Below are 72,089 nucleotides of genomic sequence, written 5' to 3'. Positions count from 1 at the left end.
GTCACTTGTCTTGGCCATAAACACTTCTTTACCTGTTACTGAAGACATCATTGCTAAAGAGGAACTTGGGCTATATTGAAGTATGTCATATAGAAAGGTTTCTGAGAGGTAATACAGGAACTAATCAGCTGTGCCATCCTCCTATGGCAGCATATGAGACACTGACTCTTATGTCACTCAGTGTCTCCCAGTTGTTTATCACTTTACAAGGCCACACTGAAATTTTTCATACCAATTATCAGCCCTGGGTTGATTTTTTGCTATCCAGAAAGACATTATTCAACCATTTCCCACCACCACCACTACCTTTTCAAGAAGGCAGTTAAGGGAAAGATGACTCCAATTTTGAAATACATATTTTCTGTAGTGACCACCACATCATTTGATGTCATCTTTTTTTAGCTATCTTTTTTCTTAGCCAAAATTAGTCAGTTTTTTGGTCAGAGATGCTCCCTTAGCCATTTTTTTAAAAAACATGACAAGTTTGTCCAAATTAGAACTCTTTGAAAGACTGAAATCAACCTGTGTTTAGAAGGAACTTCTTAGAACTTGGAGAAATTACCTATTGAATAGCACTTTCCTGCTATTTTCCACAATAAAGATAACAAATCAAACCTGTTTTTCTGTATATGTCTGTAAAAAAAGAACAGAATAAGTCTTAGCCTAGCTGTTTATATTTTCTGACTCTTATTTCCTATCCTCTAGAGGTCCTGAGCTCCTAGTATTCATTTAATTAATTCCACAGATAACTCTTTACTATCTTAATGTATGTCATATAAATATAATAAAATAAATTTAAATTCATAACTGCACTATGTATATTGCACTTCAGTTATTTAATAAATATAAAAATGGTTAAAATAATCTAAATTAGATTAACCATATAAGTGATTGAATGAGGCACATCTTGCACAAAGCACTGTAGTCAATGGATCCATTAATACATTAAACCCTCCATCATGATTTCCATATCAATGCTTATGCATGAGCACATAAAAATAATGGAATTTAATGAAGAGGTTAGAATCAACAAAACTGTTTTGCATTAATAAGTTCTTTGATGGAGCTATAAACTAGTAGGAAAATTTATATATGTAAGCACCCTTGTTCAAACGTGGAACAATAATTTGATGTAGCTGTTGAGTGCAAAAAAGGCAACATACTGCTTGTGTCAGAAGCAAAGTGTAACTAAACACAAAACCCTCAAAGCCACATTTGCACTTAAAAATTTTAAACTATTTGCCACCATCAGAGAATTAAGCAAAGAAATATGAGAGAGTTGAAAAAGCAGATAAATTACTGCAGGGAGGCTGTGGAGGCACAAGAAAAGCTACTCAGTAGTAGATGGAAAACAAAAGCAAAGACATGGTCAATAGTAGCTAGAAAAATACCTCATAATTTTTAACCTACCAAATAGAACAATAAACCACTGCACCATTACCTTTACCTTCACATGCATGATATATATTACACATGATGCTTTATGATGCATGGTATCCTCTGAGCAAGGCAAGTACAAAGAATAATTGTCTGAAAATTACAAAGTATGATTCTTTACCTGTTACTGAAGACATCATTGCTAGCAGTTATGCTTGAATGAGAGCTGTATGAATGATCTCAAGATGGGGGGAGCTGGAAGCTTGTGACTTCTGTCAGCAGGAGAAAGTCTCCCTCTCTACCTGAGGATCTGAATTTACATAATTATTACAGTGCTCTGCTAGCTAGGAAAGAGGAACAAGATCCATAAAGGAAGGTTTCTGTCAGGAGTCAGTAAGAGTGGCTACTATGCAAGAAAATGGGAGCTGAGGACTGTGAGGCAAGCAGGGGCAGTGTTCTTACCAACAGGGTGCAGTCCCACAGTACCCAAACAAGAAGAGCAGAGCAGGTCTAGTGATGGTGACCAGGGTCAGCCACAGTCTAGTGATCACCAGGCAAGACTTAGTGATGAGGCAGGTTTGCAGTAAAGCCAGGAAGTCAAATCAGCAGGTCAGGGCCAGGATCAGTAAGGTATATAGGCAGGTTCAACAATGCTTAGACAAGGCCCAATGATGAGAGCCTGAGTTTAAATGTAGCCCCCTGGTGAAGGGGGATCCATTCTGATTTCAGATTGCATGGCTGTGCCATATCAGAACTGGCTTTGAGCATAGGTAGGCAAACCCCTGGTGGGGGGTGGGTAGGGAGGGGGGTTTGGAAGAAGTTGCAGAGGAGGATTACAGAGAAAGATGGTTACAGGCTAGTCATGGCAATTAAAGTCTGCTAGTACACTCAGGACCCCGGTAGCATCAGAGCCAGCTGAGACTGAACCAATCATCAGCACCAAGAGAAAGCACTGGGTGACTGTAGTTAGAGATTCCCTTCTACAGGGAACAGAGGCAGGCACTGATCTGCCAAGATTTACCATCTCAGGAGGTTTGTTGATTGCTGGGGACCCAGATCTGGGATGCTGCTGAGAGAGTGCTAAGGCTCATCTGACCCTTAGACTACTACCCCTTATTGCCCACCTGCATACGTACCAGTGGCATTGCTAAGAGGGTCCCGGAGTAAATCAAGAGGGGCTACAGAGCTTGGGGAGGAATAGGTGAAGGACATGGGAGCCCAGGTGGTGGTGTTCTTCCAACAGGTGAAGGAAAAAGGTTTGCATAGAAGTGTACATATACTATGAGCTAACATGTGGCTGGTGATGCAGGTGATGCTTTGGTTTTTATGGCCATGGGACCATGTCTGGGGAATGAGGACTGTTTGGTAGAAGTTTATTAAATAATGATTGATTACTACTTATGAAAGAGCCTTTGATGATGTATTTAAATAGGAATTGTTTAACTTGGACAGTGAGTTCAAGGAGCTCAAGGGCAACTATAAATCGCATTTAATGAATCTGACAGGTGGTACTTGTTCTGAGCCCCCTGAACAGACAGGATGTGAGCAGGACCATCCAGACAATAAATATCGTGTGAAGCTGTTGTGACAGTAACGACCACACTTGGACATCTGGTCCCTGGCGTGTGTGGACCTTATGGATCATGAGGCAGTGCATGCCTGCACTTGGCAAAAACTTAAAAGCTTGCATACATGAGTTATGCAAGCTGTTTTTGTTTTCACTGAGTATAAAGACGGGCAAGCTCTGGGACTGGGCCAGAAGCCTCACCTACGGGTGGATGCACAGTGTAGGAGTTTTCCCAGTTACCAAGAGACTCCTGGCACCAGCTGCAATGGCGCTTCCTAGCCAAAGTGTGGGCCTGGATGATGTTATTAAGGTGGTAATTGGTGATGTATCCTTTCCTTAATCACTGTAACACTTTGCAGTAATGATTTGATGCATCGCTCCTATTGCTCTTTTATCATATTGTGCACAATAACTAGTACTGTTTCTTTTTATCATATTGCATGCTATTTTCCTTTATTATATTGTAATATAATAAACTAAATTTATTTTTATATTTGATTTGGAGTCCATTTTTGCTTGGTATCCAGTCAATCAGCAAAACAGACTGTTGAGGAGAGATGGGATCCAGCTAACAAAGTTGGGCTAGAATATCTTTGCCAACAGGTTGACCAGCCTGGAGGCTGCCAGGGAAAGTTTCTTAATACAGATGCAGATAGGCCAACTAGGGATAATGCTCTCCTGGATATGGTACTCAGGAACAAGGAAGAACTGGTTGAGGATGTGATAACGGTAGTCTTGGCTGCAGTGACCATGAAATAATAGAGTTGAAGATCCCAAGGGAAGCAAGAAAGACGAGCAACTGCAGGCCTTTAAGAACGACTTCCTCCAAGCACAAGAACAGTGCATCCCAGTACTCTGAATACAAGTAGTCTTATCAGGAGACCAGCTTGGCTAAACAGGGAATTCCTGACTGAGCTGCAGTGCAAAAATAATGTATACAGGATGGACGTGAGGACAGGATACAAAGCAAGAATAGAAACATTGCCTGGGAAAGTAGAGATGGTGTTAGGAAAGCCAAAGCTCAATTGATATTGAGACTTGCAAGGGGTGTCAAGGGCAACAGGAAGAGCTACTGTTGCAATGTTAACAGTAAAAGGATAAACAGGATAAACATGGGCCTGAATGGCTGAGGTATTCAGTGCCTCCTTTGTTTCAGTCTTCAACCAACAAGGTCTCCCAGGCTTGTACAAGTCCATGCAAACATCTTAACTTGTATTCAAGGGTGCTGTGGGAGACTGTCAAAACCCTTGCTGAAGTCAAGGTAGATGACATCTACCACTCTCCCCTCATTCACGTATCTAGACATTTCGTCACAGAATTTAATCAGGTTAGTCAAGCATGATTTTGCCTTCATAAATCCATGCTGGCTCTTCACAGTCACCTTCCCCTCCCACATACTAACATTCCTTTGGTTTATTGACTAAACTGAGATATCTATTATTCACACAACTCTAGTTATGAACATCTGACCTAGGCAATTCAATACTGCTTTCTGGTGTGTGGTGTGAGTTGTAGGAAAAATGTTAAGCTCAACATATTTGTGTTATATCTTTCAGTACCCAAGACAAGGTGCTTCAGTGTGCATCAGCTTCAGCTGACACCAACTGACCAAACGGATATTCATCGAATCATAGATTCATTGAGGCTGGAAAAGACCTTCAAGATCATTGAGTCCAAGCATAAACCTAACAGTGCCAAGTCCACCACTAAACCATGTCCCTAAGAACCACATCTAAACACTTTTTAAATAATTGTCAAGCCACTCTCCATCATATTTGAAAAGCCATGGCAATCAAGTGAAGTCCCCAGTGACTGGAAACCAGAAAACATTGCACCCATTTTTAAAAAAGGGTAAAAAATGAGGACCCTGAAGACTACCGACCAGTCAGCTGCACCTCTATACCCAGTAAGAGCATGGAACAGATCCTCCTGGAAGATATTTCAAAGCATATGGAAGACAGGGAAGTGATTAGAGACAGCCAACATGGCTTCACCAAGGGTAAATCGTGCCAGACTAATCTAGTGGCCTGCTACAATGGAGTGGCTGCATCAGTGGACAAGGGAAGAGCTACGGATGTCATCAACCTAGACTTCTGTAAGGCGTTTGATATGGTCCCCCACAACATTCTTACCTCTAAATTGGAGGGATATGGGTTTGATGGAGGGACTGTTGGATGGATAAGAAATTGGCTGGATGACTACATCCAAAAAGTTACAGCCAATGGCTCAATGTCCAAGTGGAAACTAGTAATGAGTGGTGTCCCTCAAGGGTCTCTACTGGGACTAATACTATTTAATATCTTCATCAACGACATAGAAAGAGAGATTGAGTGTACCCTTAGCAAGTTTGTGGATGACACCAAGCTGAGCGATGCAGCTGATTTGCTAGAGGGAAGGGATACCATCCAGAGGGACCTTGACAGGCTTGAGGAGTGGGCCCATGCCAGCTGTCGTGGTTTAACCCCAGCTGGCAACCAAGCACCACGTAGCCGCTTGTTCACTCCCCCCCACACCCGGAGGGGTGGGGAGGAGAATCGGAAAGGAATGTAAAACTCGAGGGTTGAGATAAGAACAATTTAATAACTTAAACAGAATTTAAAAGGTAAGAACAATAACAATAATAATAATAATGTTATAATGGAAAGGTGGGGAAAAGGATAAAATCCAAAGGAAATTGGAGAAAGGAAAACAAAGTGATGTACAATACAACTGCTCACCACCCACTGACCGATGCCCAGCCAGTCCCCGAGCAATGATCCCCCGGGCCCAGCCAACCCCCTCCCCCAAGTTTATATACCAAGCATGACGTCCCATGGTATGGAATACCTGTTTTGGCTGGTTCAGGTCAGCTGACCTGGCTGTCTCCCCTCCCAGTCTCTTGTGCCCCTCCAGCCCTCTGGCTGGCAAGGCCTGAGAAACAGAAAAGTCCTTGACTTAGTATAAACATTATCTAGCAACAACTAAAATCATCAGTGTGTTATCAACTTTGTTCTCACGTCATAGCCAAAATGCAGCACTGTACTAGCTACTAAGAAGAAAGTTAACTCCATCCCAGACGAAACCAGGACAGTATCCACCCCTTATTCCATACTATTTACGTCATGCTACGTTTTCCAATACATCATCACCTCTCCTGTCCTTTACATAAATACACAGATATCATTCCCTTAGTCTATGGACCATCCCTCTGAAGTCCAACGAGTTAATTTATTCCATGATGTTGGGCTCCATCTGTTATAACAGTCTTTCTGGGCAGGGAAGATGGTACGAGGTGTTGGATTGTTCCATGTTGAAGCCAGTTCTAATCCTATTAGAGCTGCACTGATCTGGTTTCACCAAAGTCGTTCTTAGTGTGGCAGTTGAAGAGGAATAAGGTTCAAATCTTCAAATCTAAAATAGTAGAGATGGGTGCCACAAGATATCCAGTCTCTCTGGGGGTATGAGTTCAAATTCTACTCTTGTCACCAATGACAATATACAGCATTATGTAATAATTAACATCACTCAATTTATTGGCTGTTTTCACCCAAAATTAAATCCCCTTGAGGCACACATCGAACTTCCCCATCCTCCCGCATTACCCACCATGTGCTCCCTGGCCCTTGAGCAAAAGCAATCCCACAAATGGCTTTGCCTTTGCCTGAGGCAGGAATGACCCAGACTGTTTTCCCAAGCATATTTTTAAGGTGCACTACAGGGACTTTATCCCCCTCTACAGTACAGAAAAGCCTTGATTGGGCAGGACCAACTTGGCCAGCAGATCCTCTGGTATTAACCAACCAGGCAGCCTTTGCTAAATGTTTATCCCAATGTTTGAAGGTCCCACCACCCATTGCTTTCAGTGTAGTCTTTAACAGTCCGTTACATCATTCGATTTTCCCAGAGGCTGGTGCATGATAGGGAATGTGATATACCCACTCAATGCCATGTTCTTTGGCCCAAGTGTCTATGAGATTGTTTTGGAAATGAGTTCCATTGTCTGATTCAATTCTTTCTGGGGTGCCATGTCGCCACAGGACCTGTCTTTCAAGGCCCAGAACAGTGCTTTGGGCAGTGGCATGGGGCACAGGGTATGTTTCCAGCCATCCGGTGGTTGCTTCCACCATTGTAAGCACACGGTGCTTGCCTTGGTGGGTCTGTGGGAGTGTGCTATAGTCAATCTGCTAAGCCTCCCCATATTTATATTTCTGTCATCGTCCTCCATGCCACAGAGGCTCGAACCGCTTGGCTTGCTTAATTGCAGTGCATATTTCACATTCATGGATTACCTGTGCGACAGTGTCCATGGTTAAGTCCACCCCTCAATCTCAGGCCAATCTATATATTGCATCTCGTCCTTGATGCCCTGAAGTGTCATGGGCCCACCGAGCTATGAATAATTCACCTTTATGTTGCCAATCCAGATCCACCTGAGCCACTTCAATCTTGGTTGCTTGATCCACCTGCTGGTTGTTTCAATGTTTCTCAGTGGCCTGACTTTTGGGTACGTGAGCATCTACATGATGTACCTTTACAACCAGGTTCTCCAGCCGGGCAGCAATATCTTGCCACAATGCAGCAGCCCAGATGGGTTTATGTTGGGGTCTGCAGACGAGTTATTTGACTTTAAAGACTTAGTCGTGTTCCTTTAAGGCAGCCACAAAAATGTCAAGTATGTAAACAGGATGTGAAGAACCAGAACTTGGAAACGCAGCATATGGGCACATACAGAAACAGCAGGTTTACCTCTGCGTTGCCAATTGCTCTGCTTCCGCTGCCGCAACCACCCCCACAGGGCATTTGCCACCATCCATGAGTCAGTATAGAGGTATAGTATCAGCCACCTTTCTCGTTCAGCAATGTCTAAAGCCAGCTGGATAGCTTTCACCTCTGCAAACTGACGCTATTCATCTCCTTCAGTAGTTTCTGCGACTTGTCATAGGGGACTCTATTCCTCCTCCGATGCTTTCCTACAATACAGCAGGACCCATCAGTAAACAAGGCATATTGCTTCTCATGTTCTGGCAGTTCATTATACAATGGGGTTTCTTCAGCACATGTCACCTCTTCCTCTGGTGACATCCCAAAATCTTTACCTTCTGGCCAGTCCATAATAATTTCCAAAGTTCCTGGATGATTGGGATTTCCTATCTGAGCTCGTTGTGTGATCAGCACAACCCACTTACTCCATGTAGCATCAGTTGCATGATGTGTAGATGGTACCCTCCCTTTGAACTTCCAGCCCAGCGCTGGCAACCAGGGCACCAAGAGGAGCTGTGCTTCACTACCAATCACTTCTGAAGCAGCTCAAGCCCCTTCATAAGCTGCCAGTATTTCTTTTTCAGTTGGAGTATAGTCGGCCTCAAGTCCTTTATATCCCTGACTCCAAAATCCCAAGGGTCAACCTCAAGTCTCCCCTGGTGCTTTCTGCCAGAAGCTCCAAGTAGGGCCATTCTCCCCAGCTGTAATGTAGAGCACGCATTTTACCTCTTGCCCTGTCTGGACTGGCCCAAGAGTTACTGCATGAACTATCGCCTCTTTAATTTGTTCAAAGGCTGAAACATCCTTGACTTAGAGTAAGCACTACTTAGCAACAACTAAAACATCAGTGCATTATCAACGTTATTATAATACTAAGTTCAAAAACATTAGCACTGTACCAGCTACTTGGAAGAAAATTAATACTATCCCAGCCGAAACCAGGACACATATATATATATATTTTATATATATATATATATATTTATGTAGATATTCACACAATGGACATGGAAGCTTTGTAAGGTAAACAGAGAATCTGGGTCTGAGCATTTACATGAGTTGCCTTGCAAGAAAAAAAATATCTTTTTTTTTTTCCTTGTAGCCATCTTTGTGATTTCATCTTGAAGCAGAGCAAGGTCTTAAAGGATTAGTCAGGAAGGATTTGGTACCATGCTCTGGGTGATGCTCTGTGTATGCTGAGATACAACAGAGACGGCACGGCCTGTTCTGTTCCGCTGATGGTACTGAAGTAAGAGATAGGAGGAATGACTCTGAGCAATCTAGTAGTCATAAATAAAGATAAGGTGGGCATTTGAAGGAGATGAGAAGGCCATGAGTCAGGAGGTTTTGCAAGCTCCAGCCGAAGAACGGAACAACTACCCAAAAGTCTCCACAAAAGACGATTCTAGAAGACTCCGCCTCAAGCTCCGCCTAAGCCCCACCTATTATGAATATGATAATTAGATGACAAAATTAAATGAATATGTATGTAAAGATGTTGTAACCTCTCATGGAAACTGTATAAATTACCTGACTTTTCACTGAAAACTTTGGAGCTAGTTTGTCCGGTGCGAACCGGCTAGCTCCCCAACGTTGCATGAAATAAATACCTTTGCTGCTTAAAGACAAAATTCGTCTCTGAGCGAGTAACTCTGTGCCGTTTTGGCATCAATCTCTTTTAAGCATAAGACTGCTCATACACCATACCGTGTTGCTGCTGTATAATGAGTTTCAATTGGATGTCTGTCTTCAGGCCTGTTCTCATGAATGTTTCCCTGAATTGGAACTTTTTCTCTCAGGGCTAACTTATTTAGCAGGAATCCTCTAAGCAGTCAAATTTGAGAGCAATGGGACACAGGTTTGCTGAGGGACAAGAGGATGAGGGCTTTGTAGCTGCTTCCGCTCACATTACTGCTGCTGCATTTGCTGCACACTCTGTGCTTTGGAATAGGGAGGAAGCTGGGCTGCCCCCTGTCTCCATGGGTTAGTCCCACCCTCTCTATTGTGACTGAGCCTAGCTCTCAGGTATGTATTTTCCTAATTGGGAAACTGGGTATACTTCAGACTATATATTTATAATCAGAAATTGAGGCCTATTGGGTTTTGTGTAGGCATTGCGCCTACAAGGCCTCAAAAAGAAAATTTTGCACTTATGGAGGACACAAACATGAGGTTTTTTTGTAATAAAAGTGCATGCAGAAACGTGTATACTTCATGTTGTGTGTATACTTCAGTAGTGAACAACATGAGGGGAAGTAGTGTTTTAATAAAAAGCCAAAATGCAACACTTCAAGGGACTAAAAATAATTGTGGATTAAATGGGTAACTGTGGCAAAAACTGTGATTTTTTAAAAAATGTTGGGTTTCTTTTCCATGCTGGAGTTGAAATACCTCCTTCCCATTCCTTTTTAAATAAGTGCTTTCCTTTTTTGTAGTTGACCTTTTTTCATTGGGCTAAAAAATATTTTCATTTTACTTTGAATTATTCTGAAATTTCCCCTCCCACATACTAACATTCCTTTGGTTTATTGACTAAACTGAGATATCTATTATTCACACAACTCTAGTTATGAACATCTGACCTAGGCAATTCAATACTGCTTTCTGGTGTGTGGTGTGAGTTGTAGGAAAAATGTTAAGCTCAACATATTTGTGTTATATCTTTCAGTACCCAAGACAACATGCCTCAGTGTGCATCTTCTTCTTCCTCTCCCCACCATAAATCAATTTCACTATTAAAGGAAATATCTCTGGGTGTTGTTAAGAGTCTTCATGGATTTTTTGTTCATGGGGTGGATATTAAAACCCAAAAAGTCTGATAGCTTATCCAGCCTCGCATAAGATAATTGAAATTTTTATATACACAATTTTTAAATTTTTGATTACATAACAGGAATGTAGAAAATTATTTTTGTGCCCTTTTGACCACTTTATTTTGTTGTTGGACTTGGTGAATAACAGAAATTACAAGGGAAAAATAAAGAACAATTTCACACCTGAGACTGAAGGAGCTGATTACGATCATTTTGATGTGCCTTTTATATATTTGCAGTGGTTAAGAAATACTTTATGGTTTGGAGCATGAGCACTTTAGAAGGAATCAAAATTACTGAAGAGCTACAAATTTTGTGAAGTGCTTCAAATTGTTAATGACTCAAGAAGCACTGTAGTGAGTTTTGTCGGGATTTTAGTAAAATCATATGCATAGCCTATACATTTTCTTGTAATCTTCCTTAGGGTTTTTTTTTCCCCTTCTCTATGTCTTTGGTGCTGTTGCTAATAAGACTCCCTCTGTTAATATCAGCATTTCTATTCAGTAGGTGCACACTGCATACAGCCTTAGTCTGGACCAGGTGAAATGGAGGGAGATCATTGCAATGCTACCATAATAAAAATAATCAGAAATTGGTGTTGGCATAAGTCGCATTAAAGGCAATCACCCCCTTGCTGTGAAAAAAAGAGGGTACATTTTCACTCTTGTGTTTAAAGACTAAAAAGTTTGAGAAACTGAGATCAGGAAAAGCTTTTACTTTTAAAAAATATCCTAGGAAAATTATTGAAAATAAGTGTCTACTAAGTTGTCTCTGTTTTACTAAGACTTATGGGCATGAAATTACTTTTTTCGACAATGGACAAAATCTTATTCAAAGTGGTTTTAGGTATTCTAAAGGAACTGTCTCCTTATAGGACAATATGATTTGGTTATTTTGAGCATAAATTGTAGTTTGTGTGCATTCTTTCCCTTATTTTTTCTCCTCATTTTGCAAAGCAACTTGAGAATTGTGGATAACTGGCTAGCTGAAAAAGTTCACATAGACATAGTCCAGCTGGCTGGACAAAAATGCACATCGTTCTCAGCTTATCTGAAGTAAAGCAAAAATACACTGTCTTTGGCTGTTCTTGTTACACAGTAACAGGAAGATTTCAGTGGGAAAAGAATGTTGCAGGTGGGAACAGAAAACTACAGAAGAGAAACTAGGGGCGGGCTTGGTATTTAGGCAACTAACCAATAATGAGCTTAACTTTTGTAATATGTATGAGCTAATTATAACAAGGCATAAAAGGTGACTGTAAGGTACAATAAACGAAGTCTGCTGATTGGCTAAGCTCTAAAGGGTTACATTTTCATACGTCCTCCTACTTGCGGTTTCTGCGGATAGCTAGCTACATATTTTTTTTTCCTCTCTTGTCTACGCGAATTCCTCAAAGTTATTTACAACATTAGGCACAAGGTCAGTGTGTTTTCTCAGCTTCCTTATCAGCATGCCTCAGCATAGCTGCAAGGCCTGCTTCAGCTAACTTACGCTAACTTTGTTTCACAAAGTTCTTTAAGGGAGTCATGGCCATGATCACACAGCCATTCTGCAACAGAGAATAATTCAGTTTCCTTAGCAATCTCAAATTTTCATTCTAGTAAGGAAGTAAGGCTTGAAAGTTGTGGGTTTATAATGGAAAAGTTTTGCCTTAAAATAACAAGGGAACATTCATGTATCGTATCCCACTTATCATATTTGTCTTTTAGTTTAAAACCATTACCTCCTGTCCTATTGCAGCAGATCCTAGTACAAAGTCTGTCCCCATATTTCTTAGAATCCCCTTTAAGTACTGAAAGGCCACAAAAAGGTCTCCCCGGAGCCTTCTCTTCTCCAGACTGAACAACTCCAACTCTCTCAAACCTTTCCTCATAGGAGAGGTATTCCGGTTCTCTGACCGTTTTTGTAGCCCTCCTCTGGACCCACTCCAAAAGGTCCATGTCTTTCTTGTGCTGTGGACCCCAGAGCTGGATGCAGTACTCCAGGTGGGGTCTCACAAGAGCAGAGTGGAGGGAGGACAATCACCTCCCTTGACCTGATGGCCACATTTCTTTTGATGCAGCCCAGGATTTGGTTGGCTTTCTGGGCTGCAAGTGCACATTGTTAGGCAATGTTGAGCTTCTCATCCACCAGCACCCCCAAGTCCTTCTCTGCAGGGCTGCTCTCAATCCATTCTCCACCCAACATATACTGATACTGGAGGTTGCCCTGATCCAAGTGAAGGACCTTGCACTTGGCCTTGTTGAATTTCATGAAGTTCACACAGGCCCACCTCTCAAGCCTGTCAAGGTCCCTCTGGACGACATCCCTTCCCTCCAGCGTGTCGACCGCACCACTCAGCTTTATGTCATCAGAAACTTGCTGAGGGTGCACTCAATCCCAGTATCCATGTCATCAACAAAGATGTTAAACAGTGCCAGTCCCAGTACCGACCCCTGGGGAATGGCACTCATCACTGGCCTCCACTTGGACACTGAGCCATTGACCACAACTCTTTGAGTGCAACCATCCAGCCAATTCTTTAGCCACCTAGTGGTCCACCCATCAAATCCATCTCTCTTCAGTTTAGAGACAAGGATGTCATGCAGGACAGCGTCAAATGCTTTGCACAAGTCCAGGTCGATGACATTAGTTGCTCATCCCTGATCTCTCAACGCTGTAACCCTGTCAAAGAAGGCCACCAAATTTGTCAGGCATGATTTTCCCTTAGTGAAGCCATGTTTGCTGTCACCAATCACCTCCTTATTTTTCATGTACCTTAGCACAGTTCTCAAGACAATCTGCTCCATGATGTTGCCAGGCACAGAGGTGAGACTGACTGGCTGGTAGTTTCCCAGGTCTTCCTTATTTCCCTTTTTTTAAAATGAGGGTTACATTTCCTCTTTTCCAGTCTGTGAGAACTTCATGGGACTGCCACAACTTCTCAAATATGATGGACAGTGGCTTAGCCACTTCACCTGCCAGTTCCCTCAGTACCTCATGCCTCTCATCAGGTCCCATGGACTTGTGGACCTTCAGGTTCCTTAGACGGTCTTGAACCTGATCTTCTTCTACAGTGGGTGGTTCTTCATTCTCCCAGTCCCTGCCTTTGCCTTCTGCGACTTGGACAGTGTGGCTGAAGCACTTCCTGGCGAAGACCGAGGCAAAAAAGTCCTTGAGTACCTTAGCGTTCTGCATGTCCCAGGTAACCAGGCCTTCCGTTTCCTTCCAGAGAAGGCCCACGTTTTCCCTAGTCTTCCTTTTATCACCAACATGCCTATAGAAGCTTTTTCTTGCTGCCCTTGATGCCCCTGGCCAAATTTAATTCTATCAGGGCTTTAGCTTTCCTAACCTCATCCCTGGATGCTCGGACAGTTTCTCTGTATTCCTCCTAGGCTACCTGTCCTTGCTTCCACCCCCTGTAGGCTTCCTTTTTGTGTTTAATTTTGTCCAGGAGCTCCTTGTTCATCCATGCAGGCCTCCTGGCTCTTTTGCCCAACTTAATCTTTGTTGGGAGGCACTGCTCCTGAGCTTGGAGGAGGTGATCCTTGAATATTAACCAGCTTTCTTGGGCGCTTCTTCCCTCCAGGGCTCTATTTCACGGTACTCTACCAAGCAGATTCCTGAAGAGGCAAAAATCTGGTCTCCTGAAGTCCAGGGTAGTGATCTTGCTGTGCACCATCCTTGCTGCCCTAAGGATCTTGAACTCCATCATTTCATGGTCACTGCAGCCAAGGCTGCCCTTGAGCTTCACATTCCCCACCAGCCCCTCCTTGCTGGTGAGAACAAGGTCCGATATAGCAGGTCTCCTCATTGATTCCTCTAGCACTGGGAGAAGGAAGTTATCACCAATGCATTCCAAGAACCTCCTGGATTGCTTATGCCCTGCTGTGTTGTCCCTCCAACAGATATTGTGGTGGTTGAAGTCCCCCATGAGGACCAGGGCTTGTGAAGGTGAGGCAGCTCCTATCTGCCTATAGACGGCCCCATCCGCTCAGTCTTCCTGGTCACGTGGCCTGTAGCAGACCCCCAGTATAATGTCACCTGTCCCTGCTCTCCCTTTAATCCTGACCCATAAGCTCTCAGACAGCTCCTCATCCATCCCCAGATGGAGCTCCATGCACTCCAGCTGGTTCTTGATATAGAGGGTGACACTCCCTCCTTGTCTCCCCTTCCTCTCCTTCCTAAAGAGCATATATCCTTCCATCTCAACACTCCAGTCATAAGAGTCATCCCACCACATCACCGTGATGCCAACAAGATCAGAGCCCTGCAGGCATGTGCACGTCTCTAACTCCTCTTGTTTATTTCCCATGCTACATGCATTTGCATAGAGGCATTTAAGTTGGGCCCCTCGATGAAGCTGACTTACTGGCTGGAATGGCTGGAATTTCTTTGTGCTGCTCTTCAGGTGCTCTCCTGCTGCCCTGCAATTCCTCTCTGGGCTCTGGGCATCTCTTGCTAGCACTGGCACCAAACTCATAGGAGTGGGAGGGACTGAGGTTCCTCTCCCCTGGCAACTTTAGTTTAAAGCCCTCTTCACCGGCTTGGCAGGCCTATGACCAAAGATGCTCTTCCCCTTCTCTGTCAGAAGAACCCCGTCAGCCCCAAGTAGACCAGGTTTCTCAAAGCAAGTCCCATGGTCTAAGTAGCCAAACCCCTGGCTGTGGCACCAGTCTTGTAACCAATTGTCGATTTGCCAGATTTGGCTGGTCCTTTCAAACCCTTTCCCTTTGAAACATGCAAAGGAGCAGGCAAAACAAATGATAATAGCTGCCCACCATGATATCACAGACATAAAATAAAATCCTGGAATGTGTTCAAAAAATAGTCAGACATAGCTGGTGGGAGTCCCTTTTAGGATGGTCTCTACTGCTACAGGGATATTGAGCATCACACTTCATCCCTCTAGTTGTTAACCTAATTTTGAACGGTTTCTTACTTGTTCTAGTCATCATATTATATATTTGTACTTGGGTTTTGGCCTGCACTATTCTGATGGTTTCTAAACACACCACATTATTGACTGCCTGTTGCGACGGAGGGAAGACACAGTCACTCAATATGAGTGATCAGCCGACTTCCTTTATTGTACCTTACAGTCACCTTTTATGCCTTGTTATAATTAGCTCATACATATTACAAAAGTTAAGCTCATTATTGGTTAGTTGCCTAAATACCAAGCCCGCCCCTAGTTTCTGTTCTGTAGTTTTCTGTTCCCACCTGCAACATTCTTTTCCCACCAAAATCTTCCTGTTACTGTGTAACAAGAACAGCCAAAGACAGTGTATTTTGCTTTACTTCAGATAAGCTGAGAGCGATGTGCATTTTTGTCCAGCCAGCTGGACTATGTCTATGTGACCCTTTTCAGCTAGCCAGTTATCCACAATTCCCCCGTTTTTATTTTGGGTGACATAGGCCTGGTTGACCATTTTCAATAACAGCGTTTTAACACAGGAAAATACACAGCCAACTTATAAAATCTCAGTTCAGAAGTATAATTCCTGAAATACTTGAAAAATAAAGTTAGCTTGAAGCTTTAATTTAGATGCTCTTTCTGTTCCAGTGATATAAAAAGTTTAAAAAATTCAAAGGTAATTTTAAAGTTCTGAACATGGACTAATGCAAGCTCAAAACCCAAAAAGAAACCAAACTGATGTTTGACTAGGAATATTTGCAAATATTTTAGTGGAAAATCCCTGACCATTAACAATTTTCTGTCCAAATAACAACTGCCCTTATGCAACCAACCAGTCCATACATTTTCTGAAGAATACCTCATTGATATCAAAGAATTAACAAAGGGAAAAAATTAGTTCTAAGCTATATACATTCATAAGTGGATTTTTCAATAGTTACATACAGATTTACACACTAAGCCATAATGGCTTGTAGGTCATACACACAAGAAGAGTACGTTGCTTATCTGTCTGAATGTCTATGCTAAATTTGACAACTATGCCACAAGCCAAGCCTACATGGGTGCTGTGTGTTATGCACGTTCCTTAACAAACAGAAGTATAATAGACAAATTCCCAAGATCTAGTCCCCAACCTAATTATATTATTTTGTAGCCAATTAAGGAAAATAACACAAATGTGCATATCTACATGTGCACACACCTTTTAGTTCAGAACCGATTTGTGATAAAAGGCCTTAGCCTTATGGCATCATCGAATCTTAACGAGTACAGTAAATAAAAATGCAGTCTTACTGTAAGTGCGATTTATGCTGACATTCCCTCAAATGCTACACGTGAGTATTTCTCGCTCAACTGCCTCAAGTTAAAATAGTAGTATTTGTTAATATGTATTAAAAAATCATTAATTCTCTACAATAGCAGTTGACTTCCATAACACTATGTAAGCAAAAGAGGCTTAAGATGGGTTTTCTGAATACTAACAATTTATTTTAGACTGTCTAAACTCAGGTCTTGAAAGATTTCACTCTGCCAGACGTAGAAACACTGTTGCACTCCAGTTGTGATATCCCTTTTCCCAAGTTGTCACATGCACATCTTGCTCAAGCAACATTATTGTTAAAGTTTCTCTCTGCTACATAAAAGCATATTGCACTTGTAGATACAAAAGACAGCACCCTTACTTAGATTATTACCTTATTACCTCATAACTCTTAGTATACCTTGTATCTCTGATTTCATCACTTCAAAAATTCACCAGAAGCAGATAAAACCACAGCATCAGACTAAACTACACCTTAACTGCTGATTCAAATAAAGGCATTCTCTTCAGATATGCCTAATGCTTACAAATAGTGTTGGCTGGTTTTGATCAAGAAACTATTATTACAATAACGATCAAAAATAATAATCCCGTTTGCAAAATGCCTTTAAGCCAGCCTCCTAGTCCCAACCAATTTCCACATTCAGAATACAGCATAAATACAGAATACAGAATAAATTATCTCCATCAAGGCAAAAAGGCTTCTCGTTAAACACAGAGATGTTTGCTAGTTCAAGGCAGAAACCCATTTCTTGTAGGGGACATCTGAAGCACTTTTTTTTTTTTTTTTTTTTTTTTTTGTGGGTTTGTAATCAAGTCCGTATTTTTCCTTGAGAAGCTTAAGCTGTTCCTCTTGTTTCAGGAGAGTTTCCAACTCTGATTTGTCGAATAGGTCCGTATTTCCCAAAAATATCATACATTTCCTCCGCTGTGATTTTATACGGCAGGTTCCGAATATAGAGGGTCCGATTGACCTCTGGGGGCAGCCGGATGTTAGCTCGCTTGGCCGCTTGCATCGCCATGGCGCCGATCGGAGGGGTGGGGTGGGGGGTGGGGTGCCGCCTTGGAGAGAAACCGCGGCCGGGAAGGGGCCTGCCGGGCCGCGCGCCGCCGCTCGCCGCTGCCGCGGGGGTCACGGACGCTATCCCATACGCTAATAACCCGAGGAATTCCTTTTTACAATCTATGTCCTGAACGCTCCGCTTTTCTAAAAAGCATATGAGCGAATCGTACGTCGCTTGTCTCTCCATACCTTCGTCAGCGCTGTTGCAGCCTTTGCGAGACTTCGGCGACGCGTGGCCGGCGGGACCCTCTGTAGGTGCTCCCGGGCGCGGGGACTGTGCCCTTCCGCCTCCTGCGCTGCTTTCAGGACCGGTACCCGAATCTCCGTCGAACCGTGGCTCGCAGGTTCAGCCCTCTCTAGGGTCCCTGTTCGGGCGCCATTTGTCGCGACGGAGGGAAGACACAGTCACTCAATATGAGTGATCAGCCGACTTCCTTTATTGTACCTTACAGTCACCTTTTATGCCTTGTTATAATTAGCTCATACATATTACAAAAGTTAAGCTCATTATTGGTTAGTTGCCTAAATACCAAGCCCGCCCCTAGTTTCTCTTCTGTAGTTATCTGTTCCCACCTGCAACATTCTTTTCCCACCAAAATTTTCCTGTTACTGTGTAACAAGGACAGCCAAAGACAGTGTATTTTGCTTTACTTCAGATAAGCTGAGAGCGATGTGCATTTTTGTCCAGCCAGCTGGACTATGTCTATGTGACCCTTTTCAGCTAGCCAGTTATCCACAACTGCCTTGACTCAATTTAACCCTTCATCACTCCATGACCAAAGTCCCCTCTGTGCCTCACACCCCCGGGGAGGTGGGAGGTGTTGACATCAGTGTTGGCCTTGCGGCACCATGACAAGATGACCACCCTTTCCCACACTGAGTCACATAAGCAAGAGGTGGAAATGTGGGACTAGTATTGCCTTATATTTCCAGGACTGTGCACACCAAGGGCAGAACTGGCACAGAGGGGGAGCAGAGGTGGAATGTGTCAATTGGTTAACAAGTCCAGATAGTGCTTCCATGACTCAACCAAGGAGGAAAGTCTGATCAGGGAATTTGGAATTCCCCAAGCGTGTTAGCTGGTCCAACTCACTCATCTGAAGAAGTCTCACCATGCTTCCTGCCAGCCTGCCTCATAACCATGCTTATATGTCTTTGCACATCTTGATATTAAGATTAGCCCAGTATTGGTGAATTACTGGACTTACTGTCATTTTGACATGGTTAATTGTACTGATGATTTGTATTTGTTACTGTGCCGTTATTCTGAAATAACAGTAAATCTAAAGCTGTTGGTCTGCTGTCTGTAACAGTATCCCAAACCTATAAATTGACTGGGATGCCTTAAGGCCCTACACAGGATCTTCACAGAGACCTTGCAGAGATAAAAGTCTAAACCCCTAACTGCCCAGAAGGCAAAGCAATCAGAGATTGTGTTTGAGTGGCAAATGGAGACTCACAGTGTAGAAGGCTGGAGGCATATGACTTCAGGCAACAAGAGGAAGGATGCTTCTCCATCTGCAGATATGCAGTGGCAGACTAGGTTCAATGCCCTGGTAGGGGATGATGGAAAGCAAGCCATGTCTGGAGAGATATCAGAGCCAGCCAAGCTCTAACCATGCACTGGCACCAAGAGGAAGCAGCAGGTGGTAGTAATTAGACTCCCTCCTGTGAGTGACAGAGGCCCCCATCTGCTAACCTGACCTGCTGTCTAGGGAGGTTCATTGCTTGTCAGAAGCTTAGATTTGGGACAGTATGAAGAGACTGCCAAGGCTTGTTTGTCTCTCAGCAGTCTATTATCCCCTGTTGCTTATCCATGTAGGCACCAATAATACTTCCAGGGGAGACCTGGAACATAGCAAGAGTGATGACGTGGCTCTGGGGGCCAGGGTCAAGGGCATGGGGGCCCAGGTGGTTTTCTCTTCCATTCTGCCAGTGAAGGAGAAGGTCCTGAAGAGTGGATGGATCCTGTGGATTAACTCCTGTTTGTGCAGCTGGTATAGTCAACGGGGATTTGGCTTTTACAACCGTGGGACCTTTGAGGATCGAGGACTGCTGGGGAAAGATGGGATCCTGTAAGGGATGAAAAAAAGTTGACCTTGTAGAGAAACAAGGCTGACTTGGCAGAACTGTTAGTGTACAGATAAGCACCCAAATTTGGCAGTGAAACTGCAAAGCAACTGCTTTGCTACACATAGACAAATTCCCAGGTGCTCTGCTGCACGTAGGCACGTTCCAGGGCAGAACGTGGGTAGATAAGCGATTATATATAACCAGCACTTATGTATGCAATAAATGATCTCACTTCTTTACTGACTTGGGGTCCATGTCTTCATATGCCACAGGATCCAGCTGAGAAAGTGGGGCAAAAGCATCTTTGCCAACAGTCTGGACAACCTGGTAAGAAGAACTTTAAAGTAGGAATGATGGAGCAAGGAGATGCTGCCAAGTGAGGAATTAGTGAACCAGGTTGGCAAGCAAAGGGTGCAGTGTGATGGGTACAAGAAAGACCTTGGGAACAATAAAACAGGGCAAAAGGGGGCTTATCTCAAGTGTAGATACAGAAATGCATGCAGCTTGGGTGTACTGGGTCTGGTTGGGATGGAGTTAATTTTCTTCATAGTAGCCAATATGGTGCTGTGTTTTCGACTGGTGATGAAAACAGTATTGATAACACACTAATGTTTTAGCTATTGCTGAACAATGCTTGCATAGCATCAAGGTCTTCTCTATTTTTCACTCTGTCCACCCTGGGGAGTTGGGTAGGTGTGGGCAAGAGGCTAGGAGAGGACACAGCTGGGACAACTGACCTGAATGGACCAAAAAGATATTCTATAGCATATGATGTCATTCTCGTCAATAAAACTGGAAGGGGATTTTTTCCAAGGTAGCTGTTGCTCAGAAACTGGATGGGCATTGGGTGGTGACTGATTGCTTTTGTATAACTTTTTTCTTCCCCCCCCCCCCCCCCACACACACACACACACATTGGCTCTATCACATGATCACATGGGGGAAGCTTCTAGCAATTTGTCACTGAAGCGACCCCTGTAGCCCCCCTTCTACCAAAACCTTGCTAGAAAAAACAAATACAGTGAATCAAAGATCCTGGTTCTTATGGGGGACTTAAACCTCTCTGACATCTGCTGGAAGAGCAACACAAAGGAGTGCAAGAAGTAATCTCTCTTCCCACATCTCTCAAGCCCCTGGAAACTCAAGACAAGGACTGGAAGAATTAAGTTCCTCCCATCATAGGACAAGATCAGGTTTGAGGTCCACCTGAGGAACCTGAACATACATAAGTCCATGGGACCTGATGACATACATCCCAGGGTCCTAAGGGAATTAGCTGATGTAGTTGTCAAGCCACTCTCCATCATATTTGAAAAGCCATGGCAGTCAGGAAAAATCCGCAGTGATTGGAAAAGGGGAAACATTACACATTTTTTAAAAGGGTAAAAAGGAAGACCCTGGGAATTACCAGCCAGTCAGCCTCACCTCTGTGTCTGGGAAGATCATGGAACACATCTTCCTGGAAGTTATGTCAAAGCATATGGAAGACAGGGAGGTGATTAGAGACAGACAGCATGGCTTCACCAAGGGCAAATTGTGCCTGACTAATCTAGTGGCCTTCTATGATGCAGAGACTACATCAGCAGGCAAGGGAAGAACCATGGATGTCACCTACCTAAACTTCTGTAATGTCTTTGACACAGTTCCCCCCCAACATTCTTTCTTCTAAATTGGAGAGATATGGGTTCGACTGTTAGATAAATAGGAATTGGCTGGATGGCCGTATCCAAAGAGTTATAGTCAATGGCTCAATGTCCAAGTGGAAACCAGTAACGAGAGGTGCCCCTCGAGGGTCTGTACTGGGACCAATAATAATATCTTCATCAATGGCATAGACAGTGGGATTGAGTATACTCTCAACAAGTTTGCAGACGACACCAAGCTGAATGACGCAGCTGATTTGCTAGAGGGAAGAGATACCATCCAGAGGGACCTTGACAGGCTTGAGGAGTGGGCCCATGCAACCCTCATTAAGTTGAACAAGGCCAAGTACAAGGTCCTGTACCTGGGTCGGGGCAATCCCCAATATAAATGCAGACTGGGGGATGAATGTATTCAGAGCAGCCCTGCAGAGAAGGACCTGGTGGATGAAAAATTGGACATGAGCCATAAATGTGTGCTTGCAGCTCAGAAAGCCAATCGCATCCTGGGGTGCATCAGAAGAAGCGTGGCCAGCAGGTTGAGGGAGGTGGTTCCCCCCCTCTACTCCACTCTCATGAGTCCCTGCCTGGAGTACTGCATCCAGCTCTGGGGTCTCGAGGTCAAGACAGACATGGACCTGCTTGAGTGGGCCCGGAGGAGGGCCACGAAAATGGTCAGAGTGCCAGAATACCTCTCCTATGAGGAAAGGCTTGAGAGAGTTGGAGTTGTTCAGTCTGGAGGAAGGCTGAAGGCTCCGGGGAGACCTTATTGCGGCCTTTCAATACTTAAAGGGGGCTTCTAAGAAAGATGAAGAGAGACATTTTACCAGGACCTGTAGTGATAGGACAAGGGCCAGTGATTATAAACTGAAAGAGGGTATATATCGATTGGACATAAGGAAGACATTTTTTATGATGAGGCTGCTGAGACACTGGAACAGGTTGCCCAGTGAAGTTGTGGATGCCCCACACCTGGAAGTGTTCAAGGTCAGGTTGGATGGGGCTTTGAGCAACCTGGTCTAGTGAAAGGTGTCCCTGCCCATGGCAGGGGGGGTAGACTAGATGATCTTTGAAGGTCACTTCCAAGCCAAACCATGCTATGATTCTGTGAAGCTCCATCACACGTAACCTGGTTAGGCAACCAGGTTAGTACCTAAAAGTACCTGGTTAGGTACTTTTAATCCTTAAAGACCTGATAACTTTCCTGAATTCCTTTGCCCTTCAGAGATGCCTCCCACAGGATCCACTTTCCAATTTCCTGAATAAGCCAAAATATACTGTGAATTCCAGAAGATTTCTGGAGAGTGTCAGGTATGCCTTCTTGATACAAGTACTAGATGAACCAACCAGGGATGATGCACAGCTGGATCTGTGTGGTGTGTTGATCTTGGCTGGCTGCCAGGTGCCCACCAAGCTGGTCTATCACTCCCCCTTCTCAATAGGACAGGGGGGAGTAAATAAGATGAAAAAGCTCACGGGCTGAGATAAGGACAGGGAGATTACTTACCAATTATTGTCACAGGCAAAAAAATTACAAATATTTACAAATAAATTGTCACAGGCAATTAAAATACATTTGGGTAGTGAGAAACAAAGACAAAAAGTTAAACATCTTCTTCCCCCTCCCCTTTTCCCAGTCTCAGCTTCACTCCTTTATTCCTAACTGTGCCTCTTTCATCCCCTCCCAAGCAGCACAGGGGGGATGGGGAATAGGGGATGGTTACGATCAGTTCATAACAGTTTCTCTCTGCTGCTCCTTCCTCCTCAAGCATTTCCCCCTGCTCCAGCGTAGGTCATCTCCATGAGCTGCGGTCGTTCAAGACAAACCTGCTCTGGCATGGGTCATCTCTACAGGCTGCAGTCCTTCAAGAAAAAAACCCAACTCTTTTAATTGTCAGCGGAGGGTTTTAACATCATGCCAGGGATACAGATCAACCAACTGCCCCCAGTCCTCCTTGTCCCCTGGAATGTTTGACTCTCCAGTGGGGGGTCCTTAGCTGGGGAGTGGGGCATCCCGTCAAGGTTCAAGAGGTCGTGCAGAAGGCTGAGCTGCATCCTCTGGTGATTCTACAAACCTTTGCTGTCTATGACTATTTACTTTCTTGGTTTGTCCAATCCTCGCTGTTTATATTACCTCCACATCTCATTCATAGGAATTCCATCAATCTTATCTTGAGTCACCCCATCCTTTAACAAGGCAGCAATCATTCCTTTCTGTGAAATCTTATTATTTTCAGCTTTATTTTAATTTCTATCACCACGCCCTGCATTTTGCTCCAGGCACCATTCTCCTAAATCTCCCAGTTGTTGTACCTTCTCAATTACTTCTCCTATGGGGCTCCCCGTCTCATTTATTAAAAGCATCGTAATGACATTCTTATATGCAGGCAGAGCAGTTTTGATTATTTCATTTCTAATAGGTGCAGTTAACCCGGTCTGTATCATTGTGTCAACGTCTCCTATAAAAATAGCATTTTCATCCTTTCCTCTTTAAGACGCTGTATGCAGTCTCGTAGTGTGTACCAGGGGCAATCTCCTCCTGGCCAATCCCCCTCCATGGGGTATTTGTGGTTGCAACCCGCAGCTGCCAAGGCTAACATATTAGTATTTCCCTGATCATGCTTTCGAAAAGCATCTTGCACAAAAGAATCAGAACTCAACATTACAAACTTCTTGCTGTCTACAGCATCCAATGCAATTCCAGATGCTCCTAAATCATACAGCTGCACCATCCAAGAGAGCAAAGGTTCCCCTGGTTTCTGCTGGAATCGCTCAATCACATCATTAATTTCATGCTGAGTATAATTCTCAATTACATCACGTCTCACTTGCTCTCCATCCGGCCCTTGTTCTAATTTTCTCCTAATTATAGGTTTTATCTCTACATCCTCAGAAACAAATACTCCCCCTACACTCACATCTGAATCAGTTGAGTCCCATATATCACCATCCCACTTGTCAGGATCCCACCATGTTCCTGCTTCAGCAATAACTGTATGCACCTTTTTCGTATTCACTCTACCCTGCTGCTTATGATACTTATACTGAGCAACCCTAACAGCCAACTTCTCCGCCACAGTCTGATAAGTATCCAACCTATCTGTCAACAAACGATTCTGGCACTGCAACAGGACCACCTTACTTTGCAAATCACATGTGTATTTGTTTCTCTAACTCTACTCTCTCTACACAAACCTGCTTTCGCTGCTGATGCTGTTTCCTATAAGCAGTTAACAAAATCCATCCACGCTACCCTAATGCAGCCACTTTCCCCCCCCTTTTCAACAGGTATCATTTGCATCATTTTGCACCTCCTCCCCCTCCTTCTTCTCTGACTTTGGTGTTCACAGAATTGTTTCTCGTGCTTTTTCTTCATCATTCCTCACTGTCTGTGCAGTTTTGCCATTTCTTAAATATGTTTTCACAGAGGCACCACCAACTTTGCTGACTGGCTCATCTTCAGCCAGCAGTGGGTTGGATGCAGAGCTGGCTGGAACCAGCTGTCCCCAGCACAGGACAGCCCCTTACCTCTTTTCATAGAGGCCACCTCTGCAGTTCCCCACCCAGCTACCACAACCTTGCCACATACATGCAGTATAAATCCAAACTTTTATTCAAAGCGGATCTTTAAATCTAGTCTGGTTTGTAAAATAACATGGGTAACATTAGAATAGTAATAGATCACCATAGAAAGGCTGGTGGATACTTATCCTACCCAAATAAACTGATCAGAAAGAAAAACCACCTCAGCATCCTAAAGTGACTGTATTTACCTGTGTTTCCACATATTCCACCTTCATTCTATTCTACCAAAAGTGAATCTCAAGGTAAGTTGGTTGCAGAAAAAGTGTGTATTTATACATTTTTGATTGATTATAGTTTTTCCTGATGTCAGTAGCCCTCTGGAGTAAAAAATGCATCAAGTCACAGCAAGAGATAGGCCTAAACTGTTACTACTAGTAATAAAATACTTTAAAGTTAATTGTAGTTACTAGAACTACTTCAAAACAACTCAGTTGTACTCAGTTCACTTATTTGAACTGATGCATCCTTGGGTACTTCTATGATCTTGGAGGTTTTGTCATGACCTAAAAGGTTACCCAGTCTGCAGGTGTGTAGAGATCGTGACCATGGATTCATAGGATTCCATAATATACAATAACACAGAGGCTTATATCCTCTAAATTTCTCTATTTTATTACAGATTACCACAAATATCACACAATTCACTAGCAAGTATACCTATGACTAATAAAATGAATATATATATATCAAGCAATTACAAATTACAATCAGCAATCAATAAAACCAACAATCAATAATATAACAACAACCAATAACAGCAACAGCCAAGTAGATGTATACACTTACAGGTTACTACAGACTTATCCTTAGTGAAGCAAACTTATCATAAATATAAAAGCAGATATAGTTATGAAAGATTATTTATTTGTATAATAATTGTATCAAGTGATTTAGATCTCAGAAGGGGCCAAACCATCCCAGAAGTGGAAAGACAAACCAAACTTCCCCCAGAAATGGGCGCAGAGGGGGATCAATAAGATAAAAAAGAAAGTTCATGCAGAGAACTCAAGCTGTTTAGGTGGTAGTTTGACCCTGGCTGAATACCAGGTGCCCACCAAAGCTGCTCTGTCACTCCCCTCCTGTCCTGGTTTCTGCTGGGATAGAGTTAATTTTCTTCTTAGTAGCTAGTACAGTGCTGTGTTTTGACTATGATGTGAGAACAATGTTGATAGCACACTGATGGTTTTGGTTGTTGCTGGGTAATGTTTATACTAAGTCAAGGACTTTTCTGTTTCTTGGGCCCTGCCAGCGAGAAGGCTGGAATGGCACAGGAAACTGGGATGGAACACAGCCAGGTCAGCTGACCTGAACTAGTCAAAGAGGTATTCCATACCATATGACGTCATGCTGAGTATATAAACTGGGGGAAGAAAGAGAGTGGGGTCATTCGGCATTATGGCATTTGTCTTCCCAAGTAACCATTATGCGTGATGGAGCCCTGCTTTTCTGGAGATGGCCAAACACCTGCCTGCCCGTGGGCAGTAGTGAATGAATTCCTTGCTCTGCTTGTGTGTGCGGCTTTTGCTTTACCTATTAGATTGTTCTAATCTCTACCCTCGAGTTTTACATTCCTTTCTGATTCTCCTCCCCATCCCTCTGGGTGAGGGGAGAGTGGGCAAACAGCTTCATGGCACAATTACCAGCTAGGGTTAGACCACAACACCTCCTCAACCGAACAGGGGGGAAAAAATATAACAAAAGGCTCATGGGTTGAGATAAGGACAGGGAGATCACTCAGCAATTACCATCACGGGCAAAAAAGATTCGACTTGAGGAAATTAATTTATTACCATTCAAATCAGAAAAAGAAAAAATCACCAAAAAAACCTTTCCCACACCCCTCCCTTCTTCCTAGGCTTAACTTCAATCCCAATTTCTCTACCTCCTCTCCCTGAGTGGCACAGGGGAATGGGGGTTACGGTCAGTTCATCACACATTGTTTCTGCCACTCCTTACTCCTCACACTTGTCCCCTGCTCCAGTGTGGCGTCTGTCCCATGGGAGATAATCCTCCATGAACTTCTCCAACATGAGTCCTTCCCACATGCTGCAGTTCTTCACACGCTGCTCCAGCATGGGTCCCCTGTGTGGGTCCACAGGTCCTGCCAGCAAACCTGCTTCAGCATGGGTTTCCCATGGGTCGCAGTCTCCTTTGGGCATCCACCTGCTCCAGCGTGGGGTCCTCCATTGGTTACAGGTGGATATCTGTTCCACTGTTAACCTTCATGGGCTGCAGGGGTCAGCCTGCCTCACCATGGTCTTCACCATGGGCTGCAGGGGAATCTCTGCTCCAGTGCCTGGAGCATCTCCTTTTTCCCTGACCTTGGTGTCTGCAGACTTGTTACCCTCACATAGTCTCACTCCATTCCCTCACTGGCACAAAGTTGGGGTTTCCCCCCCTCCTCCCTTTTTAATATGCTGTCACAGAGATGCTACCAACGTCCTGATTGGCTCAGCTTTGGCTAGCAGCGGGTCTGTCTTGGAGCCAGCTGGCATTGGCTCCGTTGGACATGGGGGAAGCTTCTGGGAACTTCTCACAGAAGCCACCCTTGTAGCCCCCCAACTACCAAAACCTTGCCATGCAAACCCTCTACATTAGGAAAAGTATATGCAGCACAGGAAATTCTCAGAGAGAAAAGCTCCATTTTTGGCAAAAATTAAGTGATTTTTATATCACAGAGACATAAGAAGGCTTAGGACATACTTTTTTGAGCCACCAATAGATACTGTAAATTTCTGGGTTTCACCTGGAATAGCCAAAAGATGATATTTTCTGTTCTTTCCAACTAATTTTTATTTTTCTAGACTATTTTCCTGTTCTTGCAGTTAGAACAGCCAACGGCAGTTACTGATTCCTACTTCCTCAGGATGCTTTCCCCTTTTTCCAGACTATTTTTTACCTTTTCAGATGATAAATTGCTGTTACAGTTCCATGTTTATGCTCTTATCTATGATATCTCAGGAAGTCTCTGGTTTCAAGATACCCAGCTCTACTTCAAAGATGCCAGCTGCACTTTTCAAGGAAGCTTTGGGTTCACAGGCTTAGTTCCCAGGCTATCAATTTCTTCTGTTCGGTAATTTCCCCCTTCTAACGAGGTTGTCTTTATGGCTGCTCATATCAGGTGTAAAAACTACAGTATTTGGCCCACTCAGAAATATTTAGTGTATTGACAGTCTTACAGAAAAAATTGTATTTGAGGAATTAGTGATCTTGGGCAAGCCGTGTCACCCATATTAGGCCTAGTAACCCTTGTTAGCATAAGTGACTGCCCTATGTATGTAACAGTGCCAGAGAACATGGGACTTTTTCAAGCAGATCTTTGAAGAGGCCAAAGCCTGCTATCCTGAAGCCCAGAGTTGTGGTCTTGCTTTTTGCTCTCCTCCCTGCTCTCAGGATCCTGATCTCCCCCATCTCATAATCACTACAGCCAAAGCTGCCTTTGACCTTCACCCATAAACTCTCAGTTGAATGCAAAAAGGCTTTATGCACAAGGAGAGACAAGCTACAAAGGTAGATTAAAGAAATATTGCCTGGGCATGTAAAGATGGTGTCAGGAAAGCCAACTGTGGTAGGTTTACCTTGGCTGGCTGCCAGGTGCCTGCCAAGCCACTCGCTCACTCCCCTTCCTCAGCAGGACAAAGAAAGAAAATAAGGTGATAAAAAGCCCGTGGGTCAAGCTAAAGACAGGAAGATCACTCACCAGTTACCATCATGGGCAAAACAGACTCAACTTGGGGAAGATTAATTTAATTTCTTGAAAATGAAAAATAGAGTAGGATGGTGAGAAACAAAGACAAAACTGAAAACACCTCCTTCCCCACCCTTCTTGCCAAGGTCAACTTCACTCCTTCATTCCCGACTCTTCTGTCTCCTCCTCCCCATTTTAAGAACTACTCCAGTGTGATTACATTCCATGGGGTGCAATCTTTCAGGAATGGATTGCTCCAGTGTGGGTCCCCCACAGGCTTCAGTTCCTGCCAGAAAAACTGCTCCTGCGTGGTCTTCTCTCCATGGGCTGCAGTTCCTGCCAGGAGCCTACTCCAGCATGGGCTCTCCACAGGCTGCAGCTTCCTTCAGGGCACACCCATAGCTCTGGTGTGGGGGTCCTCCAAGGGTTGCAGTGTGGATATCTGCTCTGAGGTGGTCCTCCATAGGCTGCAAGGGAGCAACCTACTTCACCATAGTCTTCTCCAGAGGCCGCAGGGGAATCTCTGCTCCGGCGCCTGGAGCACCTCCTCCTCTGACCTTGATGTCTTCAGGGTTGTTTCTCTCACATTTTTATCACTCCTCTCTCACAACTGCTGTGCAGCATTTTTTACCCTTTCTTAAATAAGCTTTCACAGAGGTGCCACCAGCTGCACTGATTGGCTTATCTTTGGACAACAGTGTGTCTGTTTTGGAGCTGGCTAGAATCAGCTCTGTCTGACATGAGGGCAGCCCCTGGTCTCTTCTCACAAAGGCCACTCCTGCAGCACTGTGCCCCCCCCCCCCCCAACTTTGCTATGCAAAACCCAATACACCAATACTCACCTGAACTTTAGACTTGCAAGGAACATCAAGGACAAAAAAAAGAAGCTCTACTGCAGAAAATATCATAGCAACATTGTATCAACAACGTAGCAAAAATCAATGGGAGACCTTATAGGAGGAGAAGGTTGTAGAGCAGGGGTCCTCAAACTTTTTAAACAGGGGGCCAGCACGCAGATTAAGTGGCAGGAAGTCATCTGCGGCTACTTGGTTCCCCCACCCAGCCCCCGGTGTGTGTGTGTGTGGGTGTGTGTCTGTAAATACCGGGGGCCAGATTGAGGACCCTGGGGGGCCGTATCCAGACCACGGGCTGTAGTTTGAGGACCTCTGTTGTAGAGGATTGAAGATGGGTTAATTAGCATTGATAATATACAGCTGTGGGCTGGCTTCAGGGGCTGCAGGTTGGCTGATGTAGATAAGGTGCAGCTGTGGCTGGATCTGTTAAGTGGTTGGGCAGCCAAGGAAGAGAGAGGAGGAAGAAGGAGAAAGAAGGGAGAGTACCCTGGATGAGGAGAGACTAGGAGAAGGCAGCAGAGGGACTGGCATGAAGAGTATGTTGGTATGTGATGGTAAAAGACCTTGTTGCAGCTAGCTAGTTTGGAGAGTGCTGTGACAGAAGGTGATTTTATTTAAAATAGAAACTGAAACAAAATAAGTGTCAGTCATAGTTTCACACTCAAAAGCAGCACAGTAAGCATCTAAGAAGTCTGTCCAGCAGTCAGGCACATGTCAAGGTCCTGAGTGCAGTAGTAGGCCTTAATGGCCCTGACTAGCCTCAACTGAGGTTTTCACCCATGGGCCCAGGAGATCCATTTAAACTCAGCCATGAGCTATGTTGTAGAAGTGCCTGTCTCCAGCTCAGCCACAGCCATGACTGTGCCAGGAAATGGCTGCCTGTTGAACTGGATCCTGAGCTGCAGACTCACTTCCTGGCTTGACCTCGGACCTGCCCTATCATCATGAAATTGCCTGATGATGTAGACTTTTGGTTGATCCTGGCTACCCTTCTCGAGTCTGCTTTGGTTGGGTATTGTGGGACTGGGCCCTGGCTGGCAAGGCCTCTACCCTGCTGGTCTTGTTGTCATGTCTAGCTCCTTGCTTCCCATCCCTTAGGGAGAAGCAAGTCCTCCTTGCTCCTGACAGCACCAGGTCTATGCATGTTCAAGCCATCCATCCAGCAGTCAGGCAGCAAGATGCCAGATGTTAGGTGATGACATGGAGGACAAGGGATGCCAGCTGTCAAGTCTTTCTAATGTATCCTGGGTTATTCTTAGGTTAGTGATCACGTGCAAGTTTTGGATATGCTTTTTTGTACCCTTTTGGAGCTGACAGTGATCAGTGTCTCCACCCTATCCCACCCCTGTGACTGTTACAGGTGAGCAAACAACCCATACTGGATCTGGATACCGGGGTTTATTTGAGAAACAATGAAATTAGAGCTTTTTACCCTACTTGGTGATCTTACAAACACATTCACTTCCCCCCCCCCAGCAGTACATTCACTATGTCTGTACTTCCTATCAGGAAGATCACTAGATCACTGCTGGTCCAGGAGGGTTGAGCAGATGAAAGTCATGTTGGTTTTGTGCTGTGCAGCTTGCTCCCAGTTACCAGTCTCAGGCATTATTGGCCAAGATTCCTGCATGTCCCCCTGCATTTGTCTCCACACATCTCCCTGATCTTCCCCCACTTCCAGGATCTTTCCTCCAGCCAAGATCTTCACTTTCTTTTTGCCAGGCCTCCTTCTTCTTTTTGGTAACCCAAGCCCCCAGTTTTCCCAATTTAAATAGTCCATGTGCAGAAGCACAACACGTGATCAGGCTCCTAATTGGTGGTTCTGTTTCTGAGTTGGAGGAATCAAGATGTGACACACTTCTTTAGTCCAAGTATTAGTTATCAAAATTTACAAACAGTCTGTACTGGTTGCAGCTAGCAAGTCACAGGCTTGTGCTTGAGAGTACTAAAGTTCAATTTTGGATGTTTACCCACACATAATTATCTGCAGCCTGTCAGCATTCACAATTTAAGCTCACAATTCTTTCTGCCTACCACAGCGAGTCATCAGGAATTGTTCACTGTTCTTTGTTTCCAGACCTGGATGTCTTCTGTAATGGCTGGTGGATGTGCTGAGGTCTTGATGACCTGCTAATCTGGGTGCCATTAACGTATACAATTGAGAGCCTTTGTTCTGCTGTGTGTTCCTTCTGGTGTCTCCACACACAAAGGTTCCCATTCCTTCTCTATTCACACTAATCTTAGCCTTTCTATAAAAACTCTCTATGCTGCTGCTACAACAGCAGCAAAAGGCTGACCAAGGAAAAACTGGGACCGTTGCTGAATAGGGCAGACGATTTAGTGACAGTGGACACAGATAAGGTTGAGGCACTCAGTACCTTCTTTGTGTCCATCTTCACTAGCAAGGTCTCCCATGCCTCTGTGCTTAGTGAAAGGGTTCAAGAGGGAGAATTACCAGAAGCGGATGAGGATCAAGTCAGGGATTACGTGCGTGAACTCTACCCATACAAGTCCATGAGACCTGACAGGTTGCCTCCAAGGGTGCTGAGAGAGCTGGCTGATGTCCTTGTAAGGCCATTCCATACCATCTTTGAAAAGTCATAGTTGTCTCATTGGAAAGGAGGAAGTTCCTGATGACTAGATGAAGGCAAATATTGCATCCATCTTCAAAAATGGCCAAAAGGCCAATCTAGGGAACAACAGACTGGTCAGCCTCACTTCAGTCCCTGAGAAAATAATGAAACAAGTCCTCTTGGACAACAGTTCTGGGCATATGGAGGAGAGGGCTACTAGAAACCGTCATTAAGGATTTACCAAAGATAAATCGTGCTTGACTGACTTGGTTGCCTACTTTGATTAAAATAGTTATGGTTGTGGACATTTACCTCAACTTTATCAAGGTTTTTGACACTGTCTCCCATCCTATGCTTGTATCCAACTGTTATGGTCTGGATGGGGGCGAAGGGGGGTGCAACTAGATTGGTGAAAAAGTAGCTGGATGATCAAGCTCAAAGGATAGCGGTTGCTGTGTCATATTCTACCCGGAGGCCAGTGACAAGTGTGGAGTACTACAGGGGTCTATCCTGGAACCTGTCCTGTTGAACACCATTTTCAATGACCTGGAGGTGGCAACAGAGTGCACTCTTCTCAAGTTTGCAAATTATGCTCTTAAGGACAGGGCTGCCATTCAGAGAAACCTAGACAGGCTGGAGAAATGGGCCCATCAGAACCTCATATAACTCAACAAGAACAAGCACCTAGTCTTGTACCTGGGAAGGAAGAACCCCTTGCAAAGATACTGGCTGAGGACTGCCTGGCTGGGGAGCAGTTCTGCTGAAAAGGACCTGGGTGCTCTTGATAGGCAGCAAGCTGAACATGAGCCAGCAGTGTGTCCTGGCAGCAAAGGCGGCCAACATAATTCTGGGCTGTATTAACAGTAGTGTAGCCATTAGATCAAGGAAAGTGATTATCCCCCTTTACTTAGCATTCATTAGACATGGAATACTGTGACCAGTTTTGGGTCACGTACAATACAGGAAAGACATTGATCAACTGAAGCACATCTAATGGAGGGCCACTGAGATCATCAGGGGCCTGGACCACATGCTCTATTAGGAGAGACTGAGAAAACTGGCCTTTTTCAGCCTGAAGGCTTTGGAGGGGACCTGACAGCAGCCTTCCAGTACCTACAAGGAGGTTATTAAGAAGGCAGAGCCAGGCTCTTCACACTAGTGCATGGTGGGAGGACAGGAGACAATGGGCATAAGTGGAAATAAGAGAGGCCCTGACTGGATAGGAGAAACTTTTTCTCTATGAGGATGGTCAAGCATGGGATCAACGCGCCCAGAAAGGTTGTGCAGTCCCCATCTTTGGAGGTTTTCAAAACCAGACTGGATAAATATATTTAGTTATCTGCAGTTTGCAGCTGAGACAGCTACTATCTTTGCAGGTGTAGGGAAAAGACTCAAGATATTTGTTATCACAAGGAGCTAGTGGCCTTGGACAAAAGTCTGGCAACATGTTTAGTGCTAGTTTGCTCTGTATAAGAAAGGGACATAAAACCAGCGTGTGATGGAAAAAAAGTGAGGAAGCCCCTGTCAGTTTGAGCCTTGATACAGACAGGACTATGCAGCATGCTGTACACCAGATGAGAGATCCATCTGATGCCATCACCTTGGGCTCCTGGTATCAGAAGGGACGTAAGACATTCTAATTCAATTACTATCATCGGTTCCATATAGCTTCTGGTTTTTGAGTCAATAAACAACCTCTTTTTCTCACATCCTGGATGTGGTATGTTGTTTCCTTGAATCCTCATTGTCTGCCCAATAGCTAGACAGAACAGCAGATAACCTGAGGATAAAACACAAGTGTTCCAGACATTAGTACTAGGGCCAAGAAAGGAGCTTCCATCAGCTGATCTATTGCTTATTTTTTACTAATACTTATCCCACTGTATACTACAACAGACTTAGACTTTACTATATCATAATTAGAGCCTACAAGAAAAAAATAGCTAGTGTTGCATAACAGCTAGTTTATCTGTGTCAGCAACTGCTGGTAAGATCTATGAGAACTATTTATACCAACTCATTTACTTGGGTTAGTCAAACTATTATTCTAAAATGCATTCCAAACCCTGTGTGCGATCAGAGCAATGCAGCAGAGGGCCAAGTAAACAATAGATCTGGCTCAAGGAGCATACAAATAATAGACTCCTGTAAAAACATGTGACAAATATTTATACTGATATTTGAGGTACAGACTCTCCCTTGAAATAGCTCAGCTACAGAGTACATGTTTATGGACAGAGCTGCTATAGAAAGAGCAAGTTTGAAAAGTTTCATAGAAATTTTGGATTGCAGAGGCTCTGACACCAGGCTTGTTCTGGGAATAGCATTTGAACCCAAGATCCTAAACCACAAGGCTTTTAAAGATCGTCCTATTTCTCAGTACTTAAGTTGATAATTTCAGAAATCATTCACTTAATAAAAAGTTTTAGTTTAGCAGTGTATGAAATACCTGCCAAAACCAGACTTACAAGTGCTTGGCTCTTGACTGTGATCAAGCTTTGTTGAAAGCAGAATCTCATCCCACCCACTGTACCTGAAAGTCTCCTTTTGTTCTCTTCAACTAATAATTTTCACTCCATTATAGAACTAGCTTTAAAAAATTAGTTTTAAAAATTTAGTTAATTTAAACTAAAGTCTTAAAACCAAAAGTTTCTCAGTGACCATACAACCCAAAGATCATATGTAAGCAATTGTTAGTTATATGGGGGGGAGGGGAACAACACACAAGACTTTTTTTATGAAAGCAAAATGTAACATTTAAATCCTCTTAGAAGAGGTAGAGAGCCAGTGTTTTAATTGATGCCATTCAGATCTGCAGTACTGATGTCATACCAATTTATTGCTAATGATAAAACCAGATTTAAGAGCTATGCCAGCAATATAGCAGTATAACTGTGATCTTCAATATTCATAGAATAAGACATACCCATATCTAATAACAATAGCAGATTCCACCAGAAATCCATCACTTATTGTAAACATTGTATTTGTGCAAGTTCTTTTTCAAACTTTAATTCCCAAAATCATGAAAGGCAAATTTAGTAGCATAAAACACATTCAGTTTCATGTTTGGCAATGAGAACCCCATTCTTCATAGACAACCAAAAACCTAGCAGCACATTTTCAAACATTATTACAACTGTTTCTGGATTACCCTCCGTCCAAATCCCTCCCCACTCAAAGCACCAAAAATAAAGTGCGATGCCCATAAAAATGTCTTAAGAAAATAGCCACGTTCTTTTATTTGCAATAATGATAATAAAAATAATAATAATAATAAAAAGAGCACTTTGCCTCAGTCTTAACAGTGCTATACTGTGTCCATCATTTTGGGTTCTTCATCTTTCAGTAGCATTGAGTTTAAATTGGAAACACTTCTGTTTATGCAACCTTGTCGATCATTTGCATTCTGCAACAAATGAAGAATTCAAAGCTTAATCTCAATGCATACATACACTTACAGATAACTAAATCAAGCTCTTTATTTTGCTTGTCTTAAGATAAGTTTGTAATAAAATAAAATTTCTTAAAAAACAACAACCCAGACAGTATTGTCATAATGTGAGTGTCAAGAAGCTTCTTTAAATTTAGCTAGCATACTATCACCTTATTTACTTAGGGTTCAGTTACCAGATCTTATCAAACAGGTACCTTGACCAAAATTATTTCAAAGTACTTTAAATTTTGTCTCCTTCCCCAACATCCAGCTTTTAAACCCTTTTAAATTTTAATCTTCAGCCCAAGATGTGATCATCACCAGCACTGAAACCAAAGGCCCCGGTGTTCCAAAATAAAGATAAAACCAAGGGCAGAATATCGTAACACAGTGTAAATTTTCCTTAGACTTGACTACCTGTAGGTTTCCATTAATAGGATTAGTCATTTTCAGTTGAAAGCTCATTTCGCCTCCTGTGATGCAAAGTATATTTAATTCTAGCGCCTGAACAGGTTAATGATGCAGTTTTCCATTTAGCACAATTATTCAAGGGCACTGAACTAACATATGCCTTTTAATGCTATAAATTGTGAGAGCTTTGAGAAACAATCTCTCTTGCATATTGCTAATAGTGCATGTTAGAAATGACAGTGCTTCACGTATGGAGAGGCCTATTCCTAGATCTCAAAAAGTACATCTTCTCAAGAGTGTAGCAAAAATCTATTCCTAAAAGAGTTGTTATATTCATTTTTGGAAATAAAAAGCCTACCTGTGACAAAGACTCCAGTCCTACAATACCAGTATAGACACTGGGATTCTGTACTGACGTAGGTATAAAGGCTTGAGACTGTGAACAGATTCTCACTCTTGATTTGAATGCTTCAAGCTCAGTTTTAAAAGCTTCCAAATAGCCTTCTTCCCCTGCCTGTAAAAAGAAGAGTGAAATATTTTTCATCTCAGCCAGATTTACTTCTAGTTGTAAGCATACATACTGCTAAAGAGAAGTCTTGCAGTAATGCATATTATACTCATTAAAGGATAATGGTTTGTACAAGTCAATAACAATATTACCACCAGTCAGCTTAAAAAGAAGATTCAGGTATGCTGTTTTTTGTTTGTTTGCTTTGTTTCAAAGAGAGACTTTAGCATTTGATGGGTATAGCAACTGAGTTATTCATCTGAGAACATGTAAGAACAAAACAAATATAATTTTAATCCTTCCTTTATGCCACCTCAGAAGCCAATACCCTTAAGAGAAAAGGTACTAATGGCAGCACTCAATTCAAAAGCAAAGCATGATTCAAAGTGGGTGTCAACTGAAGTCCTTAAAGCAGCATTAAGATCAGCATGATTTGATTCTTCAGTCTTGGATAACTTAATATAGAACCTGCATCAAACCACAGCTTCAGTCTTCTCACATCTTTCTCTCCCTCTCAGCATTCCAGAGCTAACTATGACTGACTGAAGAGAAACAGACTCCAAATTGGGCCCTGCCATAAACTGTATAGAGAGGAATTATGATAAACGAAATAGGACACTTGGTTCTTAGACACATTCATGTTTGCGCTGTAATTTAGGTGGCACTTCACTTTTCCACACTCCTGTAGTTCCCATGCTATGTTCTGCTTTCCCTCTGGCCTAACAAAAATCCATGGAACTTCCATTCTCAAGATCAGAATTATGCAAAATGTTCATCCTAGAATGAACTGCCAACAAAACACCACTTCCCCATAAGCTTGATTCAGTTGGTAACATATTTAACCTCCAACTGTCAGGAAGAAAGCTCCTTCAGAACACTGATCCCTTGCAAGGGTATCAAGAGTTTCAGTGTTATACAAGTTCTGACTTACTTTGGCTTTTTGGAAAAATAGACGAAAACAGCCTCTTGGATCCACATTGCAACTTCTGGCCATTTCTATAATAAACTGCATCACAACTGCTTGGTGTGCTATTTGTTCCATCAGAGCTCTTTTCTGAAAAGAGAAATTACATAATTACAGAAAGTATCTTTAAAAGTATAACTCTATCTAGAAATCAGCAACATCTTTGCATTTGATTCCTAAAGAGGAAAGAACTGATACTGACAGAAGCAAAGGGACTGTTAATTAGCTGAGACTAGATCTAATGTAGTAATGTGTTTTGGAGGCTTCCTTCAATAAGATAACATAGACATGAGAAGACAGGGAGAAGATTAATTAAATGGCTCATCAATTTGGACAGCTTTTCTGTAGTGTAAGTGGGAAATTGCATACTTTTAAGCGGTTTAAAGGTCTTCCTAGTACCTGTTCAGCTTCTAGATGAAAACACCATAAGATGAGATATTTAGCTGTTTCTTCACATACAAGATATGGATGGTCAGACAAAAATCTTTGACTGTCATCCCATCTGCCCAGCATACCTGATTAAAAAAAAACCCAACAACATGAATTAACACATTCAATACGGAGAAGTGATTTAATGCAGTGAAGATGTTATTCAAATTTACATACCACTACAATCTCCTTCACACTTCATTGTTACCTTAGAAGAACACCATGCAAATAAAACTGAACTCTATATTTTTTGGTTATTAAAACACCTCCCAGTGCTAAAAGAACATTACCAATAAGGTATGCTCAGACTAAAGATACTGAAATATAGTTAGCTGCTACTGTTAAGATCTTATTTTTATTGTATCTCTGGCAGCGTTAAAAACAGGTTAACTGTAAATGGTTTTCACACACTGTAACCAAGTAGTATCTATACCTATTTATTAAGAATTTGATAGTATAACAAAATTGATGGATGGAGATTTATAGTCAGTGATTTTGACAGAAGTGCTTGCAAGTTAAGACAAATAGAAATGAAAGCATAATCATAGTCTAAAATTAATATGCTTTGACATGGTTTGCTAGGGTTTAGGAAATAAAAAGCTATTTTTATAACCAAGTTCAAGCATTAAGGTCAAAAACAGGAGAGCCAACTCAGTGGTTGAAAGTTAACTAGAAGACTTAATTGTAGTAAGTAGCATGAAACTACCTTCATGGAAAGACCTGCAGGTTAAAAGTCAGAACTCAAAATTCAAACAGTGAGATGATCACCTCCCCCTCATTTCCTTCATATGATTTAATTGCCCTAATACACATATTAGTAATATTTTACTGCTTGCCAGTATTAGATACAAAGTTTTACCCTTCTATCACTCATATATTTATATATTTAAAAATAAAAGATCGGTTCCATCTCTACATAGTCTTAACAGCTGTTTTGCAGATATTTACCTTTTATCATTCACCTCCCCTCATGGATTAACAGACAGAAAACCCCCAGCTATTTATTGGAGGCAGGTCCCAGGCACTTTTACATGCAGGAATTGCATCTCCATTAATGCCCCTGTCATTTCCCATGGAACAGCAGAAAAAGTTGCTAGAATTTTAATTTTTATGACTTGAAAAACTTTTTCAGTTCTATGTTGACTCAAGAAGTTCTCATTGATCATAGTAACCAACGGGCTTCTGTGCTTTACAGCTTCCATTACTTTGAAATGGTTATTTGTTATGATGCCACATCGCCTGTCCTGAGAAACAAGAATCTAGATACTCTCCTCGCCAGATGTTTCATTTGTTAGCATCCATTTTCTACAACAGTAATAACAATAACGAAAAAAAGAAATAGACCTACACAAATTCTACAGGAGATTAAACTGCAAAATGTTGGAAGCAACATACTTACCAAAGTATCTAATCTTTTGTTCATGTTTCTGTATAAATGATTTAGATATATCTTCATCTTCTACTTCTTTTCTTTTATATTGACTAATAAAACTCTAAAGATGAGAAAAAACTATTATAGAATCTCCACATATACCTTTTTTGACCTATAGGATTATTTTAATTCATTACTACTTAAAGGGCAATGTTCTAGTTTTAAACACAGCCCAGCAAACACACATGTACCCAACACTTCATGTACCCAGGAAGGTTATTTACTAAAACACAGCTCATCTAATTAATAATAGGGTGAAAAATGCCTTATCATATTATTCTTCTGAGCAATAATATATCTCAAAGTTCTATGCACGAGTAGGAACTTACTGATCTATAAACAATGAGAAATATCTATACCATCTAGCCCTGATGAAGCTAACTCAGTGGAATTATGAAAAATGATGGTTCATATTCAAGTTAAGTGCTGAAAACAAAACTGACATTTACTATGAAGACAGCTTGTGCTAACATAATCTGTATTAAGAAATTAACGTTATTAGAGGCAAACTGTGCATGTTTCAAATGTGAGAATTTAGCATAACAAAGAAACAAACTTAATGTGAAGAACTTTTTCTCATCCTTGGTTTTGGCAACAGTTGCTATAAGGGACAAATATAAGTTCTGACTCCCAGTTAAAGGAGGTGTCATACACATTCATGATATCAGTGCAACATGTCCTCTTCAATAGGACAAATTAAGAAAGAAAAACATTCAAGACATTACAATAAGCACTATACTAAATATAGAAAACACTCAAGAAGAGAAATAAATGGAATAAAAAAGGCTTATAATTGTTTTCATACACATTTATAGGCCATACCTTATTAAATACCTCCTTACTAAATGAATCTGTATTCCATATTTTCTGTCTTTCCCTCTGTATTAGTGCTGCTTCTTTTCTTCTCCATTCTTCCTCTCTCTGTCTCAGTTCTGAAGCTTCAGTCTGTGCTTTGGCATATTCCTGATCAATGGATTCCGAATTATGCAGTGCTAAACTACCAAGTTTCTGCTGGGCTTCTGCTAGATTCCATTTGGATTCTACAGAGTTCTTCACAAACTCTTTTTGGTTTTGACAGATTAATTCAATACCTTGAATATACGTCTGTGTCTGTGTGGAAAACAAAACATGCTGTTTATGGAAGGAAAATTGATAGAATTTATGAAGCATATAATTCCCAAATAGAACACTGACATGGAAGGCATCGTAAAAACAATATTATATTCACAACAGTGACTAAACACAATATTGTTCAGCTAAATTACTTTTAACGGAAACTTCTACTTCAAGCTTTCTAAACCTAATTGAAAGATACTTACAGAATCATGGATCAAGTATTACCACCAATAATACAGTCTCCAGACTGTATATCATAAAAATATTTTCTAGATAAAAGGATTTTCCACACTCTCCTCTGGCTATCTTTATTCTGCAAAATTAGCAATAGCCAAAATAGCAGAATACTTGCAAGACATACTTCTGAGAAGAAAGCATCTGCTTTATGATGTTGTGGTTTAACCCCGGCCAGCAACCAAGCACCATGCAAAAACTTTGACTGGGCAGGACCAGCTCAGCTAGCAGATCCTCTGGTATTAACCAACCAGGTAGCCTTTGCTAAATGTTTATCCCAATGTTTGAAGGTCCCACAACCCATTGCTTTCAGCGTAGTCTTTAACAATCCATTACATTGTTCAATTTTCCCAGAGGCTGGTGCATGATAGGGAATGTGATATACCCACTCAACGCCATGTTCTTTGGCCCAAGTGTCTATGAGATTGTTTTGGAAATGAGTTCCATTGTCTGATTCAATTCTTTCTGGGGTGCCATATCGCCACAGGACCTGTCTTTCAAGGCCCAGAATAGTGCTTTGGGCAGTGGCATGGGGCACAGGGTATGTTTCCAGCCATCCGGTGGTTGCTTCCACCATTGTAAGCACACGGTGCTTGCCTTGGTGGGTCTGTGGGAGTGTGCTATAGTCAATCTGCCAAGCCTCCCCATATTTATATTTCTGTCATCATCCTCCATACCACAGAGGCTCAAACCGCTTGGCTATATTGCAATGCATGTTTCACATTCATGGATTACCTGTGCGACAGTGTCCGTGGTTAAGTCCACCCCTCAATCTCAGGCCCATCTATATGTTGCATCTTTTCCTTGATGGCCTGAAGTGTCACAGGCCCACTCAGCGATAAATAATTCACCTTCATGTTGCCAATCCAAATCTACTTGAGCCACTTCAATCTTGGTTGCTTGATCCACCTGCTGGTTGTTTCAATGTTTCTCAGTGGCCTGACTTTTGGGTACATGAGCATCTACATGACGTACCTTTACAGCCAGATTCTCCAACCGAGTGGTGACATCTTGCCATAATGCAGCAGCCCAGATGAGTTTACCTCTACATTACCAATTGCTCTCGCTTCCATTGCTGCAGCTACCCCCACAGGGCATTTGCCACCATCCATGAGTCAGTATAAAGGTAAAGTATCAGCCACCTTTCTTGTTCAGCAATGTCTAAATCCAGCTGGATAGCTTTCAATTCTGCAAACTGACTCAATTCACCTTCTCCTTCAGCAGTTTCTGCAACTTGTCATCGGAGACTCCGTACAGCCACCTTCCACCTTCAATGCTTTCCTACAATATGGCAGGACCCATCAGTCAACAAGGCATATTGCTTCTTATGTTCTGGCAGTTCATTATACAATGGGGCTTCTTCAGCACGTCACCTCTTCCTCTGGTGACATCCCAAAATCTTTACCTAGTGGCCAATCCATAATAATTTCCAAGTTACCTGGATGATAGGGATTTCCTGTTTGAGCTCGTTGTATAATCAGCATGACCCACTTACTCCATGTAGCATCAGTTGCATGATGTGTAGAAGAAATCCTCCCCTTAAACATCCATCCCAGCAATGGCCACCAGGGTGCCAAGAGGAGCTGCGCTTAAGTACCAATCACTTCCGAAGTGGCTGCATGGTGCTTGGTTGCCGACTGGGGTTAAACCACGACAGATGTCAAATAACAATAGAGTAACTATTACTACCTACCTTCCAGCATGCATTAATATTACTGTGGTGGGTTGACCTTGGCTGGCTGCCAGGTGCCCACCAAGCCACTCTCTCACTACTCCTCCTCAGCAGGACAGAGGAAGAAAATAAGATGAAAAAAAGCTCGTGGGTCAAGATAAAGACAGGAAGATTGGTCACCAATTACCATCACAGGCAAAACAGACTCGACTTGGAGAAGTGAATTTAATTTATTTATAATTAAAAATAGAGTAGGATGGTGAGAAACAAAGACAAAACTGAAAACATGTTGTTGTTCGTTTCCCCCCCCCCCCTTCTGAAGATCAACTTCACTCCATTGTTCCCGACTCCTCTGTCTCTTCCTCCCTGTTCTGAGCAGTGTTGGGGGGATGGGGAATGGGGGTTGCACTCACTTTGTATCAGTTCCTCTCTGGCGCTCCTTCCTCCTCACACTTTTCCCTTGCTCCAGTGTGGGGTCCTTCCCATGGGCTGCATTTCTTCAAGAACTGCTGCAGTATGGATCTGTTTCATGTTATACAGTCCTTCAGGAAAAGACTGCTCAAACATGGGTCCCCCACGAGCTGCAGCTCCTGCCAGTACCCTGATCCAGTGTGGGCTCTCCACCAGCTGCAACTTCCTTCAGGGCACATCCACCTGTTCCTGTGTGGTGTCCTCCATGGGCTGTAGTGTGGATATCTGCTCCAGCACGGTCCTCTCCATGAGCTGCAGGGAACAACTGCTGTGGCACGTGGTACTCTCCATGGGTTCCAGAGAATCTCTGCTCCGATGCCTGGAGCACCTCCTCCTCCTCTTTCTTCTCTAACCTTGATATCTTCAGGGTTGTTTCTCTCAAATTTTTTCCTCACTCCTCTCACAACTGCTATGCAGTATTCTTTTGACCTTTCTTAAATATGCTTTCGCAGAGGTGCCACCAGCTTTGCTGATTGGCTCAGTTTTGGCCTGCAGTGGGTCCATTTTGGAGCTGGCCTCTGGCCAGCTCTGCCTGACGTGAGGGCAGCCCCTGGTCTCTTCTCACAGAGGCCACCCATGCAGCCCCCCCCAACATTGCCATGTAAACTCAAAACAAATGCTCACTGCATGTCCTCTGATCTTATCCTGGACTATTAGTGAAAGTGGAATTTAAGCTACGAATTAGTTGGGGCACAAGATAAGCATCCCTTTCCTTCTTCCAAACATACTGAGAGTCACTAACAAGTAGGAGATAGAAATGATTTCTTACACCACAGTATTTATATTGCCTACAGATGTACACTAGAAACTCAGCAGTTCCAGATTTTTTTTCTTTCTCTAAACCATCTGCAGGCTACAAACAGGATGCAGGCTCTCTCTTCAAAAGGAGCCCCATGGACAAGACAAGGGCTAATGAATCATAAAATCATTTAGGTTGGAAAAGACCTCTGAGATCAAGTCCAACTGTTAACCCAGGACTGCCAAGTCACCACTAAAATATGTGCCTAAGCGCCACATCTATGCATTTTTTAAACACTTAGAAGGATGGTGATTCCATTACTTCCCTGGGCAGCCTGTTCCAGTATTTGACCACCCTTCCAGTGAAGAAATTTTGTTGAAGCAGGAGGCTCGGACACAACTTATACGACCAATATGATCAAGTTAGTGCCACTTTATTAAAAGACTTACAGCAATTTATACTCTCAGCAAGAGATACACACGCTACATAGGCTTTGTTATGTAAAAAGTGATAGGTTAAAACCACTCGTCCACACGCTTCCACCTCCCTTATGATTGGTCCCAGTGTGGTGCCCACACGCTGCTCCCCCCTCGTGCAGGCATCCTGTTTTTTCTCATCCCTCTGTCCAACTCCCCCATCTCTCAGTGAACACACAGCCTCCCTATCTCCCCTGGCCTTGCACACGTCCTTCACAACACCTGCAGCTTGTTAGGGCTGCGGCCTGTTATTACAACCAAGTTATGCAGTCTGGATTGCTCATAATATGCCCGTTTTCTTCCAGCCACTCCACAAAATTTTTCCTAATATCCAATCTAAATCTCCCCTGGTGCAAATTAAGCTGTTTTCTCTTGTCCTGTTTTTTGTTATATGGGAGAAGAGACCTACCCCCACCTTCCTTACAACCTCCTTTGAGGTAGTTGTAGACGGCAATAAGGTCCCTCCTGAGTCTCCTTCTCCAGACTAAACAACCACAGATCTCTCAGCTGCTCCTCATAAGACTTGTTCTCTAGACCCTTCACCAGCTTCATTGTCCTTCTCTGGACATGCTCCAGCACCTCTATTTCCCTCTTGAAGTGAGGGGTCCAAAACTGAACACAGTGTTTGAGGTGTGGCCTCACCAGTGCCAAGTACAGGGGGACAATCACTTCCTTTGTCCTGCTGGCCACACTGTTTCAGATCTAAGCCATGATACTATTGGCCTTCTTGGCCACCTGGGCACACTGCTGGCTCATGTTAAGCCAGCTGTCAACCAGCACCCCCAGGTCCTTTTCCACCAGGCAGCTTTCCAGCCACTCTTCCTCAAGCCTGTAGCGTTGCGTGGGGGTGTTGTGACCCAAATGCAGGACCCAGCACTTCTTGATGAACCTCATACAATTGGCCTCAGCCCATCAGCCCCACCTGTCCAAATCCCTCTGCAGAGCCTTCCTGCCCTCAAGCAGATCAATACACACACACCCCCCTACTTTGTGTAGTCTGTAAACTTACTGAGAGTGCACTCCATCCCCTCATCCAGATCACTGATAAACATATTAAACAGAACCAGCCCCAATACTGAGCCCTGAAGAACACCACTTGTGACCAGCCACCAGCTGGATGTAACTTCATTCACTGCCACTCTTTGGGCTCATCCAGCCAGCCAGCTTTTTACCAAGCAAACAGTATATCCGTCCAAGCCGTGCGCAGCCAGTTTGTCCATGAGAATGCTGTGAGAGACAGCATCAAAGGATTTACTAAGGTCCAGTTAGACAACATCTATAGCCTTTCCCTCATCCACTAGGTGGGTCACCTTGTCATAGAAGAGATCAGGTTCATCAAGCAGGACCTGACTTTCATAATCCCATGCTGGCAGGGCCTGATCCCCTGGTTGTCCTGCACACGCTGTGTGATGGTACTCAGGATGATCTGCTCCATAACTTTCCCTGGCATCGAGGTCAGGCTGACAGGCCTGTAGTTCTCCAGATCCTCCTTCCTGCCCTTCTTGTAGATAGGCGTCACACTGGCTAACATCCAGTCTTCTAGGACCTCCCTAGTTAGCCAGGGCTGTTGATAACTAATGGAGAGTGGCTTGGTGAGCTCTTCCACCAGCTCCCTCAGTACCATTTGGTGGATCCCATCTGGCTCCATAGACTTGTGCATGTCCAAGGGGAGCAGCAGGTCGCTGTTTCCTCCTAGACTGTGGGGACTTGTCCTGGTTTCAGCTAGGATAGAGTTAATTTTCTTCTTAGTAGATGGTACAGTGCTGTGTTTTGGATTTGCTGTGAGAACAATGTTGATAGCACACTGATGGTTTTGGTTGTTGCTGGGTAATATTTACACCAAGACAAGGACTTTTCAGTTTCTTGGGCTCTGCCATCAAGAAGGCTGGAGGGGCATGGGAAATTGGGAGGGGACACAGCCAGGACAGGTGACCCAAGCTAGCCAAAGAGGTATTCGTTACTATATGACATCATGCTGAGTATATAAACTGGGGGAAGAAGGAGGAAGGGGGAGGATGCTCGGCATTATAGCATTTGTCTTCTTGAGTAACTGTCACACATGATGGAGCCCTGCTTTCCTGGAGATGGCTGAATACTTGTCTGCCAATGGAAAGCAGTGAATGAATTCCTTGTTTTGCTTTGCTTGCATTTGTGGCTCGTGCTTTACTTATTAAATTGTTCTTATCTCAACCCTCAAATTTTACATTCCTTTCTGATTCTCCTCCCCATCGTTCAGCAATGTCTAAAGCCAGCTGGATAGCTTTCAATTCTGCAAACTGACTCAATTCACCTTCTCCTTCAGCAGTTTCTGCAACTTGTCATAGGGAACTCTATTCCACCTCCAATGCTTTCCTATAATATGGCAGGACCCATCAGTAAACAAAGCATATTGCTTCTCATGTTCTGGCAGTTCATTATACAATGAGGCCTCTTCAGCACGTCACCTCTTCCTCTGGTGACATTTCAACATCTTTGCCTTCTAGACAGTCCATAATCACTTCCAAGATTCCTGGATGACTGGGATTTCCTATTCGAGCTCGTTGTGTCATCAGCACAAGCCACTTTGCTACATGGAGTATCGATTGTATGATGCACAGAGACCCTCCCTTTGAACATCTCAGCGCTGGCAACCGGGGCACCAAGAGGAGCTGTGTTTCAGTACCAATCACTTCTGAAGCAGTTTGAACGCCTTCATAAGCTGCCAGTATCTCTTTTTCAGGTTGAGTATAGCAGGCCTCAGATCCTCTGTATCCTTGAGTCTCCCCCTGGTGCTTTCTGCCAGAGGCTCCAGGTAGGGCCATTCTCCCCGGCTACAGCGTAGACCACATTTTTTACATCTTGTCCTGTCCAGACTGGCCCAAGGGCTTGAATTATCTCCCATTTAATTTGTTCAAATGCTTGCCATTGCTCAGGGCCCCATTCAAAATCATTCTTCTTCTGGCTCACCTGATAGGGCTTACAAACCAACTGTAACTTGGAATATGCATTCCCCACAACACCTAAGCAAGCATGAGTTTCTTTCTTACCAATCGGTGGAGACATATTATTTTGTTGATCACATCCATTGGGATTTCATGACGTTCACCTTGCATTTTATTCCCAAAAACTGGGTCTCCTGTGCGGGTCCCTTGACCTTACTTTCTTTTGTGGCTAAACCAGGTTTCAGAAGGATTTGGACCGTTTTCTCCCTTTTCTCAAGAACTTCTGCTGCTGTATTGCCCCATACGGTAATGTCATCGATGTATTGCAAATGTTCCAGAGGTTCACCCTGTTCTAGTGCAGCCTGGATCACACTGTGGCAGATGGTAGGGCTGTGTTTCTACCCCTGGGGCAGTTGATTCCAGGTGTATCGGACACCCCTCCAAGTGAAGGCAAACTGTGGCCTGCACTCTGCTGCCAAAGGGATTGAGAAAAATTCATTTGCGATATCAATGGTGACATACCACTTAGTTGCCTTCGATTCCAGTTCACACTGAAGTTCTAGCATGTCTGGTATGGCAGCACTCAATGGCAGTAAGCCTTCATTCAGGCCATGATAGTCCACTGTTAATCTCAATTCTCCATTAGGCTTTCGCACTGGCCATATGGGGCTATTAAAGGGTGAGAGGGTCCTGCTGATTGATCCTTGGCTCTCTGGGCGAATCACCTTATGGATTGGAATCAGGGAGTCTAAGTTGTTGCGGTATTGTCACCGGTGCACCGTTGTGGGAGTGACCGGCACCTGTTATTCTTCGACCTTCAGCAACCCTACCACAGAAGGGTCATCCAAGAGGCTGGGCAAGGTAGACATGGGGCCTCTGAGCCAGTCACAATGGGATGTTTTCATCTCTCATTCCCAGTCAGACTTATTTCAGCCTCCAATACAGTTAGCTGTTGAGATCCCCTGTCACTCCAGAAATACTAATGGGTTCTGCCCCCTCATAACTTGATGACATTAGGGTACACTGTGCACTGGTGTCTACTAGAGCTTTATACTCCTGTGGGTCTGACATGTAAGCCATCAGATCCACGCAGTCTAGTAAACCTGGTTATCCCTGTCCTTCACCTCGCTGGAAGCAGGGTCCCCCTAATCCTGATCATAGGGTTTCCCACCAGGATGGCAAGCAGTGCAGAGCAGATGTAAGTGTGGAGTAGTCCTGCCCACTTACATCTTGCAAGAATGGATTAGAATTCCTTTTCATAGGATTGAGAGTAATGTCAGCCTTTCCACTCTGTCTGGGAAACTGCCCACTGGGGACTAGAACAGCAGCCTTCCTGAAAGACCCCCTATCTATGATTGTTTTTTCCTTGAAATTCATGTACCTGTGACTCCAGGGTCAAGGTAGGTGTTCCATCCCACCTCCTCATGTCCTCTCTGTGATCCTGCATGTAAAACCACAGGGCACCCCATGGTGTGCATCTCCTATATTCTCCCTCTCAAGCAGAAGGGCACTTACTGTTGATGGCTGAGATGCAGGTCGTACAGGTGGGGAGCAGGATATGTCCTTGTCGAGTTGCTGTACCAGTTTCTCCACAGCCAAGATGGAGGTAGAGATGTAATCTTCATATTCCCAGAGTTCATCCACTTCATCCACCGTTGGTGGCACACTGTCTTTCCAGCTCATTATTGGCAATGATTTGGCATATGACGATGGTGCGCTCCATACAAATTTCTACCACGTGGGTCACGTGTATGTGACTTCGTCTGGATCTATGGTTACTGCATGCTGTTTGGGTCATAATAAATCATCTCTTTCACAGCTAGTTCCCTCAGGTACTGGATACATCTCTCCATTGCAGTCCACTTGCCTGGGCAACATATAATATCTTCCTTGAAGGGATACCCTTTCCATCACGCTTGGCAGGAGTCGCCTCCAGAGGCTGAGGACTTGCAACCTTCTTCCAGTTGCATTGTCAATACTACCTTCCCTAGAAAGTGATCCCAGCTGCTTGGCTTCCCCACCCTCTAATTCCAAACTATTATCCCTGTAACTGCAGCACTGGAACAGCCAGGTGAAAACGTGCTCACCTGGACAATGGCTGAAATCTTTTTGCATATCCCACAGCTCATTCAGAGATAGGACTCGAGAGGTTACCTCTTTTTCTGCCTCTTCCTCTTGTTCCTGTGATGGTCCTGGTTTGTCCTCCTTTAGTAAATGAGCTGACTTTCGTGTCTATTTCTTCTTGAATATAGGGGCAACTGATACTGGCATGGGTGGGTTCTCTGGTTGAGCTGCAGTGCCGGTTGCCAAGACTGGAGTAGCTGCAGCACCTGTCAATTTGCCATCAGATCCAGAGACTTTCTTTTCCCCTTGAGGGTACGGCTAGGCCCCAGCACATTGCAGTAATTTATGCCTCTCTGGAACTGCCAGGGTGACAGCATACTTTTTCCAAATATTTTACTAGTTTTTTCTGGATTCTGCACTTGTTCAGGGGTGAAGTTCCAAAACACTGGAGGTGCCCACTGTTCTAGGTACTTGCCCATACTATCCCACACACTGTGCCACTCATAACGAAACAATTTTGGGGCAGATCTCTGGGTGGTATTGTAAAATAGTTGTTTAACCTTAAACAAGACCTGGAACACATTCAGTATTCCTAGCAATAGGATCATGCTGGTTTCAACATCCCAAGGATATTGACAATTTTCAGAGTTCTCAAATGCTACTGTAATTAACCTGTCAGGGAGGGGGAAGATGTGGGAGGATGTCTACTCCACAGGTTGACTCTCTGAGGAGAAAAGGCAAAAAGGTATAATTATTAATAGTTCCCATTAGATGACTCCTGAAGTACAGAGGTGACAGCAACACTGAGCACACAGACCAGGTTAGTTTCACAACCAGCAAATCTATCATATCACAAGCCAGTATTACAAATTACAACAAAATTATAACCTTAGCCCGGGCCGCAGAGATGAGAAACAGCACAACAGGGAACACGTACTGCAAGTAAGGTGTTAGATAATGCAACTCTGAGAACAAGCGCAACAACTCCAAGAGCAAGTAAATCAACATTGTGACCAGCAACTATTAAACCAACACAATGAATGCTTAGAACAGTTTTTTTTTAACACGCTCTGGTCAGATCTGTTGTTATCGCAACCCTTCGTGCCCCACATTGGGCACCAAAAAGAACGTCTAAAACGCAAAAAGGATTTTAGGAAGAAAATTAACTCTGTCCCAACTGAAACCAAGAAAGACTCCATGAAGTTCAACTAGGGCAAATGCCAAATCCTACATCTAGAATAAGCCTGTGCAACAGTACAGGCCGGGGGCCAACTGGCTATGAAGCAGCTGTGCAGAAAAGGACCTGGGGGTCCTGATGGACAAGTTGAACATAAGGCGTCAGCGTGCCCTTACAGCATGGAAGGCCAACTGCATCCTGGGCTGTATTAGCAAGAGTGTAGCCAGCAGTTCCAGGAAAGAGATCCTTCCTCTCTGTTCAGCACTTGTGAGACCACACATGAAGTGCTGTGTGCACTTCTGGGTTCCCTGGTACTAGACAGGCATGGACATACTGGAGCAGGTCCAGCAGAGGACTACTAAGATGGTCGTGGCCTGGAGCATGTGACATATGAGGAGAGGCTGAGGGAGCTGGGTATGTTCAGCCTTCACGAGAGAAGACTCAAGAGGAATCTTATTGTTGTCAACAACTGCTTAATAGTAGAATGTGGAGAAGATGGAGTCAGACTCTTCTCAGAGGTGTACAGGGACAGGATGAGAGGCAATGGACACAAGCTGCAACAAGGGCAATTCCAGTTAGTTTTTTTCCAGAAGGGTGGTCAAACTCTGGAACAGGGGCCCAGAGAAGTTGTGAAAACTCTGTCTGTGGAGATATTCAGAACTCAACTGAACAAAGCCCTGAGTAACCTGTTTTGAGCAGGGGGCTGGACTTGAGACCTCCAAACATCTCTTCCAACCTAATTTGTCCTATGACTATAATTTAGTTATTTAGAGAAGACTTTTCACCTACAGAGAAACGTACTGTATCAGCATTTATTTTTCAGTCATGATAATGTTTAAGTAACTCCTATACTCCAGCTCTCGTAAAATGCTCAGCTGTTACTGTGGGTGTATTACGTATAAATTACAGGGTTTCTGTAGCAGCAGGTTGCAGGGGTGACCTATATAGGAGGAGACCATGAACTGCCTTGTGCCAGTCACAGTCTGTTCCAGCCAGCTCTGAAACTGATGCAAACAACCCATCGCGTGCCCAAACTTCAGCCAGTCAGCAAAGCACATGGCATCTCTGCTTACACATATTTAAGAGATGAGCAGCAGCTGCTGGAGGAAGAAAATTGTATGGGACACATGGAAAAAGACATTGCTAGGGACGCGGCTGGAGATGCACCCTTGGAAGGAGGTATTCCATGCCAGAGCAGGCACTTCCCCAAAGGGACTGCAGCCTGCGGAAGAACCCAGAGTAAGAAGCAAGGTACAGTAGAAAGAAACTATTATACAACAACCCCAACCTTCTGTGCCACCTGTCACTGCATCGAAGGAATTGTTAGGGACTGAGGGTAACATGACAAAAACAAGGGAAGTTGAGACTTGGAAGAAGGAAGGAGAGGTGTTTGACTGAAGCTCAATCTGGGAAAGGGCGAGGAAAAGTGTTCCCTTAAGTGTTCAACAGCTTATGTTTTCTTCCTTCAATACTGAATCAGTAATTAAGTTTATGACAATTGGCAATAAATTATATGAAGTAAAATACACTGAGTCAAGACTGTTTTGCATGTGAAAGCATTGGTGGAGAATACAGGCAACACTCAGACCTGTCACAGCCCGGGATTGGAATAATCAGAGTGATTTAGAAAGTTACAGTGTTTAAGCAGAGCTATGGAAATGGGAGCATTGCTCCCCAGCGTGAGCACTCAGCAATCCTTTACTTGGAGTGAAATTATAGAAATGCAGGACACCTACAACTGCTGCCTCAGGGAGATGCCCCTGAAGTGGCTATGATGGTGCTGAGAAACCAGAGCTGCTGGGATACAGCCAATAGTTCAAGTGAGCAGAGCTCTGGGGAGTTTGGGGCCTATGCCACTTGCAAACACAGCCCTGTGCAAAAGAGAAGGGCTTTGAGATTGGCTGATGGAGGGATAGGCTGGGCAGTGGCCTGATCCTGAAAATGAAATAACCCCATGGAGGACCTAGGAAGAAGGGAGTAATCAGTTGCAGTTGCTTGGGCTGCTGGAGTGTATTTACAGGTGAGAAGGGAGGGACCCTGAAAAGGTGATCATTACTGACACCATGGCCCAAAAGCTCTGATGGCTAGACACAGTTACTAACACTCCTCTAGTATCACCTGATAACCTGGTGGGATGCCTTGTTGATCAAGGAGTGACCTATATATACTGTACTGGAGGGAGCATGCCAGAAAAACGGTGCAAGATTAGCAGCATGGACAAGGATAATGCTGAGGATCTGGTAGTATGGTTAACCTCAGGAAAGAATGGGAATTCTGCATACCCCCCCTCCTACACTCTGGGACTTATGGATGTTGTTGAAAGGAAGAGGATATGACAGAGCAGGATGGAAGGCCCTTTAGAGATCTAGCACTGCAAGCTAAAGAATTGCAAGAACAGGGGAGAGGTCAGAGTTCAGTTAAACCACTGCCTTCTCCTACCTCCATCTCTGGACCACATACTGTTCTGACAACCGATTTGAATTTACTGCGGGATGCGTGTATGTGTGCATGCGCAGCATTGGCCTGGTAGGGGATGGGGATAACTGAATTTATTGGACTATCTAGGTAGGGTGGCCAAGCACCCCTTTGCCTCAACAATTTAGTAGCCTAGTGGATACTGGCACCAAGTGCACCTTATTGCCCTCATTGTGTAGTGCTGATTGAAGTATAGCCATTAATGGAACAACTGGAGGGGAGACATGCCTACCTCTAGTGGAAGGGAGCCTCAGTTTGAATAGACAGGATTAGTACTCACTACCTGCTGCCATTGGCCCTACTGCCCCTGCCATCATCAGGACTGACTTTCTTAACCACTGTAGATGGACAGGCAGGACAGGAAAGCTTTGGGTTTTTTGGAATAGGAAGAAGAGTGGTTTGCACAGGAAGGAACCAACTACAGCACTCTCTACTAACCCCAATGTTGTTGCATGTACTCAAAGAGACCCAGTTATCATTCCCTTGGCAACCCAAGTAATTTGCTGTATGTAGAGTTTATAATGTATGTATATTAAGACTGTGATGATGTTGAAAGTAAAGTTTATAATGGATGTATGTTCAAACAGTTCTTAAATATGTGTTTCACAGAGGTAAAGGGTGGAAAGTAAAGGGTTTTGGTAGCAGGGGGCTGCAGGGTGACCTGTGCAGGAAGAGGCCATATACTACTATGTGCCAGTCACAGCTGGTTCCAGCCAGCTCTGAAAATTATGTAAATAATCCATTGCATGCCAAAACTTGGCACACCTGGTGCCTCTGTGTCCTGGTTTCAGCTGGGATAGAGTTAATTTTCTTCTTAGAAAACTTCCTCAAACATATTTAAGAATGGCAGCTGTTGGTGGGAGGAGGCATGGAAGGAGACAATGTAGGTACCAGCTGGAGATACAATCTTGAAAGGAATTACTCCACTCCAGAGCAGCCATGCTGTGAAGGGACTGCATCCTGTGGTTAAGCCATGTCAAAGTAGGCACACTCAAAAGGCCTGCAACCCATGGAGCAACCCACGCTAGATCAGAGAACAACAAGAAAGAAGCAAGGAGTGGTGAAAGAAAATGAGTAAGCAGCAAGGAGCTGCAGAAAGAAACCATTATGCAGATGACCCCAACCTCCTTTGTGCCACCTGTCACTAGATCATAACCCAGCAAAACCAAGGGAAGTTGAGACTAAGAAGCAGGGAGATGTTTGATTGAAGTTGAACCTGGGGAAGGGGGGAGAAAAGGTGTTTCCCTGTTTGTTTAATTGGGGGGGTGGGGTAGTGTCCTCTCTCAATACCTGAATCAGTAATTGAGTTTGTATCGATTGGCAATAAATTAAATGAAAAAAAAATCCCCAACTTGAGACTGTTTTCCTTGTGACAGTGGGATGATGACAAATTCCAATATTACCTATAGCATTACTACACACGTTCTTTCTGACACGTTCAAAGATAGCTAAACAGATCCAGGATAACCACACAGTTATGCATGCCTGTTTATGCCAATATACTAGGCTCAGTGATTCCATTTATGAAAGAAAGAAAAGTTTAATCATTCTCAGACTCACACCTTTGCACCTCTTCAGTGGTTTCATTTTATATTTTACACCACGCAGCACAAAGAAAGTACACATGTATGAACCCAAAACACGTCCCGCTCTCTGTAAGTTGATTCTGTAAACTGATAGTCATAAGCCCTTCCCTGAGAACCCAGAGGTGAAATCAGGTACGACCCTGCAGGTGCAGGGGCTAGCAACGTAGAATGCCTCAGCGGTGGGAGTCACGCATGCTTCCACCTAAGGCTCAGTAGAACAACAGAAACCCACACCACTGACACGTCTGGCTGAAGACCTCCCGCCAGAGGAAGAAAGAAGCACACGGAGCATAATAAACTCAGCAGAACAAGAAAACGGCACGACAAGCAGTATAGGGAGAGACGTACCTGTGACACCTGCGATTCTGACAGGCGCTGGATAGATGTGAGAGTTAATTCCCGTTCCTCATCTTCCTCAACCGAACCAAGACCCTGAAAGGAGGAAGACCACAATGCCATCCTCACCACAAACTACACAATACCGACAGAACATCCCCAACCCTGAACCGGATATTCCTGTTGCTTGAGGCCGCTACAAGCTTCCCCGGAAGTGACACTGCACCCGACCTCCTACGGCAAACGTAAGGCTTATTTCCTCTCCCTCACCCTACACGTTACCCCACCACTGGTCCAGGTCACGTGGGGTAGAGCCAGCCCTGCCTCTTCCGAGCTAGGGGGGTCTCAATTCAGTGTAACATGGGAGGTGGTGGTGGTGTGTTCTGTTCTGTTTATTATTGAGCCTGTTTTGTTGGATCAGTGACAGAAAACTATTTTTAGGGAAATAGCCTTGCTGAAGTTGTTGCTGGGTGGAATGTGATCGGTTGTGATCTGTTTGCAAGCAGCCAAGGGAAAGCCTTCAGTGCAAAGTTCCAGGAGCAGCTCAGTCTGCTCCACCTAGTCCTCTGCCTTCTGAGCTGGTTGCTGTATGTGTATCTCAGATCTGCTTCACAGTCACAGGTTTGGATGTTGTTACAGAGCAAGAGGTGATGGTTGCATCAGTGTGGGAAATGGTTCTTTATGCTGAATCAGTTTTGTAACATACGCAGGTCAATGTTTAGCTTTGCTAAAAAGATGTTTCTGTGTTTTCTTTTTCAGAGTTCCATGGAATTTTTCTGTAAAGGTGGAGGGCTAGTTAGCAGTCTTTGTTCCCTCATCTTCATCTAGAGGCTACTCCAGGAATTAATCAAATGTGTATACACGTACAGGTCTGCTCTAGTGTTGTAACATGTGTGTGGAGGTTCTTTGAAGGTATATGCATGTAACCAAAGGATTGCCCGTGCAGACAGCACTGCTAAGCATGTTATACACATACCGTTGGGCTGGCAGATGTCTGAGTTCACGTCTCTCCTTCTTCTCTGCCACTGCGAGCAGCACTCAGTGAGAGCTCCCTGAACCGCGCACCTAGTTACACCGAGCCGCAAAATTTGCGTGCTGGCAGCCGTGGCGTTCTGGCATGAAATGCTTGAGTCTCCATAGCAACGCGATGCGTCCCCATGAGATGCCGCAGAGGCTGTAATGGCAGCTCAGTGAGCTGTGCGCAGCGGCTGGAGCCGCAGGGCTGAGAGCAGCCGGGGTCTTTTTTGCGCCCTTTTCTTCTATATCCCGGCCCCCTTGAGTTGCTAGGACCTTCCTCCCCCCCCGTGGCTGACACTGGGACCAAGATGCTTTTGAAGTACGTAGTGAGCTGCAGATTCACACCATGAAGTGGGAGCCACGTCTGAGAGAAGGAGCAGGGAGAGCATGGACAAAGTTCAGGGACAGGAGAAAGGAGCTGGGGGAATGCCTGGAAATTCTACCTCTGATACAGGTAGGGTAAGGTCATAGAAATCTACCTTCAATACCACAGATCCCTGAAATGCGACACTCCTGTGAAATGCAAGAATATATGCACATATCTATGCATTTATAAATATATGTGTACATATATATGTATGTATGTACATACAAATATGCGCCATTGAAGAATTTGTGTCACCAAGAGCTCCTGGAGGAGTTCTCCATTTTATAACAGCTTAGTTTCAATTTGGAAGTGAAAGTTAAGGGAAAACAAAAGTTTAAAGGATACTGTGAGGCAGTACATTTGAGGGAATAATAACAAGTATAAATTTTAAAGGGCCATATGCTTTTCTGTGCCCTAGGCAGTTTTAAAAATCCTTTTTCAGAAGATCAATTTTGTAACTGCCCCTGGCACATCTGAAGACAGAATTAGATTTATCTGGCACCCTTGCTGACAGCTTCAATTAAGAAGCCAAAGACCTACTAAACTCCTTTCTGAGAAAGAGGATAGTTCTATAGACTGTGTGTGAGGCATGGGTGTAGGAGAGATTAGAGTAAAATAATTTTATTTCACTGTAAATGATGTGGGGTTTTTTTCAAGGTCATGTGTTCGGGTATGTTCCTGCCAGAGAAACATGACCTTTATCTCAGTGTTTAATGTGCAACTTGATGATGAATTAAGTCAACTGCTATGAAGGAACAGATTTTAAAATGTCTTTAAGATTTTGCAGTCTAATTTTTTTTGATAGCAGTGGTTATGGGAGGACAGACAATAGTATGTAAGGATACTTGCTCTGGATTTATTCTGTTTCAGATTTATTTTTGTGGGGAAAAAATTGTGTTCTAATATGGCTATCATCTGTTCAAGATTTGTATAATATCAGCAGGCATATGACTTAAAGATACAAATCAATAACTAATGCTTTTAGTAACATTTTACATTCCATCTTAACATGTGAAATCAGTGAGAAGACAAGTCTTCAGCTTGATTATTCCTGTACTGTATGCTTATTAGTTATGACTGATGAGTGGTGATTTATGTTTGAAAAATGTTTTGAAAAAATGGTTTAGCACAATATGGTTTTGTTTCTAGTGGTTAGCAGAACTATGCCAAACCCATTATGAAACAGGAATAGACACTGTTGAGGAGAACTGTGTATTTTTCTCCGTATTTATTTTTTACTGATTCTTCCTTTGCCTCCAATATGAGACTTCTTTTCCTTCTTTACCTCCCTCGATCGTAGTATCCCAGAGGCAATTTCCCACTTCTCTCCATTCCGTAATACTAAACAGTAATGTGGGCGCGGGAATCTTATCCTTTTTTTGTGCCCAGCGAACTAAAGCCTCCACTTCTCTTTATTTAGTGCTCTCACCTCTCTTAAAGAGGATACTAGTTAAGAGTTTAATTGCTGCATCTAATTCCATCACGGTCTTCCTTAGTGCTCTCCCCTCTCTCAGAGAGGATATTAGTTGAGAGCCTATTGCCACGGTTTTTTTTGTCATGGTCTTACTTCGGCAGGGGTGCAATCTGCAGCTCTACACCAAACTCTGGACTCCGCTTTTCACCTTGCAGGTTCCGCCTGCCTCCGACTTCCAGCCCCCTAATTGGACAACTTCCTTTCGCGTATGATGCACGGAGACTTCTGCATTTAAGCGGACCGTATTTAAGCGAACCGCATTTAAGTGACTTAAAGGGTCCCTGTTCGAGCACCAGACAAAGAGGGTCCCCTGTGGCGAGTCAGCCAAGTCACGACAATCACACCAATATGGCTACATGCCGTGCTCACTTTATTAAACAAACAGGTCATAGTTATAACTTAAACCAACCGCTGGTCACGCGACTCTACACACAGGTGATTGGATAAATGTTTCTGGTCACGCGGGTGTCCATATTGCTGATTGGTGAGCATGCTGCAGGCGCCTGGTCAGAGTGTGCTGATGAGAGTGTGTTGATTTCGCGATTCCCAGGACTTGCTCTGCACCTGGCTTCTTGTTTGTGCACAGCTTGTTTTCTTTCTCCCACTGCTTGTTTCAAGGACAATTTAAAGTTGCTCTGCAGCTTCAACTAACAGGCCTGGGTTGTCCAACCCGGACAATGGTAACATATGTCCTCGGTCCTTTAAAAATCCCTCTACATATCCCCCTTTTTCTTTTTGGACAACCCATGTCTGTTTCACAATAGATGTTAAACCTTTCTTCTAACAAGAAAATAAACAGCCAAAAATTAAAAACATTACAACAATGATTATAACAAAGCGTATTCCTTCCATCAATAATGTCTTTAACCAACCTGTTATCCCCAATCCTCTCAACCATTCATCAAAGGGATTATCATCAGCAAAAACATGCTTCATGTTTCCCTGCAGTTGCAACAACTTCTTGTGCATAGATATGGAATGATCGGAAAGGTTCATACAACACATCCCTTCAAAATCCTCTCAACCATGTCCATGTGCTAATAGCAAAAAAATCTATTGCAGCTCTATTTTGTAACGTAGCATGTCTAACACTATCTACATCAAGCAATAACGAACTTAAAATCTGCGATGTAAGATTAAATTGTTTCTCTCCCCAGCACGCTAACCTTTGTATATTCTTAGCATTTAATGCTGCCATTGCCCCCAGCATAAATATGGAGGCCAGGACATTTGCTGTTACTGAATGTAGATCAACTCGGTCATTACATGTTTCATCAAAGGTGCGCAGTGCCCTCCGTGATCTATGAGATTGTGGAGTCATTTTCAATAAGTCTTTCATATGCAGAACAAACAAAGTCTAGCGCCCTAAATAACATGGTCCACCGACAGGATTCAAAGGAATCCCTGGCCACGCTCTGTCCCCACATATCAAAAAGACTCCCAGTGACAACTGATAACCCCCTGATACATCTACATGGAAACCCCCAGTTTTCAATTCACCCCAACTAGGTGAACCGGTTAGATTTTGAAACCCTGTATAAAACCCCCGTTCACCTTGACGTATTAGCCATAACTGCCACGGGTCAACAAACCAAATTACTCCAGTGCTATTCACGGGTTAAAGTGGTGATGACATGTGGGTACAGTCCGCCATATCAGTTGCAGTAACATTGACATATCTGACAGGTACAACGCTAGCCAATAGGTCTAACTCCTGCAAAAGTAAATGATGTGGCCGATTTAAATTCTCAAAAAATTCTCTTCTGCCATGCTGCATTACGCATAGAAGGCCAAACATATTGCCCATTTGGACTCATACATGTACCATTCTGATTGAAAGTCAGATTCACTGTCTTAACATTTCAGAAACCATCAAAATTTTTTTCATTCTCTTGCAGGGGAATACCAATTAAACAAGTTCTAAAGGGGTTGTCTGCCTCTTGCAGACTTAAACAAAAGTCTGTTATTCCCATGATATTTTCCCATGTCACCCATATGTTTGTTCTAGGCAAAACGTCGAAAATACTTTGGCCAATGGGTAAAAAATTCATCAAGACCGTAAACCAAGTCCACCACTCAAGCATGTTTATTCCTACAATTTCCACAAGTATTTTTTTTTACCGCCAAATTGTTTAAAACAAATTTTTTAGCTTCTTCCCAATCCTGCTCTAAAACAGACCAAATTTCAGATACAAAAATGGGTTTACTACGTTCCACACTGATGTGTACTATCTCCAATCAGCATGGCATTACAGCAGTCGTATGTTTCCTCTTGCTTCATACCTGGTTACTAATCAAATGTGCAGTACTCAATTTACTGTCCATACTCTCTTCACATCATTTACATTTAAACTTTGGCTTACAGTACCGTTTTACCCCACATTACATACATTGGCATAATACCCGCGGTTTACATCCTTAAAACATAGACAGTTTATTTTGTCTGCTTTCTCTGAGTCTTCTCTTCCATCTTCTGATCTTGACATACAGGTCTCACAAACTTGCTAGGGACCCATATAGGTCCTTTATCTGTGGAGATACAAAAAGAACCTCTACCGATAAATAACACCGGATTAGGTCCTTCCCATACACCTGAAGCCAAATTTTTATACAAAACATTCAAACCAGGAACTGTAGTTGTTTGGTTCCCTTGCGCTGTTTGGTGATGTATAACAGTGCTGTACTACACCAATTACGGACAATGAGTATGATACTATGTTTACAGGTGTGTTATTCCAGCTTCCTAATGCCCAACACACTGCTTTCAGTTCTAAGATTTGAAGGTTGTCCCGTGGTTCACCGGTGATCATGTATTTCTGCCACTGATTATCGGATTGCCAAACACACGCAGCCGCCTTCATCTTTCGTCCTGCATCTGTGAACACCGTTGGCCCTTCACCTGGTCTTTTTGAGCATAACGGTCTCGCAATCCACTGGTAATGCTCTAACATCTTCCAGAGAGGTCCTTTTGGCCGGTTGTTGTGTACAACACCTGTATAACCCATCAAGGCTTCCTGTATGGCTGTTGAATGTCTCAGGAGCCACTCATAATCATCACCACGGACTGGAATACTGATATCTGCCGGTTCAGTCCCATCAATTTCAACAATCCTGTCTCTTCCTTTTCTCACCGAGGCCGCTACTGCTGCAGGAAAACTTAAAATACAATGTCTGGGTTGCAATGGCAAAAACAACCACTCTAAAATGATCACCGTATTTTCCCCCTTTTTCTTTTGCCTTTGTAGAATAAGGGCAAAAGGTGAAGTGGCAACGTTACAAACCAAAAAAGATAACGGATGATTCGCCATTCAGCGACCACACCAGCCAGTCTGAATCTTGTGGGACACAACTTCTAGGGCAGCCCGCTGTTCTGGTGAACAAGTTTGAGGACAGTTGGCTTCAGAGCCATGCAAACAGGATCGGGACAGTTGCAAATCATCGTTAGTGAGCCCAACTATATTACGAAATAACTGTAGATCTCCTAAAAGCCTTTGAACATCATGCAGATTAGTTATTTGTGTAGTAAGAGTTACCTTCTGAGGTTGGATTTAAAAGAAACAGTCTTTCAAGTCTATCACGACAATTTTCCAATTCTGAGGGATCATCGTAGTAGTTGGAAGACCAGGTTGCAACGCGCCCATCGCTAACATCTGATCATTAACCTTCGGCAAATCATGTAATAAACTGTATGATCTGTCACGCAGCCTCTGAACGCAGACCATGAGTAGTGATCATTTGCTTTGCCTGTTGCAATATTTTCCAATCATGAGGCTCCCATTGTGCACCAAGGATATTAACCACTACTGGACAAGCTAACGAGCTAGTCACCTGCCTGCTAGTCACCCTCCAAAATAGCATCACGAACAACACTGAATCAACGCTGTAGAATTGGATCTTTTCTCGAGTTCAGCATTGGAGGGGTAGTTGGGCTAACTGGAGGAATTACAGGTATTGAAGTAGTAGGCAGGTTCATTTCAACTCACTTTTCCAGTTCTCTTAAGTTATCTATTACCTCCTGTAAATATTTCTCTGTATTTTTATCACAAGGTTTCTCCCCGCCTTCGTCCTCAAATTCTTCCGATGATGTTTCAGGAAGAGGAGGATACAACATCAGACAGCGCTTTGGCCCCCTTGATTTGATCTGCGAGCTGAAGCCACCCTCCTTTTTGGTCTTGCTCCACCCACAGCTCCAACTGATGCAGCATGACTCGCTGCTCCTCCTGCCTCAGGAGGCTCAGCAGCCTCTTCCGGTTTCGGCTCAGTTACAACAGACCCCCAAGCAGTAACTTCCCGTTTGTCTGCTGTCTTATCTAAAAACTCCTGCACTGTTGAACACGCAGAGGCTGACATACCCTTCATAGGATGAGTATGCCCAACTCCGAAAAATGTAGCCAAGAGAGAAGGCTTAGGTGAATCACCCTTCTGCTCTATTGGCTTTTCTACCACATCTCCTCCCAATGCTTCTATAGCTACTGCCGCTACGTTTTTTTCCGCCGTCATAGTTTCGAGAGTGTTAATTATAGACCACCACGTAGCTCCTAACGCTTTAGTGCGACGAGCGAGGGAAAGCAAGCAGCTGACTCAATGTGAGTGATAAAGCAAGCTTCGATTTATTACGGCGCAATTATGTCTTATATACAGTTCCAGTTAATTATGCCTACTAGTCATCTGCTGATTGGCTAAGCTCTAAAGGGTTACATTTTCATACGTCCTCCTACTTGCGGTTTCTGCGGATAGCTAGCTACATATTTTTTTTTCCTCTCTTGTCTACGCGAATTCCTCAAAGTTATTTACAACATTAGGCACAAGGTCAGTGTTTTTCTCAGCTTCCTTATTAGCATGCCTCAGCACAGCTGCAAGGCCTGCTTCAGCTAACTTACGCTATCTTTGTTTCACAAAGATCTTCAAGGGAGTCATGGCCATGATCACACAGCCATTCTGCAACATTTCCCCCTTTTTCTCTTTGCGCAAGCAAAACTTGTGCAGTTACACGCTCGAGTAATTTTTGAATACAAGAGAGAGCACAGCTTAAACATACGAGTGCAATGATAACAATTATTACTATAAGCAACACACTTTACAACAGCCCTTTCAAACTACCAGAAGACCGCCCTAATAATAGAGCACCATAGCTTTGTCCATTTATTATCAGAGGTCCTCGGACACGAGTTGTGATTTTTTGTGGTCGGTTGTCAATTAATGTTGTATCTACTGCTGTTGCCAGGTCCAGGCTGAGGCTCCTTCGGGTGGTGGGTTGTAACACGGTGTCTGCCGATAAGAGTTGGTCATGTCTCCTGGAGGGGGTGTCGTGAAGGTGACAGGAGTCGCGATTAGGGTCGACGCGCTGCGGCTCCTCGCGCTCGGTTTCCCGTTTCCCGTCTGCCAACAGACATTGGTGCTGTGGGTCCCTCGCTGACAATTATGGCACCACACTTGACGTTGTCGACATCGGTCACGGGTATGTCCTGGCTTCCCGCATCGATAGCAGGGGAAGTCTCGGCGCGTGGTGGTCGCTGGCTTTGGGGGCGCGGTAGCCCCAGGGGGGCGCAGAGGCGCAAGCGCTGCAAAAGCCTGACTTTGGGCTTGCACTAAATCTCTCCCTACTGCTTGGATTGCTTCCACTAGCAAGGCTTGCTGACCTACTGGCACCCAACTCATTCGCTCTAGCATTGTTTCTACAGAAGAATCTAAGGGCAGGGTTACTAAAATGCCTTTGGTGTAACTGTTACTATTCTCCAGAATACACTGGCACAATAACGGCCCTTTCATAAAGTTAGGTATATCTGATGGGCTCACTGTGGAGGCCTGACTCATTCACTGTACTACGTAACTGACTTAATATTTTCCAATCAAAGCCTCCCAGGTTCCCTGTCTTTGGTTAGCGGCATTTATCTGATACGTTACAGGGAAAGCTTGTGGGGGGTTGACTTGCTCAGCAATATCAAATATTCCCTGAGCAGCTGCTTCTTGTGCTATTTTTTGCCAATTAATGTGCGTAGAACACACCAGTTCGTTTACTGTATTTTTTGTTCCTTTTTTTTTTTTTTTTTTAAATTTTGTATTGACTGCCCACTGCTATTTTCTTCCTCAGCAGCACTTTCGTCAGATGTGTCCCCGCCCTCTGGCCCCCCCGAGGCTACTGCGCCGGGGGGGGGGGGGGCTACTTCGCCGGGGGGGGGGGGCGGAGGACACGAAGGGTCTGGAGGTGGTGCAGTGGGCTCTATAGGTGGTACAAAGGGCACTGTTTGTGATGAAGGGGGTATTGGAATGTAATTTTCACATGGCATAATTTTTCCTGCATTAGGATCTGCGCTTGCAAGTCGGCTTGTTACTGCTGCAGCAAGGCGCTTTTCTGCTTGATATCTTTTTATACAATTAGTTACTTCATGCCATGATTTCATCAATTTTTTTGCTGCCTTATCATCATCTATTACTAAATCCCATAAACAATCCCCATAATTACGCCATTCTTCTACTTCAAACATATGCTCAGGATCTGCAAAATATCCTTTTGCTTTACCCATAGTAATTAATCCGGCCAGATCTTTTAAAGGGCCTACTCCCCGCTTTTCTAAAAAGCATTGTAAAAGTGCTAGCGCTACCTCTTTTTCCATTGTGCACTCGTTAAAGTCCTCTTTGTTGCAGCCTTTTCCCTTGGGTAGCAGCTCACGGACGGCGAACCCCTTCTTGAATTATCCTGGGCTCAAGCACGGATCGGGTACGATGCCAGCATCAGCCGATCTTCTGCTCTCTGGTCGCTGCTACCAGTGCTTCTCCGTCCTCGCTGTCTGGTGAAGAACAAGGTTAGGGGTCCCTGTTTGGGCGCCACTTGCGACGAGTGAGGGAAAGCAAGCAGCCGACTCAATGTGAGTGATAAAGCAAGCTTCGATTTATTACGGCGCAATTATGTCTTATATACAGTTCCAGTTAATTATGCCTACTAGTCATCTGCTGATTGGCTAAGCTCTAAAGGGTTACATTTTCATACGTCCTCCTACTTGCGGTTTCTGCGGATAGCTAGCTACATATTTTTTTTCCTCTCTTGTCTACGCGAATTCCTCAAAGTTATTTACAACATTAGGCACAAGGTCAGTGTTTTTCTCAGCTTCCTTATCAGCATGCCTCAGCATAGCTGCAAGGCCTGCTTCAGCTAACTTACACTAACTTTGTTTCACAAAGATCTTTAAGGGAGTCATGGCCATGATCACACAGCCATTCTGCAACACTTTAGCTTCTTTTCCTTCTTTACCTCCCTCGATCGTAGTATCCCAGAGGCAATTTCCCACTTCTCTCCATTCCATAATACTAAACAGTAATGTGGGCACGGTAATCTTATCCTTTTTTTGTGCTCAGCGAACTAAAGCCTCCGCTTCTTTCTTTAGTGCTCTCACTTCTGTTAAAGAGGATACTAGTTAAGAGTTTAATTGCTGCATCTAATTCCATCACGGTCTTCCTTAGTGCTCTCCCCTCTCTCAGAGAGGATATTAGTTGAGAGCCTATTGCCGCATTTTTTTCGTCACGGTCTTACCTTGGCGGGGGTGCGATCTGCAGCTCTACACCGAACTCTGGACTCCGCTTTTCACCTTGCAGGTTCTGCCTGCCTCCGACTTCCAGCTCCCAATTGGACAACTTCCTTTCGCGTATGATGCACAGAGACTTCCGCATTTAAGCGAACCGCATTTAAGCGAGATAAAGGGTCCCTTTTCAGGCGCCAGACGAAGAGGGTCCCCTGTTGAGAGTCGGTCAAGTCACGATAATCACACCAATATGGCTACATGCCATGCTCACTTTATTAAACAAACAGGTCATAGTTATAACTTAAACCAACCGCTGGTCACGCGGCTCTACACACAGGTGATTGGATAAATGTTTCTGGTCACGCGGGCGTCCCTGTTGCTAATTGGTGAGCATGCTGCAAGCGCCTGGTCAGAGTGTTCTGATGAGAGTGTGTTGATTTCGCGATTCCCAGGACTTGCTCTGCACCTGGCTTCTTGTTTGTGCATAGCTTGTTTTCTTTCTCCCACTGCTTGTTTCAAGGGCAATTTAAAGTTGCTCTGCAGCTTCAACTAACAGGCCTGGGTTGTCCAACCCGAACAATGGTAACATATGTTCTCGGTCTTTTAAAAATTCCTCTACACAGGGCCATCACAGGAACAGGATGAAAAGGCAGAAAAAGAGGTAACCTCTCGATTCCTATCTCTGAATGAGCTGTGGGATATGCAAAAAGATTTCAGCCATTGTCCAGGTGAGCATGTCGTCACCTGGCTGTTCCAGTGCTGATGACCGTCTTAGTAGTGCTCTGCTGGACCTGCTCCAGTATGTCCATGCCTGTCTAGTACCAGGGAACCCAATAGTGCACACTGCACTTCATGTGTGGTCTCACAAGTGCTGAACAGAGGGGAAGGATCCCTTTCCTGGAACTGCTGGCTACACTCTTGCTAATACAGCCCAGGATGCAGTTGGCCTTCCATGCTGTAAGGGCACGCTGACGCCTTATGTTCAACTTGTCCCAATTGTTGTAGCAATTGGGATCTATCAATGCTAAGTCAATTTATTTTCTACCAGTAAACTTAAAAAAAAATGTATAAACTACTGCAGTATCTTTAACAACAAATGATGGTTAAAGGTACAAAATGGAAGAGACAGATTAAAATAGGCATAAGAGATGCCTTGTGATATAGATCTAGGACTGTTGAGCTCCTCTTTGGAAAAGAGGAGGAAGGTGGGACTAGAAATCTGATATACCATTTCTGACCCATTGCAGTCAAATGTAGTGAATAAAGTAGTGAGAGTATGGGCAATTCCACCCTCACTGTCTTTTAGAGTTGTTTTAAAAAGAAAAAAGTTTACAGTTAATTGATAGACATACTGATGGGAGATAAAATGGCCGTGCCTCTGCTTTGTTTCACCCAGGTGCTCTTTGTCACTTCTCCGCACCAAAATTTATCATCGTGGTGGTCATCACCATTTGGCCATCTGAACATTGGCATGCCAATGGGTCTGTGTAACCAGCCAGCCTTCCCAGGGAAAGGATCCCAGTCTGAGAAAAGCAATATGCTTCTATCTCCTACCCTCCACTCCTTGCTCCTCTTTTTCCCTCTCCCCCTACCTGGTCCTGAGACCCACCTTGCAGGGGCAGCATCATCTAATGAGAATGCAACAGGGATTAACTTGAAAAAAGACCAGTGAAGATGACCTGACTAAACTGGACAACGATCTTTGTAGTTTCCATGTCTATTTTTCCCATTTCAGACAGACATTTTTTATCAAAGGCTGGAAAATTACATATCAGTCATAACAGAATTAAACAACAGAACTAGTTCTTTCTTCCTCAGGAAAAGAACTACTTAACATAATCAAATATATATAAAAAAAAAGATACTTTGATAAGCTTTGAATAAGTTTGTGCTGCTTGATATTGAAATACTCTGCCACGTTTGATTCTTTTGCTTTTCTTGTATACTAAGATATAAAAACTTTGGCATATATTTACTAGTATGTTTGTTACGATAACCAAATATGCTGAGGTCTCTGTAGCTGAAACCAAATCCTGTTAGTTAAACACCTTTTACTCTCTGTTCCTATATAATTTAGTCTGTCAAAATTTAACATTGAGCTACTCCTGCCAACGAGTGGTTTTAATAAAACCTGGTAATTTGAGTGTTTCAAATGTACTAAATTTTATTTTTTAAATATCATACAAGCAAAAACTGTTTCCATCTTTATACATTTTGTAAAATTATTAATATGTGGAAACAAGTGCACATACTGCAGCACAAAGATTGCCCAAGTACTATGTACATGGGAACAAGGATCCCATCCTTGTCATGGGATTGGCAGAAATGCAATTAGGAAACATGATTCAGGAAGAGTCCTGATGTCCTTCAGTTAGTGGATAATGATTATAAATTGAAGGTGATACGTTTGGCCAACAAGAAAAAAAGCTGAAAACTTCTTGGAGGAGAGCCCAGACAGAACCTACCCATCTGGTTTATACACAGTATAACAGCAGGAACAAACTAGTAGGACTTAGAGAACAGTTTATTATGTGAAAATGTTACTGATTGTATTGGGTTTATGTGGCAAGGTTTTGGTAGCAGGGTACAGCAGGGGTGGCTTTTGTGAGAAGAGACCATGAGCTTCCTCCATGTTGGACAGAGCCAGTTCTAGCCAGCTCCAATATGGACCCACTGCTGGCCAAAGCTGAGCCAAACAGCAATGTTGGCACCTCTGTGAAACATATTTAAGAAAGGGTAAAAAACACTGTGGAAGAGCAGTTGTTCCCCTGTAGTCCATGGAGGAACACATGCAGGAGCAGGTGGACATGCCCTGAAGGAAGCTGCAGCCTGCAGAAAGCCCATGTTGAAGCAGGTCTTCTGGCAGGACCTGTGACCCCATGGGGGCCCCATGCTGGAGCAGTTCTTGAAGAACTGCAGCCCATGGTGTCATGGAAATCAGGAATAAAACTCCTTAACACCAAGGTAGCATTAAGAAGCAAGCATTTTTTATTGTAGCGCTGCATGCACGGGGGATTGTTCCACCTAAATGTGCATGGCTTCCTTCTCTCAGGCAGCTCTTTTTATGTAGTACATATATACGTAGTCAACAAATTTCCTGAAAACACATACATATTCACGAGATTACCCAAAACTAATTATAATATTTGCCCTCCTCCTCGTGCATGCCCAGTTGTACAGAGCAGGGTCCTTCGGTGGTCTTGAGAGTCTGCAAATCCACCCACTCCTCTCTCTGTTCAGTTGGCTGGACTTCTCCTTTGTAGTCCCCATATGTCCTGGTTTCAGCTGGGATAGAGTTAATTTTCTTCTTAGTAGCTGGTACAGTGCTGTGTTTTGGATTTGGTGTGAGAACAATATTGATAGGACAGTTACGGTTTTAGTTGTTGCTGGGTAATGTTTATATTAAATCAAGGACTTTTTGGTTTCTTGGGCCCTGCCAGTGAGAGGGCTGGAGGGGCATGGGAAACTGGGAGGGGACACAGCCAGGACAGGTGACCTGAACTAGCCAAAGAGGTATTCCATACCATATGACGTCATGCTGAGTATATAAACTGGGGGAAGAAGAAGGAAGGGGGAGGACATCTGGCATTATGGCATTTGTCTTCCTGAGTAACTGTTACATGTGAAGGAGCCCTACTTTCCTGGGGATGGCCGAACATCTGCCTGCCGATGTGCAGTAGTGAATTAATTCCTTGTTTTACTTTGCTTGCGTGCTCGGCTTTTGCTTTACCTATTAAATTATTCTTATCTCAACCCCTGAGTTTTACATTTCTTTCCAATTCTTGTCCCCATCTCTCTGGGTGAGTGGGAGTGAGCAAGCAGCTGCATGGTGCTTGGTTGCCAGCCAGGGTTAAACCATGACACCATATATGGTCTTAAACCGGGTCATCTCGGTCTCTTACTCTTTCTTGGCCTGGAATTGCTGGCCTTTGGGCTGGTTTTTCTTCATCCTCCAGGGCTACCCTTTTGTTAGAACCTGAATTTATTGCTTGCAAGTATACAGAGATTAGTTTCAAACAAACAAGGTGCCTTAACAATAACTGTTTGAACCTAGGATGTATGACTACTTCTAAATTCTTAAGATTAAACCTTAACCCTTCTGTAACAATGGGGAGGACCTACACTGTAGCAGTTTGTGAAGGACTGTATCCTGTGGGAAAGACTTCATGCTGGAGGAAGGGGAAGAGCGTGAAGTGGAAGGAGAAGCAGCATGAAGTGTTATGGACTGACCGCAACCCCATTCCCCATACTCCTGTGCTGCTTGGGAGGCAGGAAGTCAAAGAATCCGGAGTGAAGTTGAAGCCTGGGAAGAAGGGAGAGGTGGGGGAAGGGGTTTTTAGTTTTGTTCTTATTTCTCACCATCCTACTCTGTTATTAATTGGCAATAAATTAATTTAATCTTCTCCAAGTTGAGTCTGTCCTGCCTGTGATGGTAATTGCTGAGTGATCTCCCTGTCCGTACCTTGACACAAAAGCTTTTTCATCTTACTTTCTCCCCCCCATCCTGTTGAGAAGGGGAAGTGATGGAGCAGCTTGGCTGGCACCTGGTGGCCAGTAAAGGTCAACCCATCACACTGTTATAGATAGGATTTCAGTAAACACTTCCAGTAAAAAACTAGCAACAAATTTCTATAAGGACAAATGAACTATAGTCTTACACAGCCTAAGTTCCTAGTAAAAATGATCACAGACTAGCCTTACTTAAAATAACAAATAGAGCTGAGGAGATTGTTCTGTCTGAGGAGAAAGGAAAACACAGATGAAGAAGCTGGAATAGCTATTTTCTGATGCAGTTTTCAAGTTTTTAAAAGCAGGTATGTGTACTTTTATATTGATTTATCTTAAGGTTTTCTGTGGTGGGTTTTCCCTGGCTGGACACCAGGTGCCTACCAAGCTGCTCTGTCACTCCCCTTCCTCAATTGGACAGAGGAGAGAAAAATATAATGAAAGGCTCATGGGTTGAGATAAGGACAGGGAGAGATCACTCACCATCATTGTCATGGACAAAACAGACTCAACTCAGGTGTTGGAGAATGGCTGGATGAGAAGGGTCACAGATCATTAGAGCATTTGTACGAGCAGAGCTGAATCTAACTGGTGTGCTATCAAGACTAGGCCTCAGCTGAGGTTGCCAGCTGTGCTGATGGCTGCGGAGTTGCAGGGACACCACGGCCTTAACAGGCTTCACAAACAACTCTGAGGAGGTATGTGCAGTAAAGATAAAGAAGTTATGTAAGCTAGCTAACCGCAAGTAGGAGGACCATGTAAATGACTAAGTAGTGATTCTAGCCAATCATAGACTGCTGAGTATGCATAATTAGATACACTGTATAAATAGGAGCTATTCGGGCTAATAAAGTGAATCATGCTTTATCACTCATATTGAGTCGGCTGCGTGTTATTCCCCGCTGCTTGCACTCAGGGAAATTAATTTAATTTATTAACAATCAAATCAGAGTAGGGTAATGAGAAATAAAACCATATCTTGAAACACCTTCCCTCCACACACACACCCATTCTTCCTGGGCTCAACTTCACTCCCAGTTTCTCTACCTCCTCCCCTGAGTGTCGCAGGGAGACAGGGAATGGGGATTGTGGTCAGTTCATCACATGTTGTCTCTGCTGCTCCTTCCTTCTCACTCTCTTCCCCTGCTCCAGTGTGGGGTCCCTCCCATGGGAGACAGTCCTCCATGACCTTCTCCAACATGGGCCTTTTCCATGGGCTGCAGTTCTTCATGAACTGCTCCAGCATCATTCCTTCCCATGGGATGCAGTCCTTCACTAACAGGCTGCTCCAGTGTGTATCCCCCATGGGGTCACAAGTCCTGCCAGCAAACCCACTCCAGCACAGGCTCAGTGGGGTCACAGCCTCCTATGGGTGCATCCACATGCTTCAGCATGGGATTCTCCATAGGCTGCAGGGGAACAACCTGCCTCACCACGTCTTCACCACGGGCTGTAGGGGAATCTCTGCTCCAGCACCTGGAGCACCTCCTCCCCCTCCTTCTTCACTGACCTTGGTGTCTGCAGTTGTTTCTCTCACATATTCTCACTCTTCTCTTCTGACTGCTGTTGCCCAGCAGTTTTTTCCCCCTTCTTAAATATGTTATCCCAGAGGTGCTACCACTGTCACTGATTGGCTCAGCTTTGGCCAGTGGCAGGTCTGTCTTGCAGCCAGCTGGCATTGTTCTATAGGACATAGTGGAAGCTTCTAGCAGCTTCTCACAGAAGCCACCCCTGTAGCCCCCCCTCTACCAAAAGCTTGCCACTCAAACCCAATACACTGTCACTTCCAGCTTTTTTTTCCCTAGAGTATGAAGCAAATTTTTAATAGCTGAGGTAACTAATACTGGAACAGATGTGTTCCCCCCCTGCCCTGAGTCTTCAAATCAAGGCAGGATTCATTTGAAGGAAAAAGGTGTAGTTGGACCCAGGCTGTTGAGTTTATGCAGGAACTATTGTGTAAAATTAGAGGCATGGGTATTGTGGATAACTGGCTAGCTGAAAAGGGTCACATAGACATAGTCCAGCTGGCTGGACAAAAATGCACATCGCTCTCAGCTTATCTGAAGTAAAGCAAAAATACACTGTCTTTGGCTGTTCTTGTTACACAGTAACAGGAAGATCGCGGTGGGAAAAGAATGTTGCAGGTGGGAACAGATAACTACAGAAGAGAAACTAGGGGCGGGCTTGGTATTTAGGCAACTAACCAATAATGAGCTTAACTTTTGTAATATGTATGAGCTAATTATAACAAGGCATAAAAGGTGACTGTAAGAGACAATAAACGAAGTCTGCTGATCACTCATATTGAGTGACTGTGTCTTCCCTCCGTTGCGACAGGGTATGTCAGAGACCAGATAATTTGGTATTGTGATTATATTTGGCCTTTAGCAGTTTGTTGGCCTCAGTGCAAATTACTGTTGACTGACTATAAACATAGCTAGTAATGGTAAAGTTACCAATCCTGATTTGGCACCAGATATGCATGAAAGAGCAAAGATTTGACACAATCAGAATCTGGATCATAAAGACTTTATTGTCAACATGGGGAAACTGCCACCTTGTGCACA

General features: G+C 43.7%; 1 protein-coding gene across 1 annotated transcript; it reads right to left on the bottom strand.

Annotated features, from left to right (window-relative positions):
• Positions 1–33,076: 33,076 nt before the first annotated feature.
• LOC119140771 (hsp90 co-chaperone Cdc37-like 1) lies at positions 33,077–54,855 on the bottom strand. Its single transcript, XM_037372342.1, has 8 exons — positions 54,654–54,855; positions 40,197–40,478; positions 39,342–39,435; positions 37,913–38,028; positions 37,481–37,603; positions 36,400–36,555; positions 35,489–35,603; positions 33,077–33,974 (listed from the first exon to the last, which is right to left on the bottom strand). The coding sequence occupies exons 1-7, from the start codon at positions 54,762–54,764 to the stop codon at positions 35,505–35,507; spliced, it is 981 nt and encodes a 326-aa protein (XP_037228239.1). The 5' UTR covers positions 54,765–54,855; the 3' UTR covers positions 33,077–33,974; positions 35,489–35,504.
• Positions 54,856–72,089: the final 17,234 nt, after the last annotated feature.

Source organism: Falco rusticolus, chromosome W (assembly GCF_015220075.1).
Source record: "Falco rusticolus isolate bFalRus1 chromosome W, bFalRus1.pri, whole genome shotgun sequence".
Classification (NCBI taxonomy): domain Eukaryota; kingdom Metazoa; phylum Chordata; class Aves; order Falconiformes; family Falconidae; genus Falco; species Falco rusticolus.
The sequence above is the reverse complement of the archived record's forward strand: the minus strand, read 5'-3'. Positions and strand labels throughout refer to the sequence as shown.

Coding starts and splice junctions, on each gene's coding strand:
- LOC119140771 (XM_037372342.1), bottom strand. CDS start 54,764: ATGGCATTGTGGTCTTCCTCCTTTCAGGGTCTTGGTTCGGTTGAGGAA. Junction 37,604..37,912: donor TTCATCTAGAAGCTGAACAG/GTACTAGGAAGA, acceptor TTCTCTTTTCAG/AAAAGAGCTCTGATGGAACA. Junction 35,604..36,399: donor GACTGGAGTCTTTGTCACAG/GTAGGCTTTTTA, acceptor CATTTGTTGCAG/AATGCAAATGATCGACAAGG.